Raw genomic sequence first — 63,293 nt, forward strand, 5'->3', positions numbered from 1 at the left:
CTTGCAGCAGCTGCAATGATGGACGTCCACTCAAGGTAAGCAAAAATAAGCACGCGAAACCCCCAAACATGGTCATTGCCTCGCAAAATCAGAGAGAACAAAGGTGGGTCTCCCTGGCTCCGGGGGTAGCAAGGCGTTCCAAGATCCAAGTCTTCTCACAGTCCCTTCCTTCCTCCTTCATTCTGCGGTAGCTTCGGGCTTCTGCAGTGAACCATCACTCTGGCCTGCAGAGTCAGAGCGAGCCTCTCCCTTCCAGAAGCCGTATCCTGGCCTTCAGGGAGACGTTCTGATGGTCTTGCTTGGGTCGTTTGCTCTCTCCTTGAACCGGTCATTCTGGGCAGGGGAACGGGGTGCCCTAATTGCCAGACCTCGACTCTGTGCCCACCCCCCAAAGCCAGGAGGCCAGCAAATCCTCCAGGACCCACCTGGGCCAGGGGAGGGCTTGAGGCAGAGGTAACCCACTGGAGTCTGGACAGAAAGCAGACTCCAGGCAAGGGATGCTTGAAAGGGCTGGTCTGAAACTATTGGAAGAATTTGATTTTCGATCAGCCTATTTCCTTGTATCCCAAAGCTGAGCCATTTCTAATTGTTCTTGGATCAGACAAAAGGAGTGGAGCCCATCACATGACGCTGCGGTGGCCGTTCCTAGAGGATGCCCGGTGACGCTGGTCTGCTATTTGCATCCATAGTGGTCCCCTCCCACACTGAACAGGGTCAGCCTGTGTAACCACAGGGTATTGCAGAAGTAACAGGGTGTGATTTCCAAGGCTATACTGGAAAAGATAGTATGGCTTCCTCCCTATTTTCTCTTGGGTCACTCATTCTGGGGAAGCCAGCGGCCATGTTGTCAAGATGCTCAAGCAGCTCCATGGAGTAGTCAACATGGAGAGGCGCTGAGGCCGCCTGCCAACATCCAACACCAACTTGCCAGCCATGTGGGTGCGCCATCTTGGAAGCCGAGCCTCCAGTTAATGCTGCCCGGCCAATCTCAGTTAAGCCACTCTTGAATTCTTGGGCCACAGAAACTGTATGAGATAATAAATGTTTGTTGTTCAAGCCACTACATTTGAGGGTAATTTGTTACACAGCCGTCGCTAACTGATACAGACATATTATGGTCTCTTCCCTGCTTCACAAGGACAGAGGCACTGGGAAACTTTCTTCAGCTCATTTTAAAAGCTCTTCTCAGACTTGGCCCAGGATGCTAGCATGCGGCTGGGGGCTCATGGCACATGTCCTGGCCAAGAGCGGAGACCTGCTGAGCACCAGGTGTGCCCTGCACGTCTCCACGGCCCGTGTCAAGAACCAGGCTCCTGAGTCCATGTGGGCAAGGGGGCCCAGCCAGTGGCCAACGAGGAGGCACATGTGCTGCACTACAGTGTCCACCGTAAGGGCTGGCTGTTACTCAGGGAAACTGAGCGGCAGGAACATGGTGCTGAGCGAGCGGTGAAGGATGCCCTCCTGCACAAGGTCGCGCCGGTACCTCCCCACACCGCCTGGCTGACCAAGTGCGTGGGCCAAATGAAGTGCTGGGCTAACCTGGTGGGGAGCTGTGCCTTGGTGCTGAGGCAGCTCCCTCCCCACGAGTTCTACTTCCTTGTGGGCTACAGCAAAACACCGCTCTCTCCCTTCTGCAAGTGTCCTGTGCGCCTGCACCTCCAAACTACGCCCTCAAAGGTGATGGGAAGCAGATGTGGCTCAAACAATTGGACTCCCACCTACCACACGGGAGGTCCCAGGATCGGTTCCCAGTGCCTCCTAGAGAAGACAGCGAGCTGGGGAGACAGGCAGGTGCGGCGAGCTGACACAGCCAGATGACGCAACAAGAGACACAAGAAGAAAAACACAAGGAGAGACACGACAAAGCAGGGAACGGAGGCGCCTTCAGCGATTAGGCACCTCCCTCCCACACCGGAGGTCCCGGGTTCGGTTCCTGGTGCCTCCTAAAGAAACAAAGAAGTGAACAGATACAGCAAGTGCAGACCATGAGGGGGTGAGGAGACAGAAATAAATAAAATAAAATTTTTTAAAAAGGTTGTGGGTAAGTACATACAGGACATCCCGCCCCCCCCTTCAGCGTCCAGTTCTGGCCTGCAAAGGGCAGTGCTGTGGGAAAGGAGAAGAGCACAGCGCGGGGATACACCCCTTGGGACCGAGGCACTGTTTCCAAGGCTGCTGCTGAGCGAAGGCTCCACGTTGTCTTTCTGCTCAGTAGATCGCCGCCACCCAGATGTGGGAACTAGAGCAGGGCGCGGTGAGCACGGCCAGGGTCCCAGGGGGCGTCCGGCTGACTGAGGTGTCCGCTGCAGCTAGACTGCCCTGAGTACCTTACGCCAGTCACGCGTCAGGCACTTCCCCAAAGTTCTTTTCTTCTAAGCGGAAACATCCATTGTTTGGTGATTATAATTAATCGACGTCAATTTTAAAAACCAACCATGTGAACGTGAACATCCATGAGAAAGACCACTGTCTGTCTCTGAATTTTGCTTCTAGGTATTTCATATAAACAAGATCCTGTAATTTCAAAAAAATAGTGCTTCTCCGGGAACCTATCAATCATTGTCATAAAATGTAAGTGTCACCGACGGACTCACGCTGCTGGCGCGGGGCTGCTCGCGTTGCCCCGACACGGCGGCTTTGCAGGTTTAAGGACCAGGCCTTCCCTTGTGCGCCCTTCCTGCCTGAGACGCGGAAGGAGTCGAGCTGGAACGGGAAGGGCCCTCCCAAGGCTCGCCAGCTGCCCCCACGGTGCTTGAAGGGCGTGGGCGGGCGGTGGGTGCTGCAGCCCAGGCGGGCAGATTCCGGGGGTGCCGGCAAGCTGAAGCCCCGTGGGGTCTGACTCCCCGGCGGAGTCGCCCAGGGGCCTCCTGACAGAAGGCTGCCCTGCCTTGGCGAACGTGCTGGAATTCGAGGAGCGCCGATGAGGGGCTGGGTGGATGGGGGAGACTCCCGAGGGAGGCGGCCCCGAGCAGGTGCTTCCACGCCCCACCCGGGCACGACGCTTCACTCTCCCGCCAACACTCGCCCACACGCACGCACAGCCAGTGCCCCCCGCCGGCTCTCCCCGCGCCGGCAGCTGAGCCCAGCGCTGCTTCCAGGTAAGTCCCCACTGGGCAGGGGCCGCCCCCCCCGCCGCGTGCCAGGCCCCCGCGCGCCCCTCCCTCGTGCCAGGCACACGCCCCCCCCGCCTTGTGCCAGGCCCCCGCGCCCCCCCACCTCGTGCCAGGCCCACGCCCCCCCGCCTCGTGCCAGGCCCCCGCGCACCCCCTGCCGCGTGCCAGGCCCCCGCGCGCCCCCCCCGCCTCGTGCCAGGCACACGCCCCCCCCCCGCCTCGTGCCAGGCCCATGCGCCCCCCCGCCTTGTGCCAGGCCCGCGCCCCCCCACCTCGTGCCAGGCCCACGCGCCCCCCCGCCTCGTGCCAGGCCCACGCCCCCCGCCTCGTACCAGGCCCACGCGCCCCCCCGCCTCGTGCCAGGCCCACGTGCCCCCCGCCTCGTGCCAGGCCCACACCCCGCCCCCGCGCCCTGTGTCACCTGCGTGCCCTTTTCCTCCCTGATCATCCAGGAATTGCCAATCCTCAGGACCCTTCGGTGACCCTTTCCAAGCAACCCCAGCTCCCTCTCCCCCACCTCTGAGCCCTGACAGCGGAGAACGTTCCCGAGTCGTACCAGCCGGGGCTGCGATCGCGAGGGATGGATGCCCGGCTCGGAACGGCTCCTCAGGACTTCTCGGGGCTGGAGTTCGTGGCCCGCCAGTCCTGGGAGGAAGGGCAGGGCGGCACGACGACAGGAACCTGGCAATAGGAAAGCCGGGGGGGGGGGGCTCATTTGTGAAGCAGCAACTGCCGCTGCCATCGGACACACCCCGCTTTATTTTATTTTATCTTGATTTATTTTTAAAGAAGTTTTAGATACATAAACAGTACCTGGAAAATAGAGGGGATTCCCACATACGCCCCCACACATACACGCACTTTCCTCCAGCAACAACGCCTGTCGTCAGTGCGGTGCCTTTGTCACTACGACAAGCCCGTATCGGAGCACACGCCAGAGGAGCGGAACACGGGTCTCGGAAGGGTGTTGGCACACCAGGTCCACGGCGGCAGTGTTCACAGTTGCCGGAAGGTGGACGCAGCAGCCCACGAGTCCGTGGACCACGAACGGACAAACAGAACGTGGCCTGTCCACACATGGAACATTACTCAGCTGGAAAAAGAAAAAGTGCTTATCCTTGTCGAGTGAAACAAGCCAGACCCAAAAGGACAAATACCCTATGATCCCGTTTGTATGAAATGTCTAGAATAAGCAAACTCACAGAGAGAGAAGGCAGATTAGAGGTGCCAGGGAGGGCTGGGAGGGGCGGGCAGTGGAGGGGACGGTGCGACGGGCACAGGCTTTCCTTTGAGGGGTGAGAGGTTTTGGAACTGGCTACAGAGGTGATTACACAATACCGCAAATGTACTGAATGCCACCAAATCGTTCCCTTTAAAAGGACTCTATAAGCAAGGAGCATGAGGATGACTACATGACATCCCTTCTAAGAAATGACCAGCATTAGCAAATTCACAGAGATAGGTAGTGACTTAGGAGTTCTCAGGCGATGGGGCTGGTAGCATTAGTTTGGGGGGGGGGAATTGAATGGTTAATTTTATGTTATTTGAATTTCACCTCAATCTTTAAGATATTATGTACTAATAATATATATGTTAATACTAGTAGTGTATTTTATAGACACGTATATATGTACACACGTGTTTCAATTTCCATCATCCTGCCTCTGCTTGTATGCCTTCTGTGCCAGGGCACTCACCACTTGCGAAGAGAAGGCCTTTCGTGGAACTGGTCTCGACCTCTCTGTCCCTTCCCACCCACTGGGCCGGTTGCACCTCATCCCGGAGAACACTGACCCTCGGTCACCGTGTCCCGCTCGGTCCCACCCTCCCTCCTTCCCTCTGTCCATAGTCACCACCTGGTGGACTGGACAGACGGACCCTTTGTCCCTTTGTCCAGGGGAGGCTGCGTTCTGTCCTCCGATGAGGCCCCGAGCTCCTCCATCCCAAATTGCCTTTGGGGAAAATCCTTTCATCTCTTTTCCGTGACCTAAAATGGCCACTTCCTTCCAGGGCACGGAAGGGTAGTGGGGGGCCGTGAAAGGCACGGGGTGCGCCACCCAGACACGCCGCGTTTGGACACGTTCCTGGAAAGGTCGCCAAACAGCCAAGCCGGCGCGGTTCTCCCAGCGTGAGCAGAGCGAGGAAAGCCGACAGACGGACAGCCGGGCAGCCGCTGGGCCGGGGGCTCGGCTCTCCTCCCAGGAACCTGTGGCTGTTTACAGACGGTGTCAGTGGCCACGGTCCCATCTCATTTCCCACTAAGATGCTAGAGAGCCGGAGACCGCTGGGGTGGCGCTGCAAGGCGCTTTTAAGATAAGAGAGGAAGTTTCCTTGTCACGGTTGCACGTGCAACCTCAGAGTCCAAAGAGCACCCGTGCACAGTGTCGGGGTGTCCGCCCCCATTTGCGATCTGGCCCGTGGGTGTCAGAGCTTTATGGGTCTGTTTCATGGGTGTCTCCTGGAGGGTGGGATCTCTTGGTGGCCGCCCTCCGTCAGTAGGAGGATGGCCATCGTGCAGTCCGTTGGGTTATATCCGCCCCCCAGCCTTCCTGGACCACCAGGCAGGGCAGAGGGGAGGAGCTTTCTCCCTTGCAGCCCACGGTGTCCCCCCATTTCTCTCCTCTGGGGCTGCGAAGGGCCCCCAGGGGCCATGCTCACGATTTGCAGGGCGCCAGGTGAAGTATTTGCTGGGGATGGACTCAGGCCCCCGCGAAGGCAAGTTCAAGTCTGAGCCCCTGGCCCCGTGGGTGTGGCCCATTTGTGCAGAGGGTCTTTGAGGATGTGGTGAGTTAAGGTGGGCCGGGGTGGGCTTCACCCGACGTGGCTGGAGTCCTTACGAGCCGAGGACGTGTGGACACAGCAGCAGGAGGCGGACGGCCGGGGGGAGGCAGAGACTGAGTGCGGCTCAGCAGCCACCACCAGGACGCAGCGGCTTCAGAGAAAGCCCTGCCAACACCTTGCTTTGGACTTCTAGCCTCCCAAACAGCGTGACAGTAAATTCCTGTTGTGTAAGACAACCAGTCTGTGCTATTAGCCATCGCAGACCTGGGAAATGAAGACAAAATTCAGCAGCCTCTTTCCAGATCTGCCTGGCCCTGCCTCGCACCCCAGGTCTGGCTGCAGGTGTGCCTACCATCACATCATCTGAGCTGCCCCTACCGAGCCAGCTTGGTGCACTGGGGTTATCTCTAGTTAGGAGACAGCTGGCTGGGCTATGGGGTTTGTCATATTCAGGGCTTGGGAAGACAGGAGTGTGACGTTCAGAGGACATGGGGTGGGGAGAGTATGGCTATTTCCGGAAAGATCATTGGCACAACTGGAACGTCAAGCCGAGCAGAGGCCCTCTGGGGGAGCAGGGCGGGGGCTCAGGCTGCCCGGGTCCTGCCTCGGCGTGGAAGGGGGGCTGCCGGACCTGGTTCCCAGAACGGGCTCTAAAGCAGCTGCACGTCCATCCCCTGCCCTCCAGGCTGGATCTCCAGAACCAGGAGGGGTCAGGGGCTGGGGCTGGGGGCTTCCCACCCTCACGGCCGCTTGCTGCTCCCAGCGCGGTCCCTGCTCCAGCAGCGCCGCCGTCACTGAAAGCTTGTTCAAGGCAGGGTCTCGCCCTGCCCTCCAGACTGACGGAAGTGGACACTGCCTGGAGAGCAGCCCCCGCGGGTCTGTGCACTTGACCTTGGAGAAGCAGCGAGCGAGCCTGAGACCCACAGCCCTGGCTGAGCGGGGCCACCTCGCAGAAGGGCCGACTGCGGGTCGATATTTTGCCAAATCTGGAAGAATCCAGGGTCAGAGCATAAGTTTGGCATCGGCACTCTGGCCCAGACGAGGTTAAATGCAGAGACACGCTTTGAGCCGCTGAGCTGGGGCTCCGTGCTCCGGAACCTGAGGGCATGACCTTGTCTGGAGAAGGGGTCTTTGCAGGTGTGGTAACGCTCTCGAGATGAGTGTGTCCTGTCTTTTCCTGGTGGGACCTAAAGGCTGTGACAAATGTCTTCCTAAGACACACAGAGAAGACGGCCACGTGGAGGCGAGGCGTGGCCCTGCCCCCACCTGGACGCCAGGGGCGGGCTCCAGAGCGGTGAGAGGGCACGTTTCTGTCGTCGCGAGCGTCGGTTTGTGGTCATCTGTTACTGCGGCTTGAGGGCACGGAGGCAGGTGGCCTGTTCAGAGGGTGGAAGAGCAGGAAGAAAATGGCAAAAACAGCCTCGAGGAAGCAGCCGTGGCAGGGCCAGCCCCCACGTTCCAGCAGGCTTAGCTCTGTTCCCAGAATTAGCTGGCGTGTCCTCCAGCCACACTTCCTTATTTCTTTTTAATGCTCCTTGAAACCCAAGGACACTGAGACCCGGAGCATCTGGTCTTGCGTGGCCGGCTGGTTCCCAGCCCGCCGAGGCCACCAGAACGGAGCCTTCGTGCAAAAAGACGCACGCCCCAACATAGCTATTTTATTTATTTCCAGCCCCACCTCACCTGGAAACTCCTTAAAGCAATTACAGTACAGTTACACAGAGTCATATTTTGATCATTTACGTATCACTTAAAAACGGACTTTAAAAAACCCTCTGGGGGGAGCAGAGGTAGCTCATCGGTTGAGCGCCTGCTTCCCATGTATGAGGTCCTGGGTTCCATCCCCAGTACCTCCTAAAACAAAAAAATAAATAAGTATTAAAAAAAAAAGTCCAGTTGGTTTAAAAAAAAACAAACCTATGGCCAATGGCCCATGGCCACTTTGTTTTCTAAACGTCGGTGACTGTCTATTAAGTCACTTGGAAGCAGGTACACTCATATACTAGATTTGAACCGACAGGAGCTTTGAAGGTTCAGAGGCTCTCAGATAAGTGGATCGGTTCCCTTTAAAAAGTCTTGAGGGGAAACGGATGTGGCTCAAGCAGCTGGGCTCCCGTCTACCACATAGGAGGTCCAGGGTTCGATTCCCAGGGCCTCCCGGTGAGGGCGAGCTGGCCTTTGTGGTGAGCTGGCCCACGCAGGAATGCCGCCCCACATGAGAATGCCACCCAGGCAGGAGTGCTGCCCCACGCAGGAAAGCTGCCCCACGCAGCAGTGCCGGCTGACGCAGAGAGCTGGCGCGGCAAGATGACGCAACAGGAGACACAGAGGAGAGAAAATAAGAAGACGTAGCAGAGCAGGGGAGCTGAGGTGGCGCAAGAGAGTAATCGCCTCTCTCCCACTCTGGAAGGTCCCAGGATCAGCTCCCAGGGCCGCCTAATGAGAATACAAGCAGACACAGAAGAACACACAGCGAATGGACCCAAAGAGCAGACAACGGGGTGGGGGCGGATCTTGAAAAAAAAAGTCTCAGGAATTCAAAGATAAAGATTTGGGGGAGGAGTCATTCTCAACTGACTCAAAGTGGAATCATCTGAGGAGCTTAAAAATAACACTGACCCTGCTTTAGCCTTTCCCCAGATGAACTAAATCAGGATTTCTAGGGGTATCTGGGAGACTCACCCCTATGGGGAGAGAGCACCCACTTCCTGCTACTGAAGCCCCCTATGCCAGAACATCTGCTTCCCAGCCTCCCTTGCAGCTCGAGTGTGGGCAGGAGACTCGGGCTGGCCGATCAGATGCGCTCACCCTGGATTCAAATTCAGAGCCTCCGATCTGAAGGAGAAGGGACCACCTAGTTGGGGTGGCCAGGGGTGCCTAGGGTAGCAGCTGGTGTGGATGGTGGTGGGGTACGAGCTTTGGGCCAGTCCCCTGTTTTACAGAAGAGGAAACAGGAGACATCAAGTCACTTGCCCAAGGTCACCTACCTAAGCAATAGCAAGCCGGAACTTGAACCCAGACCAGCAGCTCCAGGGTCTGTAGCACTGTCTCTCGGACCAGCTTTGTGCCATAATTTGGGGCATTGTTCTAGATTATGAAACCATGGAGACCGACTCTGTGACCCTCCCAGAGAGCCTGTGAGTGATCACACACGCGCCAGCTGCACCCCACTTAGCTTTCTGCCAAAGCATCACAAACAGACAGCAAAGTCCACAGAGCCTACGCGGGGCGGCTCAGTGGGTCTTCTTTTTTAACCAACTTTATAGAAACGTACTCATAGTATGCAATCCGTGCAAAGTGTACAATGAATGGCATATGGTATAATCACAGAGTTGTGCATTCTTTACTTCAATCAATTTAAGAGCATTTTCATTACTCCAAAAATAATAAACATAAACAAACAACTCTACCCATAGCTGCTCATCTATTTCCATCTAATTTATCTGTATTTATATTTTGTAAAGATGGAGTCAAACAATATATAGTACCTTTGGTCTACTTCTTTCACTTAGCATATTTCCTTTTTTTTTTTTTTACCATTGATGGGAGATTAATATATTACTATACACTCCAGTCTATAGTTTGCTTTGATTATATTTTTGCCCGCATAGCACCCTGATATCAACATCTTGTAAAATTAACATACATTTGCTCCATTTCAAAGAAAAACCGCCTAATACACGTACTATGCCCCACGCTCATTTTTCACATGAGGGCTCGCTGTGCCATACGGTCCCGTGCTTCAGTTTTTAGCTTCCTTCTAGTGAGGCACAGAACCCTGGGTTTTCCCTTTCAACCTGTCACACGCACGCATTAGCACTGCTGGTTACAAACACCGTGATGTGTTTCAGCATTTCTGTTCCTCACTGTTGGAGGAAGGCGACACACCTGTGTTACCAGGATGCAGGTAAAGGAGCAGGACAAGCCCTGGGCCCCTAGACTCCCCTGGTGCCCCCCAGAGGTAATCACCGCCCTGACTTCCAGGTGCGTTTTGTTTGCTTTTGAATTTGGCAGCAATGCAACCATACCATGGGAGCTCTTTTCTTTCTTTTTTTTTAAGATTTCTTTTATTTATTTATTTCTCCCCACCCCCTTGTTGTTTTTCATTTGCTGATTCTGCTTGTCTTCCTTGTTTCTTTAGGAGGCACCGGGAGCCGAACCCAGGACCTTCGACGTGGGAGGGAAGCGCCTAATGGCTCAGGCCACCTCTGTTCCCTGCTTTGTTGCGTCTCTCATTATGTGTTTCCTCCCCACGTCTCTTGTTGCGACATCCTGTTGCATCGGCTCACTGCACCTGCCCATCGCACGAGCTCGCTGTCCTCTTTAGGGGGCACTGGGATCTGAACCAGCGACTTCCTATGTGGCAGGTGGGAGCCCAGGCGCCTGAGCCACATCCGCTCCTGTCCGCTCCCGTGGGTGCTCTTTCCACGTCTGACTTCTTCTGTCTGACTCTGTGTCTGTGGAATTCGTCTGTGCTGTCGGTGGCCGTGGCTTGTTCCTTCTCCCTGGTGGATGCTGTGATGACACTGCTGTCGATTTACCCACCCTGCTGCGGACTGGTGTTTCCAGTTTGGGGCCAGGACAAATATGCTCCTGGGAATGTTCTCAAGCCTGTCTTTTATGGCCCATGGGCACCAAAATATCCTTTTATTTATTTGTTTGTTTGTTTGTTGTTGTTTTTTTAAGTTAAAAATTTTAAAGGATTTTAAATTTAATTAATTTATTTCTCCCTATCCCCTCATTTATAGTTGGTTGCGCCACCTCCGCTCCCTGCTCTGTTCTATCGTTACGTTTTCCTCATGTCTCTAGTTGTGTCTCCTTGTTGCATCAGCTCGTCGCTCCTGCCCATCATGTTGGCTCGCTGTCTTCTTTAGCGAACCACGGACCTCCCGTGTAGTAGGCGGGAGCCCAATCTCTTGAGCCACATCCACTTCCCAAAACATCCCTTTAGTCGACACTTTTTGCAGAGCTGGTTTACGTGACTTGCAACCCAGAACCTTGACTGGTAGAGTGTGCAGGCGTCGTTATCCCAGTTTTACCGATGAGGACACTGACGCTCAGAGAGTCCCTTGTCCCAAGTCGCCGACTAAGGAGCCACCAGGCTGGGGTCTGCAGCGGGGCCACCTGCCCGCACAGCCTGCCCGCCTGGGCACTCTTAAGGGACAAGGAGCATCTCCAGGAAGCGGCTGGGGCTGGGAGAGCGGCCGTCCAGAGGCGGCTCTGCTCCTGCAGGTGGGGGGGGGGGGTCCTGTGTGACAACGGGACAAGAGCGGCGACCAGGGCCGCCCAGGCGGCTGGCGAGCAAGCGCGTCGTGGTGGGAAATTCACCAGTGCGTCTTCGTCTTCGTGGACTCCCATGTGGGGGAGTTTCCCATGGCTCTCCTGCACCCGGAGAGCGTCGCCTCCCCGCGCGGAATGGCCCGTGGGAGCCCGCCGCCGCCCACTGGCCACCCAGGGAGCCCCCGCGCCCACTCCCCGCTGCAGACAGGAGGCCGTCGGGCAGGCGGGCAGGGACCGGCGCCCCCGAACGGCCGCGCAGACGGTCGCCCCCGGGACGTGGCGGGGCTTCCTTGCCTGCGGCGGAGCCGGCCTGATGCGCCTCGGCCCGGGGCACCCTCCTCCCGGAAGCGCGAGGGCCTGCGCCAGAGCCCGCTGCCAACGGCGCTGGAGTCTGATCGGCTTTCCTGGGGTGGGGGGCACCCTGCGGCTTTGGTGGAGACCACGAGGGGCGGCCGACGTGCTGCCTGGAGTGCGTGGTCTGGTCCTTCCTTGCCCCCCTCCGTGGGGGCCGCAGGTGCGGGCGGCGTTCCTCCAAGTGTGCGCTTGGCCCTCAGCCGCAGCAGCCTGCAGCTTGCTAGAGATGCACACTTTCAGGCTTTCTCCCAGACCTCCTGAGCAGAAGCTCTGAAGGTGAGGCTCAGCACACCGCGGTTTCACAAGCTCCAGGCGATTCTGATGCACGCTCAAGTTTGAAAGCACTGGCATTGTGCAGCCATATGAAATAGAATCGGTCCCATCTTACGGCTGGGGCAACAGATTCTGCAGGTTTAATAATCATTTGCCCAAAGTTACACAGTTAGTAAGGGACTGGATTGGTTAAGATTAGGTTTAGCTGTCAATGACAGAAATAAAACCCCAAAGAACCATAGACTACACACAATCGGGTTTACTTTTCATGGTCCAAGATAGCAGCTGGAGTGCCAGCCATTGCATCCACATTCCAAGCAGCAAAAACGTAGAACAAGGAAGAAGGTCATACCCTGTCCCTTTAAGGATATTTCCTAAAATTCTGTATACTGCTTCAGCTACATCCCCTTGACCACAACCTGGTCAATTACTTCACCAAACAGAAAGAGGGGCTAGGAAAATGCAGGCTTTGCTCTGGGTGGCCATGCTCTCGGGTATATGCAGGGGTTCTGCGATGGAAGAACGTAGATATTAGAGAACAACTAAGCAGCCTGCACCCCAAGGGTGCTGCTGGGATTCCACCCTAGACTGATAGCATCCCTTTCTGAAATCACATTTTCGTTGACATGTCGCCTTTCTCTTCCCCTATTAGAAAGTCAGTTCCTCAGAGACCAAGACACAGCTGCCTCCTTCCCTGAGGTGTCCCCGGGTGCCTAGAATGACGGCTGGCAGGTCGAAGGGGATCAGTGGTTGTCAATGAAAGGTTTAAAGAGATTAAATTAGGTAATACACGTAAAAGACCACAGGCGGGATCTGGCGCACAGTAGGTGCTTTAGAATGTCGTGGCTGTTGCTGTTACTTAGCACCCTGCTTCCTGGTGGACCCAGCCGGTCCCAGTCAAGGTGCACCCCTGCCTGGGTGCAAGCACTTGCACGTCAAGCCCTGACCTTCGCCTACGCGTGACCTTGAAAAATCGCCGACACCGATTGGGTCTGGGGGTCTGGAGGGCACGCCAGCCTCAGCGGGGTCGGCAGCCAGCCCGGTCGAGGAGATGCACGTCGCCTGGAGCTTGGGCCTGGAGGACGCAGCCGGCATCAGGCTGCGGGGGCGGACGTCCGTCTCTCTGTCCCCGCCGTCTGTCCAGCTCTCCTCAGCCTCTCCGTCCCCTGCGTGAGCTGTTCCTCCGTGGGCAACGTCTCCCAGGTCCTGGGAACTCAGTCACCCTAACTTGCTGCGTCCTTGGGGCCGGCCTTGTGTTCCCGGCCTTGGGTGCACCACTGTCATCGTTTCACAAAAGTAGGGCGCGCGGGGTGGCGCCCCGAGGGCCGCTGGCCTTGCTCTCCCCGGCCCCTCTGCCCAGCGGCACCACGGGCGCGGCCTCCGAAATCGCGCTTCACCCGAGCCTGGACGCCCGGCCCGGCGAGCGGGTCTTGTTGGAAGGCGAGCCGCCGCAGCGGGCGACAGCCGTGCGCGGGGTCGGGTGGCAACGGGCCTGATTACAGAAGAACGCCCGGCTCCCGGCTCCGAGGGGCGCCGGCCTTTAGGCAGAAATCGCCTGTCTTTCTTTCCACGGGTAGGACAGGCTGCGCGGCCTCTTAGTAAAGCAGAGGAAGGGAAAAGCAGGCGGCGCTGGTGGAGGCCTGTGCCGCCCGCAGGCACCCGCCATCTGAAGGCGTCGTCGTGCATTTGGCTGCAGCACTTCGTGGCCGAGCCATGCAAAATCGCTTTGCATTTCACGAGAAAGAGGACGCGGGACCTGGGGGCGCTCGCTGGGCTCCCCACGCCCCGCGCGGCCTGGCCCCTGCCTGCCCCTCGCGCCCGCCTCGCCCCTCTCCCTCCGGGGGCGCCCCCACCTGCCCTTGTCCCCGCCGTGTCCTTCCTCCGGCTCTTGATCCTGCCGTCCGGGGCGCAGCTCAAACGTTAGCTTCCCGGAGAAGAGGGCGCCCTTCTCGCCGGCGGCAGCCCCGCTTTCCTCCTAGCCCTTATTCCCTTCTGAAATCTTCTCTGGTACCTGCGGCTTTTGCTCACTGTGATTTCCGTGCCCGCAGGCTGGCTCCAGGGGCACCGGGACCCCTGGGTGCTCACAGCGACCCCCCCCAGAGTCCTGAACGGCGCTGGGCACAAGAGGAGAACCGGGGGTCCCACGGCCTCCCGCCCCCCCGGACGTTCTTCCTCCGTCGCCTCGCTGGGAATGTCCGCGCCCAGCCTCGAGCGCCTGGCTAGCCCCTCGGTCAGGTCCACCGCCCGCTTCTCCTCCGTGGAGCAGCACGGGCAGGGGCAGCATCAGAAGGACCGGCTTCTCTGGCGCTTCCCGCCGGCCGCGCCGAGCGGCCTTGCTGGGCCTCTTACCCCGTTTGGTAAAGTAGGAGTAAGCGCCGCGCCTTCCTGCGCTGGGCCGTGCGTTCCCGCTGCGCTCCCGAGGCGTGCCAGGCAGCCGCCAGGCTCCGGGAGCTGGCGGGCGTCACCCGCTCGGCCCTCAGGGTCTCTACCTGCACAGCCGGGGAGCAGGGGGGCGAGGCCGTCCTCCCGCCTTCGGCTCTGCTGTTGGATCACGGGGACTGATGTTGAAAAACCTCACGCTCTGACGTGATGGGTCAGTGCCCAGTGGTACAACGAGGGTGGTTCCAGGGTCAGTCCTCTCTACCGAGGAGGGAAGATACCAGAAGTTCTGCTACACGATCGCAGACTTCAAAAATAAATACCCCTGCCTCCTAAGCCAGATGGGATTTGGGCTTTGTGGGAGTCGTTTCTGATTCAACTGCTACTTCGCCAGGTGCACAAGGATACACGGTGAATGCACATATTTTGTAGAGGAGATGGAAGGCCTCACGGGGCTGTTCTGTAAGACTCCAGCCTGCACGTGTAAATGGATGTGCCAGGTCAAGACACGGGGCCCGGCTCAGCCAAGGCCCGCCCAGGAGCCGGGACCACACATTGTTGTAGGAACAGAAAGGAGGGGTGGCCTCTGACTCTGTGGCCCAGGTGAGCTACAGAAGCTGAGCTGGTGAAGCTGGAAGAGGGAAGTCGAGTGCCCTGCTGCGGTGAGGTCCTGCTGCTTGATTCTACAGATAATGCAAGGTTTCCGTGAACTGTACCTGGAACAAGCCTTGGAGATGCCTCTGGGCCATCCTTCTCCTGATGTAGAAATAGGCACGGAGGAGTTAAGAGTAATCAGCACCTTCACCATCAGCATGATCAATATCATTATCTTCATCACCACCTCATCACCATCACCCCACACCACCCTCATCACCATCACCACCATCATCACCACCATCACCATCATCACCATCACCATCATCACCATCATCACCATCATCACCATCACCACCATCACCACCATCACCATCATCACCATCATCACCATCATCACCATCACCACCATCACCATCATCACCATCATCACCATCACCACCATCACCATCACCACCATCATCACCACCATCACCATCACCACCATCATCACCATCACCACCATCACCACCATCACCATCATCACCATCATCACCATCACCACCTCATCACCATCATCACCATCATCACCATCACCATCACCATCCTCATCACCATCACCACCATCATCACCATCATCACCATCACCACCATCACCACCATCACCATCATCACCACCATCACCATCATCACCATCACCACCATCATCACCATCACCACCATCACCATCATCACCATCACCACCATCACCATCATCACCATCACCATCATCATCATCGCCATCATCACCATCACCACCATCACCATCATCACCACCATCACCATCATCACCATCATCACCATCACCATCATCACCATCACCACCATCACCACCATCACCATCATCACCATCACCACCATGACCATCATCACCATCATCACCATCATCACCATCACCACCATCATCACCATCATCACCATCATCACCATCACCATCATCACCATCATCACCATCATCACCATCATCACCATCACCATCATCACCATCACCACCATCACCATCATCACCATCACCATCACCACCATCATCACCATCATCACCATCATCACCATCATCACCATCACCATCATCACCATCACCATCACCACCATCACCACCATCACCACCATCATCACCGTCATCACCACCATCACCATCATCACCATCACCACCATCACCACCATCATCACCATCATCACCATCACCATCATCACCATCACCACCATCATCACCACCATCACCACCATCACCATCATCACCATCACCATCATCACCATCACCACCATCACCACCATCATCACCATCATCACCATCATCACCACCATCATCACCACCATCACCACCATCATCACCATCACCACCATCACCACCATCACCATCATCACCATCACCATCATCACCATCATCACCATCATCACCATCATCACCATCACCATCATCACCATCACCACCATCATCACCATCACCACCATCACCACCATCACCATCATCACCATCACCACCATCACCACCATCACCACCATCATCACCATCATCACCATCATCACCGTCACCACCGTCACCACCGTCATCACCGTCATCACCGTCATCACCATCATCACCATCACCACCATCACCACCATCACCATCATCACCATCACCACCATCACCACCATCACCATCATCACCATCACCATCATCACCATCACCACCATCACCACCATCATCACCATCATCACCATCACCACCATCACCATCATCACCATCACCACCATCATCACCATCACCACCATCACCACCATCACCATCATCACCATCACCACCATCACCACCATCACCACCATCATCACCATCATCACCATCATCACCGTCACCACCGTCACCACCGTCATCACCGTCATCACCGTCATCACCGTCATCACCATCACCACCATCACCACCATCACCATCATCACCATCACCACCATCACCACCATCACCATCATCACCATCACCATCATCACCATCACCACCATCACCACCATCATCACCATCATCACCATCACCACCATCACCACCATCACCATCATCACCATCATCACCATCATCACCATCACCACCATCACGACCATCACCACCATCATCACCATCACCACCATCACCATCACCACCATCATCACCATCATCACCATCATCACCATCACCACCATCACCACCGTCATCACCGTCATCACCGTCATCACCGTCATCACCATCACGACCATCACCACCATCATCACCATCACCACCATCACCATCATCACCATCACCATCATCACCATCATCACCATCATCACCATCACCACCGTCACCACCGTCATCACCGTCATCACCGTCATCACCATCACCACCATCACCACCATCACCATCATCACCATCACCATCATCACCATCACCACCATCACCACCATCATCACCATCACCACCATCACCACCATCATCACCGTCATCACCATCATCACCATCACGACCATCACCACCATCATCACCATCACCACCATCACCATCATCACCATCATCACCATCATCACCATCATCACCACCATCACCATCATCACCATCATCACCATCATCACCATCACCATCATCACCATCACCACCATCATCACCATCACCACCATCACCATCATCACCATCATCACCATCATCATCATCACCATCACCACCATCATCACCATCACCACCATCACCACCATCACCATCATCACCATCACCATCCTCATCATCATCACCACCATCACCATCATCATCATCACCACCATCATCACCATCATTATTACCATCATTATCCTTATCATCACCACCATCACCTTCCTCATCACCATCCTCATCACCATCCTCATCATCATCACCATCATTATCCCTACCATATCACCATCCTCATTATCGTCTTCATAACCATCTCCCTATCATCACCACCATCACCATCATCACCACCTTCCTCATCACCATCATCACCATCACCGTCCTCATCACCACCAGCACATCATCATCACTATCATAATTGCCATCATCACCATCATCACCACCATCACCATCATCAGCATCTCATCATTGTCATCACATCACAATCATCTTCATGACCATCACCATAGCTAACACTTATTAGGCACTTACTGCATGCCAGGCACAGGGCTCAGCACGTTCCATGGATTACTTCCGCCAATCTCCACAGTCCCTTTGAGGGAGGTATGTTTGTTATTACCCACTCTCACTCATGAGGAAATGGAGGGACAGTGAGGTTGCAGACATATCCAGTTACACAGTGAGTGGACAGCTGAGACTTTAACACAGGTGGTCAGGTTCCAGGAGCTCTGCAAGATCTTGTAGCCAAAGGCAGCTGGAGGAGCAGAGCAATTGCTCTTGACTCAGTCTTCAGAGTGACCTTCCCGATGCCCTTCGCTCAGGCTCGCCTCCTGGGACTTGTAAGACGTCTGGGAGAGAAGGGAGGTGCTGCCATTTCCTGGCACTTTGACCTTGGTCAAGCAGACAACGCAGAGTTTTCAGTCCATTTTGCTGTAGTCCACTGCTCATGGCTGCTGTTTTGCTGTCAAAGGGCAGCTTGCTTAAACCCCAGAAATAGGATGGGAAAAAGAACCCACAGCCAGGTCCCAAAAAGTAGAGCATGGAGAGTCACCCCCATAATTATCCTACAGATTCAGATTGTTAAATGCAGTTTTCCCAGTTCTTCTCTCACCAAGCAGATCACAGAATGCCACACTGCACCCTTCGTGGTTAAAACAGACAACACGCATGCTTCCTGATGGCAAAGGCCACGCGACAACATGGAAGAACTTGGAAGAATAAGGAACACCCCATAATCCCGCCACCGTCAAATTGCTCTTTTTGGTTTTGAATATTATCTCCCAGGTTACTGCCCCTTTCAAAACCTTAGAGGATCAGTCATAGAATATGACAGCCAGAAACCACTGGCCATTTTATTGATGAAGGGACTGATGCTCGATGAACTAAGCGGTACAGTTTTCCCCAGAGGGGGTAGAACGTGATACCTGCAGTAGGGTTTGCCAAGAAGGAGTGATGGGTTATGCTCCCCAGTATAACAGAGTTGGGCTCAGTTGTGGTTTCCTTGCACATGGCTCTTCTGTCCTTCTGTTTGAATGCATAATTAGTACTAGAGTTCATATGAGTACGTCAAAGAAACTTAAATCTTCGGGCTGTCCGTATGACAGCTGGGCCCTGAATCTCAATGGAGTTGCAACATCTGTTCTCCAGTTCATTGGTCTCGCCCTCGAACAAGGAGGTGATGATGGACAACCACCATCCCAAGGAACTGAGAGAGTCTACAGCTGCAAGCGAGAGAGTCCCATCCATCGGCCCTATGGGATTGCAGCCCTAGAGGTGGAGTGGGCATCACCACCCCAGAATCCTCAGGATTGCAGAATGAACCAGTAAGTAGACTTACTGGTATTCTGCTATAGACTTATTGTGATTCTAGCAATGAAATAAATTATATCATAGATGTGGAGGCAGTGGCTACTGGAAGTGCTGAGGGAGGGAGAGGGAAAAACAGGTTTAATACAAGGGCATTTTCGGGGCTGGGGGAATTGTCCTAAATGGTACTGCAATGATAGATGCAGGCCATTACGTATCTTGCCATAACCTACAGAATTGTGTGGGTGAGAGTGTAAACTGCAATGTAAACACATAGTGGCAGTGCTGCAATGTGTGTTCATCAATTGCAATGAATGCACCGCACTCATGGAGGATGTTGCTAATGTGGGAGAGTGTGGGAGGGGTGGGGAGCGGGCATATGGGAATCCCCCATATTTTTTATGTGACATTTGTATAATCTATCTTTAAAAAATTAAATTAAATTAAATTAAATGTAAAAGAAGAAGGAGTGATAGACCTTCTAGTTGCTCTTCAAACTCACCAGATTCACTCAGTCTCAGGGAGTTTTTACATGAGAAAAGCTTTACTTATATCTAGTCACCCATTGATAGAATTTTGGTCATTTCCAATCTGGAAGACAATCTACTGAACATAATTTTTAACTTTCATCAATAAATTAAGGTATCAAGAAAGATACTGACAAATTAATCACTAAAAATAGGTGGAAATGTCCTTAACTTATAGTTTTAACTAAAAACTACAGCAAACTATCAAATTGAACAGTAAAACCTTCGCCGTGTTCCCACTGAGTCAGGAACAAGACAGCAGCTACCTAAGCTGGCATTTGCCATTGTCCTAAAGGAGCAAGCATTAGAAATGGTTGATTATATGACAAGTCATCTAGAAAATTCCAAGGACTCAACTAAAAGTCATTAGAAAATCAGACTTAAGACCAAAAGATTTCCAAAAGATTTATTGGTAATTGTTTTTTGTTTTTCTTTTAATGTTTGGGGAAAAAAGATGCAGGCCTTCCATGACTTTTGGTTACGTGTCTGACTCAGGCGCTTTAGTCCAGAAAGGAATACGCGGCAGAGGATTTCAGGCCAAGGTGACCGCAAGGCCTTCTCCTCTTTCCCTGTGCTTTTTGGGTTCTGGGAATCTGCTGTGTAGCTCCTTCTGCAGCTTCCCATCCACCTGTACCTGCTTCCTCCAAAAAAGAAAAAAGAAACCTGAAAGAGCCCTCCCTCCTTTGAAAGCAGAACGAGAGGGGATGCTAAAACTCACCCAGACCCACTCAGGGCCAAAGAGCAAGAGTTGGTAGGCTGACAATCCCTTCCCAATTTTAATAACTCTGAATACTCTGAGATAAAAATTAATGTTACTGAAGGGAAAAGCAAACCTGTTGAGAACAAGCATATTGGATGCAGAAGCAGGGACAGTCTCGGCCGCAGGACAGCTGTTGGTCCTACAGGGAAGCAGAACCCAAGGCCATGGCTTGACAGTGGAAACTGACCTGGATAGGACTGTTTGGAAACAAGCAGATGGGAGTGAGGTTCAATCTTCCATTACCTATTATTTCTGCCCTTCGAATTCCCTTTCAGAAAACCCTTTGCAGAATCCGGGAAGCACCTCCTGGGGAGACACCTGTTCCAGGTACTTGTGCTGCGTAACAAATCACCCCAAAACTCAGTGACATAAAGCCATCCTTTTTTATGCTCATGGATTCTGTGGGCCAAGAGTTCAGAAGGGCCCTAACGGAATTGGCTTGTCCTTGCTTTGCTCTTTGGGCCTCGGCTCGGAAGACTTGAAGGCTTAACTCACAAGGCTGCTGGTGGGTGCTGCTTGGCCGTTGGGACCTCAGCTGGGCTCTCTACTGCCACCCGTACAGGTAGACTTCCATGTGGCTCCTCTGCGAAGGCTACTAACTTGAGCTTCCTCAAAGCATGGCAGCCAGATTCCCAGAGTGAGCATCCCGAAAGAACGGGCGGGCGCTGTATCACCTTCTACGGCCAGCCTCAGAGGTTACAGAGCGACAGGGGTGCCGTAACCACCAGCCTGCCCAGATTGGAGGGGAGGGAACTCCCAGCCTGCCTCTTGTTGGGGAGAGGGTCCAAGTCGCAATGTAAGAATACCATGCGGGTTGGAAGGTATCGTCGCAGGCAATTTTGGAAAAGACAAACTGCCACAGCACCTTGCTTCTGTTACCTGCCCCCAGCCTGCCTTTACAAAGTCGTGGGAGATGATACAAACGCCTACCGCTGTTTTAGTCTGCTAGGCCGCTGAAATGCAGTATACCAGAAACAGGGTTGGCTTTTAAAAATGGGAGTTTATTAACTCACAGGCTTACAGCTTCGAGGCTGAGAAAAATGTCCAAATTAAGGCATCGCCAGGTGATACCTTCTCCCCAGCCTGGCTGCCATGGATCCCGGGCTCCTCTGTCACATGGCAAGGCACATGGTGACATCTGCCGGTCTCTCCCCTCTCCTCCAGCTTTCGTTGCTTTCAGCTTCTGTCTTCTGTGACTTTCTCTCTGTCTCTGATTTTCATCCCATTTATAACGGACTCCTGTAAGAAGATTAAGATCCACCCTGGGCCACGCCATAACTGAAGTAGCCTAATCAAAATGTCCCACCCACAAGAAGTTCACACTGGCAGGAATGGATTAGCTCTAAGGACATGATATTTCTGGGGTCCATAAAGCCTCAAGTCCATCACAGCCCCCAAAATGGCTAAAATGAAAGAGGGACAATCTCAAGTGTTGGTGAGGATGTGGACACCTAGACCTTTCCTATGCTGCAGGTGGGAAAGCAAATTGTCATGACTGATCTGGAAAACTGTCCTGCAGCATCTCTAGATATGATCCCCTGAGACCCAGCACCTCCATTTCCAGCAAATCCCTGATAGCTAGGCCTACATACGTGTACCGACAGTTAGAGCTAATAGCCAGAAACTTCCTAAATGCTTGTAGACAGTAGACCGGGTAACTAGAAGGACACGTGCACAATAGAGTAATTTACATGAGTGAGAATGAATGAAAAATCTCACATGCATAATGTGGATCAAAAAAGAACAGTACGCACTGTGTGGTTCCATCTATTTAAGTCAAAAAGCAGGCAGAACTAACCTGTGGTAGTGATGGAAGGCAGGAGAGTGGCTGCCCTGGGGAGGTGGTGCCTGGCCAGGGAACAGAGTGGCTTCTGGAACATACTATACCAGGTGCTAGGAGCAAGGGTGTGTGCACTCTGCGAAAATTTGCCAAGTCTTTCACTTCGAGTAAATAAAAATAAAACAAAAGCGGTGCTGTGGGAGGATGACTTCGGTCCACGTGTAGGCCTAGCTATCGGGGATCTGCTGGGAATGGAGGTGCCCGGTCTCGGGGGTCACGTCTGGAGATGCTGCCAGACAGCTTTCTAGACCGCTTATGCCCATTTGCTCTCTTGCCTGCAGCACTGGAAGGTTCTAGGTGTCCACATCCTCGCCAACACTTGAGACTGTCTGTCATTCAAAGAGACCACCTCCCGTGCGTGAGGGTCGAAGGAGAGCCCCTGATCCTCTCCAGCATGCCGGTCTGCGGTCTGTGGGAGGCAGAGGAGAGGAGATGAGACTGCACATCAGTCACCCTCAGAAAGAGAAAGCGCGGGCTTCAGAGGGGGCGCACGGCCAGCGAGCGCAGGGAGCAGGTGGGAAGCTGCAGTCAGGGCCCCCAGCTCTCTCCGCAGTGTTTCCTCTAAAACCTACCTGCCCAGACAAAATCCTTCTCAACACCTCTCTCACTCTCTCACTCTCTTCCCCTCTCTTCTCTCCCCTTTCCCTCCTTCTCTTCTCTCTCTTACTCCCCTCTTTTTCCTTCTCTCTAATCTTTCTCCTCTCTCTCCTTCTCTCCCTCTCTCTCCCTCCTCTTCCTCCCTTTCTTTTTTCATTCTTTCTTGCTCCCTCTCCCCTCCTCTTTCTCTCCCACCCCCAACTGTCTCATCCCTCCCCTTCCTTTCCCCTCCTTTCTCTCTGTCTCCCTCTCTCTCCCTCCTCTTCTCTCTCCCTCTCTGTCTCCCTTTCTCTTCCCCTCCTTTCTGTGTCCCTCCTCTCCTCCTCTTCTATCTCCATCTCTCTCACTCTCCCTCCTCTTCTCACTCCTCTCTCCCTCCCCCTCTTCTGTTCTCTCTCTAGCCCCCTCTCTCTCTCCCTCTTCTCCTTTCCTCTCTCTCTCACTCCATCCTCCCCCTCCTCGCTCTTTCTCCCCCTCCCCTTTCTCCCATCCCCACCCAGTCCTGCTGGACAGCACTTTGGCATTTCAAGACCTAGAGTTTCATCCGGGCAACCTGTTGACAAATTGTTACGCTGAAATGTCCACGGCTTGTGTTTTCATCCCAGGGGGGCGGGGAACTGTCCTTGGACCTAAGTGCCCGTGCATTTAGATGTAAACTCACCTGGTGGGCGCTGTGCTTCACAGCACAAAGGGACGAGGGAGTGAGGAGACGACCTCGACCTCCCACCCCGGCCAGCTCTTCACCCACTCGCCAGCCTGGGACCCCAGGGCCTGCGTTTGGCTGCTGCCGGGCAGGGGCTTCCCAGAGGCGCCAAGGCTAGTGAAATACACGGCTGTCTGCACGCACGCACGCACGCAGGCGCGGCCAGGGTGTGGCCGGGGCGGGGCGGTGAGCCTTCGCAAGGGTCTTTTTTAAATCTGAGAAGTTGTGAGTTTATGAAACAATCATGCACACCGTGCAGGATTCCCATATGTCGCCCCACCGCCACCCTTACTTTGTTATGACATATTTGCTACAATTGATGAAAGAGCGTCCTCATGACACTACTGCTCTCTACAGCCCGTAGCTTCTATGCGGTGTATTCTCCCCACGAACCATCCCGTCCTCAACACCATGTATTAGTGCTGCGTATTTGTTATGGTTCATGAGAGAACGTTCTCGAATTTGTACTGTGAACCACAGCCTGTCGACCACCACGGGGCTCACTTGTTACACGGCCCCTGCCTTGGACACTCATCCAAGGTATCTCCTCAGTGGCGCTCCGTTTCATCGCAGAGCTGTGCTGCCGTCAGCTCGGCGCATTTCAGCACGTTTTCATGACTCCACAAGGAAAAACCCCACACCGCCTTATGCCCCACCCCGTCATCGACCCTTAGCGCCCTCTTTGCCTCAATGACTTAAGGTAGGGGACGTTGCCTGATGGTTACTTAGATGTCGATGAAGAGATGTTGGAGGAAAGCGTGCAGAAGCAAAAAGGACTGTCCAAGCTTCCGTCGTCAGACTGGGAGGCGCCAGACCAGATAGTCAGAGGGTGGTGCCTCTTTTCAAGGCTTGCTCCTTCCCCACAACCAGCAGTGCAGACCCTGATCCCAAGTTTGCCTTCCTGGGCGCTAGAACTCACCAGTGGTTGGTGGAGACTTGTGTAACGTGGGTGTGCAGGGGTGTGTGTGCACATATATAAATAGATACATGTATAGCATGCATAAATAAATACATATTTAATTTTTTAAGATTGAATGCCTTTTCCCTTTGGCAGAAAGAATAAATGGGGACCAAGAATAAATAATTTTCCATTTTAAAAAGTTTGGGAGATTGAAATGAGATTCCAGGACATTAAAAAAAAAAAAAAAGAATCCTAGAGGAAGTGAAAGGTGTTTCATTTCAATAAAAGCAGTTCCCAAAAGCTACCTACCTGCAAGGTTTCTCAGGGTGCCTGGACCCACAAGCAATCCTAATATTTCCCTATAATAGGAATTTATTTTCTCCTTGGCTTATTTTTATTTTTTGTTTTTGAACGCATCCTTTCATTGAAACCAGGCTGTAAATAAACATTAGCTGACATGGGAAGCCATTCATGGCAAATTGTTGAGGGAAAAAAAGCAGTTCCCAAAACAACATGAACCCAAATTTGTTTCTAAAACACATGCATATATTTAAAATGTAGGAGAAGGTAAACAAAGTGTTGGTGTGAGTATCTCCTGGTGTGTGATAGAAGTTTTTATTTTCTTTCGTGCGTTTTTTGTTTTGCACATGCCCCAAATTCCTCCATTGAACGTGTATTTTTTTAACAGATAATTTGTATCATTTTTGTAAGTGAAAAAAAAATGATCGCAGACACCTCTCAGCCTCTTCAAGAATCCTTCAGGAAATTCTCATTAAGAATGCATTTGCATCGATTTGGCCTTTTGGCTAAGATCAAGAGAAGAACGCACTGGCTGGGTGGTAACAGGATACTGCTTCTTCCCACCCAGGAGGCAGCCTGCAGGCAGCTGGTACAAATGCTGAAGGATCTGCTTAATGATTCTGTCAGAGGAGCAGCTCTCACTCCTGTTCTGCCACCTTCACATTTGCCTCTTCCTTATGTTTATGACCTCATGGTCTCAATATGGCTGATGCACCTCCAGTCAACACATCCACAGTCCATTGAGAAAGAAGAGAGGAAGTCCCAAGCCCAGTAAAGTCTATCTATCCCCTTTTCTTTGAAAAATGAAGGCCTTTCTGGAAGCTCACAGATCAATGGCCAGGACTGGGTTCTGTGGCTACTGGTCAAGGTGAAAGAGAAGATCTTAGTTCCTTCCTCCCAGCCCCCATACTACAAAATCTTCGAGAGCACTAGCTGTCTTATTTATCTTTGTATTTCCAGCAATTTTTTTCTCTGATGTTTCTTTTATTATGAAAAAAAGAATTACTCATTAACATACCACCAATATAACAAAATAGGGTGTAGTCCCACACAGTCAGATATTTTGCCACCAGGCCAAGACAAATTGTGTAGGTTATGCACACAACCTCGGGGAAGCACTGCAAAATTCCAGCAATTAACACCGATCCCGGCAGATTCTTCGGGAACGAGGACGGCTGGCCGCCGGCTGGAAGTGCCAAATGCGCGCCTCACACGCGCCAGTGAGATCTCAGAAGGGAGAGGCGGCGCACCGGCAGGGGCTGGCTGCAGAGGGACGCCGTGGAGGCCGCGGCTCCTCTGGGGCGTTCATTTTCCTTACAGATTCCTCCACCCTTCGGAAATGGGGTTCCTTCACTGAGATGCTCTCTCGCTTGCGTTGGACTTACTTTTTGGGAGTTAGGGTGAGGGCGATGGACCAGTTTTGAGGTGCACTTCAGCTTTGGGGGACTTTGTTTCGCCATCCCCGTGCTTCGGCTTCTTGGGCTGAGCCCGGGATCTGGCTCGGCTGCCTCCTGCCATCTGCCCTGGGCGCAGTCCTCCCCGAGACGGCGTCTCCTCCAGGAGGGCGCTCCAAAGGCCAGCTCCCCGTGCCTCGCCCTCCCCTTCTGCAGCGGTCCCGGGCCGGTCCCACCTTGACTCAAGCCAAACTCGGCTGCCTGTGAGAGAGGGAAGGAGCACTGGTAACATGCCTGCTCCCCGCGGCTCTGCGGGGAGATGCGTCCCCACCCACCGCGCGTGGACTCCTCAGTTCCCCCGCCGGATTAGAAGCTTTCTGAGCCAGACACCCTTCCGTGCAGCCCGACAGACGGCACCCGGCACCTGGCCTCACACAGAGTAGGGGATCAAAAAACATTCGTGAACATCCTACATCTCCTGGCCTCTAGATATCGGGTAATCCTGGGATGACATTTCGAGTCTGGTTGCACCGGGCACCGAAGTCATCGCCGAAAAGTGAAAAGGGCAGGGGGGAGATGCAACAGCCTGCCTTGTGCTTGGCCTGATGGGCTTCTGACTTTCTTCTCCTGACATGAGACCCACAGAAATGACCGGAAGTCATTCCCCCCACCGCCGCCCCGCCGTGTCACAGGTGCTGCACCTGACGCCAAGGCTTGAATCCCCAGGACGTCCCCCCACCCCCAGGGGGCGCAGCACTACCCCCCTCTGCCAACGATTCAAGGTCAAGGCGGTCGACTTACGCGCCCAAGGTCACAGAGCTGCGACCTGGCAGAGGTGACACTTGAGCCTCACCGCCAGGTCTGCCCCCATCGATGACGCAAAGGGGTCCCCTGATCTCTGTGGCCCGAGGTTGAACGCGGGGGGCTGCTCTGGGTTGCTGCTGGGCAGTGGGCCTCCTCCCACCCCACGGTTGCCTGTGTTCCTTCCGAGCGGATTCCCGCTAGAGAGGCAACCCGACTTCCCCGGGGAGCCAGCTTGGCTCGGAACGGCAGCGCCCCGGCTTTCCGTGGAGGAGCCTGCCGCCCGTGGGAACGCGCCTCCCCCACCCTGCCCCTGCCAGCGCTGGCTCTTCTCCCTCCTCTTGCTTCTGGGGCGACAGCCAGGAAGCGCGGCTGCCGGGGAGCCTGCCAAGGCAGGAAGCGCTCCACCAGGCTGGAGGTAGCACCTCAGAGTCTTCTGTCCTGCCAGGTACGGCGATGACATAAGCCACCCCTTCCTCTTGCCAACAGTCACCAAGGCATAAGTTCGAAAACCAAGACTTAAAGACTCGCCAGAGGCTTGATGCCCTCGGGTGCCCTTAGCCCCTCCTTGGGGCTGGCCTCGGGTTCCGGCAAGCCCTGGATTTTCCAAAGCAGGCCAAGCGACAGGGGGCAGCTTCTGTGGCTCGAAGGCCGGCTGAGCCGCGGGGAGCAGCCTAGACGGGCAGGGAAGTCGCCCGCCCCTCTGGTGTCCTGCCTTCTGCCCAGTACCCGCAATGCTCGCTTGTCCCTGTTTCCGTGCCCCGGTTCTCCCGCCAGCTGGCTGCAAGGAATGACTCGCTCAGCCTCCTGCGCTTCTGCTGCCACGTCTGCAAAGCCAGGGGACGGCGGGGGGGGGGGGGATGACCACCAGGGTCCCTTCGCTCTGGCCGTCAGATGCTGGCACGGTCCTGGGCACAAAGCAGGTGCCCCAAGCCTGTGCGTGGTGGCCGGGGAATTTCCTGCGACTCTGAGGATCGTGCGATTTGTTTAAGCCGGAAGTGAGAGCACAGCCCCCGTTCCTGTCTGCTGGGCTGCCGAAACGCAGCGTGCCGGCAGTGGGGTGGCTTTTGCGGCGGGGATTGATCAGGCTGCAAGCTGATCGTTTCGAGGCTGAGAGCAACGTCCAAACCAGGGCATCGTCAGGCGACGGTCTTCTCCCCGAAGGCCGGCTGCCGGCGATCCTGGATGCCCTGTCACATGGCGAGGCGCCTGGCGGCGTCTGCTGGGTGCTCCCGGCGCCTTCGGGGTCCGTTGCTTTCAGCTTCTGGCTTCTTCCTGGCTTCCTTTCAGCCCTCGTGGCTTTTTTCTCTGTCTCTCTTTCCACTTACATCCCGCTTCCAAAGGACTCCAGAAAGAGGACCCAGACCCACCCCGGGCCACGCTTTACGGAAGCAACTCCTCGCAAGTCCCACCTACCACAGGTTTATGCCCACAGGAGGGGACCGGTTTTAAGAACTTCATTTTCTGGAGTCCATAAAACCCTCAAACTACACAACACCCTAGGTTCATTCTACCAGGGACAGGGTAGCCATGGGGTTCCCTGTGCCAAGTCCCCAAATTCCATCTGGGTTCTTGTGATGGTCAGGCTCTTGTGTCAACGCAGCCAGGTAACTGTGCCGACTTGTTTGGTCAAGTAAGCACTGGGCTAGCTGTAATACAAGGGCATTTACGGACTTTAGTCACCATTGACTTTACTGCAGTGGTAAATCATAGATAGCTGGTTACAATTACATCAATCAGGGAGATTGCCATCAGCAATGACTGATGCTTAACCCAGTCAGTTGAATGCCTCAAAAAGGGAAGTGCTTCCAACATTGAGAGAGAATTTCCCAGCCCATCTTTGGACAGCCAGTGTCTCTCAGAGCTCATCGAGGACCTTCGCTGGACTTTCGTTGCAGCCCCTGGCTGCAGCTGCCTGCGGAACCTGGACTTGTGCATCCCCACAGCTGCGTGAGAGACTAATAAATCTCTTACTATTACAGATATCCCTTGTTGATTCTGTTTGCCTAGAGAACCCAGACTAATACAGTTCTCTACAGGCTTAAAGTCCTTTATTGGTATCATCTGACTTGCAGCACTCTCAAAAAAGGAGGGGAAAAAAAGTCTCATTGTCCCCACTTGCAGGTGAGGAGGGTCAGGGTTAGAGAACCACAGTGATTTGGAACTGAAGGTCGCAGGTGGTTAGAGAGGAGGCCCCTGCCAGGGCCCTTTCACGTGGGGAGGGGGCAGGGTGGCTCACCTGCCTCACACCCCAAATCCATGCCTGCAGGAGAGAGCACTGCCACGCGGCGGCAAAGCTGCGTTCGAGCCCCGCACCCTGGCATCTCCACGGCCCCCCGTGGAATCTGCTTGCTGGGTGGTGAGTGTCGCATTACTAGTTTCAGGTGGAGGCAGCTGGGGAGGGCCAGCCAGGAGGAGGGCAGCTGGCCTAAGGCGAGAGAGCTTTCTGGAAGGGGGTGACCTCGGCAGCCAGGCGTGAGCTGTCCAAGGAGGGAGTTAAGTGGCATCTCGGGTTCCCCCTCTGTCCAGTGGGAATAGACATTGCAGAGTTTTTGGAAGTAGAGACCGTCTAGGTAAAATGACCTGCACAAGGTCATTTTAAAATAAACCCTTGTGCCCCGTGTGACATTCGGGACAAAGACGGGCGCCGGTCCCTGCCCCTACCCAAAATGAAGACACATTGGATTCATCGTCGATAGAGCAGCCAGACAGAAGCCCTCTAGAGTCTACTGGTAAGCCAACAGGCGGGACCCTTCCCCTGGAAGTGGGAGGAGGAGGGCCCAAGAATTGGGAAGCAACGTTGCTAACAGAACCACATTTGCAAAGACGTTGTTGCAAAGGAGGGAGGGAGGGGCCATGGAACCAAGGCTAAAAGTCACTCCAGTGCTGCTTCCCCTTTGACCTGAGCACTTGCTGGCGTCTACGGTTTGGGGGTTCTGCGTGCCTCCAGCTGCAGGCCACTGCTTTCCACCTACGCCAGAAGTGGGAAGCCACGGGACGCTCAGAGGCAGTGTATTTCCTACCCTCTTCAGGATTCCAGTTGCATAATAGTTTTCAAAGAATTTTAAAATTGCAGTAAATAGCCAAGCATTGCAAGTTTCACAAGACATCCAACTTAAAGGAAACAAAATGAGGCTGGAAAAGGGAAGAGTGAAGAAGGAGAAAGGCAAAAACAAAACAAAATGAAATTACAGCCATGAGAAGGGTGTTTCAAAAAAAGGATGACCCAAGATGTTTAAGGGGTAGGCTTTGGGGAGCAGCTGGTAGACAGAAACTTGGCAAACAAATTATTTAGATGAAAATTACTTAATAAAGAGATTGGAGGGAATATGGTCTCAGAACAATAATGAACGATTTAGGGCAAAAGCCGGTTCCTGGAAGTGATTGCCTCTCATTTGCACGGTATGGAAAGCTGTTTGGTAATTTAAAGGGCAGCTGGTGGAGGCCTGGCAAAAAATAATGAAAAGATGGACTAAGGACCAAAGCAAAGGACATAAGGCACATTCTCTGGGGCTGAAAGAAACAGTAAAATGTGTACGCTGAAATGCTCCAGAATGAGTCCTTCTGAGAAACGAAGCTTCTAAAAGACGTGAGAGGAGAAATTGGACATAATGGAAGGTCTTAGAGAAGGAGAGGATGGTTGAGAGGAATAAAAAGAAAAAAAAAATCACAGAGAATTAGAGCAGGAAGAAAGGCAGTCTGCAGGGTGGAGGCGAGAACAGGCTTTGTCCTCAGGCGCAAGCCATTCGCAGTGCCGCGAGGACTGGGGGCTGGTTGTAGTCTCCGCTGCTCTATGCTTCGCCTCAACAACTGTCACTGATACATTTTTCCAAACCCCACGAAATCCAAATCTCTCAGAGCTTTTCCAACCTGCCCGAGGCCCCAGGTAATGAAGGGAAAAGGATGAATCAGATGTAAGAATATAGCTTCAGTGAAAAAGTCCCCAATCAGACAATGACATGATGGGTCTAGCGATCCCCATGAGGTTTGTCTGACACAAAAGTGACTATTTGGGGCTTGGCGGAGCAGAAATAGAATGTCGCAAGGGGATTCACAGGTATTTGTGGCCCCCTTGGAGCATGAGAGCGCGATTCTCAGTCTGGTTCTTGTATTTTTCTTTGTGGGAGCAGTTTGTTTCACAATGAACAGTGACGGAGTTGGGGTTTGCTTTGAGAACTCAATAACCACCAAAAAGGTAACAGCAGGAACTAGAATTTGAATCAGGCCTACTATGTGCCAGGGGCTATTCTCAGCAGCTTACCTGCAGCTGATATAATACCCGCAGCTGAATAATAATAAGTAACCATTATTATTCCATTTTGCACTTGGGGAAACTGAGGCACGGGAAGGTAAAGTAACTTCCCCAAGGTCACATGACCAGAAAGGGGCGGGGCCTGGATTCTATCTCCATAACTGGCAGGTGTTTATAGGTTTCCTATCTGCCTCAAGTCCTTTCTGTAAATTCAAACTTTATTTCAAATTCCAAAAATAAAATAGACAAAAGGCAGCGCAGGGGAGCAGATGTAGGTCAAGGGAGTGAGCACCTGCTTCCCATGTATGGGGTCCTGGGTTCAGTCTCCAGTACCTCCTAAAAAATGCCACTCAACAAGTTATGAGAGATTACCCCTAGCAAGTCCTGTCTAGGCACTTTTAGCTCATCTAATTGCAACAACAAACTCAGTTGTTCCTTCACTGTTCAGAAAGATACACAGATGAACACAGATTAGTTAAATGACATAGTCAAGCTTCCTTACTAATGGAAAAAATGCTCAATCATATTCATATCTCACAAAACCAAACTCCATATTCTCTTTTTTATCTTTAACGTTAATAAAGTGCCTTCTTTGCTTTTGCTACACAACCATTACAAAATTATTAACTATGTCTATAAATTTACATTAGTTATATTTTCCCATGTGCCACTACATTCTTAATACCTTGAAGTAGAATATTTCTATATTCCTACATGCCTCAGGTCCTTTGATGATAGGTGAAAAGAAAACACCGCACCGGCCACAGGAGAGCCTGTTTATATTCCTGTACCCTGGCTCATAACAGACAACTCCTGTCACGAATGTGGTGTGTACCCTACTGTTCCTTTAAAAAAATGTTTATTTTATCGTGGTAACATATATAACACAATTTGCTATTTTCACCATTTTCTTTTTAAGGAGGTACCAGGGATTGAACCCGGGACCTCGTATTAATACATGGGGAGGCAGGCGCTCAACCCCTGAGCTCCACCCATTCCGCCCCACCATATTAAGTGTACCGTTCTGTGGTATTGATTACATTTACAATGCTATGCTGTCATCATTCCCATCCAGTACCAAAACGCTTTCATCATCCCAAACAGGGACTCTGACCCAGCAAGCAGTAACTGCCCCCCATTCCCCTCTCACCCCAAGCCCTGCTAACTTCCTGTCTCTATGAATGGGCTTATTCTAGACTCTTCATATAAGTGGAATCATGCGCTCTTTGTCCTTTTGCATCTGACTTATTTCACTCAACAGGATGTCTCCAAGGTGAATCCCTGCTGTTGCACGTATCAGAACCTCACTCCTTTTAACGGCTGAATAATAGTCCAGCGCGCGGATCGACGGCGTTTTGTGCATCCATTCAGCTGCCGACCGCACTTCGGTTGTTCCCACCTCCTGGCAATCGTCAGCAATACCACTATGAACATTGGTGTGCAAATATGTTTGAGTCCCCACTTTCACTTCTTTCTGGCTCCCAGTTCCTTTTAAAAGTACTTCTGTACATACATCTTGTGTGGTAGTTTGAGGGTTTTACGGACCCCAGAAAATTACATTCTTACACTAATCCGTTCCTGTGAGTACAGCCTATCATGGGGAGACATTTTTATGAGATTACTTCAGTTAAGGGCCTTTGCTTAGTGGTCTTGATCCTCCTACTGGATGAATTCAGAGAGCTGGACCAAGAAAAGAGACGAAGGAGCTCAGAGAGAGCCCAAGAAGCCGAGAGAGAGAGCCCAAGAAGCCGAGAGAGAGAGCCACGAGAGCAGGAAGCTGAAATCAGCGGGCCGAGGAGAGAGAATGCACAGAAGGAGCCGCCAGAAGCTGAGGGCAACGGAGCCTGGAGAAGGCAGAGACCAGCAGGTGCGACCACACGCCCTGCCGGAGCCGGGAGCCCAGGATCGCCGGCAGCGGTGTCTTCAGGGAGAGAGCTCCGCCCATGTCTTGATTCCAACATTGTTCTCAGCCCGGGGAACTGTAAGCTTGCACCCTAATAAATCCCCTTGTCAAAGCCACCCCACTTCTGGTATGTTGCTCTTGGCAGCTTTTAGCAAACAAAAACATCTTGTATCTCTAGTGTCATTTGTCACCTATATGTCATTTACGTAAATAGTCCTTTTTACAACTGGTTTTCTTCCGATCAACATTCTAACTGTGGGCTCTACGTACATCTATGACCGCACTGTCCAAATGGGTAGCCACGGTCACACCTGGCTACCGAGCACATGAAAAACAGTAAAAGATCTCATTTAAAATGCTCCATAGGAATTTCATGTTGAAGTGATTTTTTTTTTTTGAGGTACCAGGGCTGGGGATTGAACCCGAGACCTTGTATGTGGGAAGCTGGTGCTCAACCACTGAGCCACACCAGCTCCCCTGAGTTGGTTTTTAAGTTTGCCTGTTGTTTGTTTTTTGGTTTTTAGGAAGCACCAGGAACTGAATCCAGGACCTCCCATGTGGGAAGCTGGGGCTCAACCGCTTGAGCTTCATCTGCTCCTGATAATGTTTTTGATATATCCACTTAAGTAAAATATATTTTTAAAATTAATTTCACCTGGCTTTGTTGCTTGCTTGTTTTTTTGTTTTTTGTTTTTTAATGTGGCTACTAGAAAATTGAAAGCGACGTCCCGTGGCCCTCGTTTACGGCTCACATCATGTTTCTTGCAGACAGCACTCCTTTAGATCATCCCTCTTAACCTCCTTTAATCTGTGTTTTTGTTAGTGATGGAGGAAATCCTAGCTCTGAATAATAATAATTAAAATATAACCGGGCAGAGAGATGTTTCCGAGGGTCTCACACGTAATAATTCCCCCATGAGGTTGCATGAAGTTAAGCAATTGCTAAACAAAGTGAGGCTAAAGAATCGTCCAAAGTCAGTTGGACTTCAGAGAGGCCGAGCTGGGGTGCGGAGGCCAGCAGGGTGTCTCTGGAGCCTGCTGCCAAGCCACCAACTTGACGGGACAAGACGAGAGAAAGCGTAAGCCTGTTCGAGAAGGCAATGCCAGGGAGCTGAACTTCAGGAAGTTCATAACAATGTAAACTCCTTCACCGCATCAACAGAGCATCTGCCTTTTTTGACTTTTAACAGAGCAGTTATAAACAGACACATTTGTTGTGGCAATTTCAGCTTTAATGGGACCAGCTCAAGTAGCATTTCTCTGACACCTGCTTGCACTGTTATGATGTCAGCTTTCCTCTTAGCCAGTAATCATATTATCTATTTTTAGGGCAAATTGTCAATGCAGGATACTAGCTCATGATTGCTGTTTTCAATTTGTTTTTCTTTAGTCGTATCTATTTATACCTGAAGTTTTTTTTTTTCTTTAAGATAATCCACCGACGATAAAGTTAAGTCTCGTAAATTTATAAAGCAGACTAGGAGGGGAAAATATTATCAACCAATCTCAGATTGACTTCTGAAATTCTGACTAAAACCTAACTTGAATGTTTTGCGTGTGAAAGTCTTGCAACTAGAAGGGCTTGGCTTCGGGCAAGGTCCTCCACTGTCTAGCTGTGAGCCTAAGGCCAGTATCCTAGCCATTGCCAGCCTCAGTTTCCTCATCTATAAAATCTATCTACCTTCTAGAACTGTCTTGAGAAGTCAGTGAGACAATGGTTGTAACTCTGCTCCTTGTGTCGCTTTTATCCCATGATAATTGTGGTGAATGTTGCCCTTATTATTAGTACTACTACTTATTACTATATCATACCATAGTTATTTTCCTGATGACTCCAAAAGGGTACATCTGCTCTGATCCCAACAACAGGCTTTTCCCGCCATTCTCTACCTGGACTCTGAGACTCTTCCCTTAGGGGGCAATGTCCATAGCTACAAGGAAGAAAGTCCTCCAGCCCTCTCGCCCTCCCCTCCTCTCTCTTCTTGCTGAAGAAAGCTGGGCTGAGGCCAGTTACTAAAGCGTCTCTCATCACACTCCCTAACATCCACTTCCCACGGCACATTCTTGCTGCCCAAGAATCTGCCCCCACGTGCACCCACCCAATGCTTCTGAAAATATCAACACTGCCCCTTTGCTTGGGAATGGCTGCCTAGTCCTTAAGCCCTCCTGCTCAACATGCTGCCCGAAGGTAGGCCTCCTTCCCTCACCTTCCTGCCCATGACAGATCCCCCTTGCCCAGAAACGTATCATACAGCCTCCTCATTAAATACATGTTTTGAGGCACGGAGTCACAAGCCCACTGGGGTGGTTAATTTCATGTGTCAATTTGTCTAGGTTGCAGCGTCCAGCTGTTTGGTTGAGCAAGCACTGGCCTGATTGCTACTCTAAAAGTATTTTGTACACTGATTCAGTTGACTGCATCTACGGCTGATTGCATCTACGGCTGATTGCATCTACAATCAACAATGGAGATTGCCTTCAGCAATGAGGGGCATCTCCTCAGCCAATCAGTTGGAGGCCTTTGGGGCAGAACTGATGACTTCAGAAATCAGAAGGAAGAATGCCTTCCTCTGTTTTTCAGTTTTCTAGGCTGCTCCAGAAAATACCATAAAATGGATTGGCTTAAACAATGGGAATTTATTTGCTTACAGTTTTGAGGCCAGGAAAATGTCCAAAGGAAGGTGTCATCAAGGCAATGCTTTCTTTCCGAAGACCAGCTGCCCGTGACCTTTGGATCCTCTGTCACATGGCAAGGCATATGGTGGCATCTGCTGGTCTCTCCCTTCTCTTCTGGGTTTTGCTTACTTTAGTTTATCGAGTCTGTGGGTTTCTCTCTCTCTGTCTGAGTTTCATTCTATTATAGACCACTCAGTAAGGGAATTAAGACCTGTTGTGATTGAGGTGAGTCACGCCTTAACTGAAGTAGCCTCTCAAAAGATCCTGCTTAAATGGGTCCACACCCACAGAAATGGATTAAATTTAAGAACATAGTTTTCTGGGGCACATACAGCTTCAAACCACCACACTCTACTTCGATCAGCGTGCATCTCCCCAGGCATTCAACCTCACCTTCATCAGAGTCTCCAATTTGCAGCCCACCCTACAGAATTCTGATTTGCCAATCCCCACGGGTGCAAGAGCCAATTCCTATAATAAACTGTTAATATTTGGATATTCTGTTGCTCGGGAGAACTCGAACACACTCACCCAAAGTCCCCCTCTTTGGCCTAGGATCCTAAGAGGTCCTCATACAAGTGAGGATCAGCCACATAACTGACGTTGGAAGGCAACGCAGTTTAGACTCTGCCAGGACTGTGAACTAGATAAGGTTTTTAGAGGTGAGGAAACTGGGACCCGGGGGCCCAAAAGTGTGGAAGCACCTGATCTTGTTTTGCCTCTAGGATGTGATATTTGCCGCTGCCATCACTCCCTCTGGCCTTATGTGGAAGTTGGGACAGTCTGCCTCTTCCCTTCTCGCCCCCTTTAGCCCAGCACCTGTCACACAGCAGGTGCACACTCAAGTTCGTTGAGTTGCGTCATGTAGTACCCCCTCCGCAGTCGTTGGGACCTTTGAGGGACCACAGTTGACTGCCTCCGTAACCTTCGGGTTTAGCACAGGGGGTGGCACCATCGCAGCTCGGGCAGCTGGGGTGTTGCCTCTTCTCCCGACGCTTCTGCGTGGTGCGGGAGCTGTAAGACTCGCACCTCTCGATTCTCAGGGCCTGTGCAGCCCCGTGCCTTATATACAGCAGGTGCTCAATAAATGTTGCCTCCTCTTCCCGTGGAAGTTCAGGGGACCTTTGCAGAGGGCTGGGGCCATGTCAAGCCCTGTTAAGCTCATGGTTCCTGTATCAGTTGCTTTTCTAAACTTGCCGTCACGAGAACAGAAATAAGCCTGTTATTTTCGGAAATAAATCCCTTATTTCTGAATATTTAATAATTTAGAGATATTGACTCATAAGCGAATTCAGGCCACCCCAGAAACCCGCCGACAACCTGTTGCTTAGCAACAGCCACCCTCACCCCCCCACACACCCCGAACCTAGGCCCCGCCCAAACAGCAGTGCGCAAGCGCAGAGTGCCTCCAGGTCCGGAGGTCGCGGCGCGCGCAGTGGTGACGTGTGAGGTCTGCGACGCTGTCGGCGGTCAGAGCCCCGCCCGGAGCGGCTGATTGACTTGTCGGAGCGACCCCGGGGCGCCATGGCCTCCAGCGGGGTGGCCGGCGGGCGTCAGGCCGACGAGGTCTTGCCGCCACCCTCCGAGCCGCCGCTGTCCGAGACGAAGCCGCTGCCGCCGCCCCAGCCGCCGCCGCCGGTCGCCGCGTCCCAGCCGCAGCAGTCGCCGGCGCCGAGGCCGCAGTCCCCCGCGCGTGTGAAGGAGGAGGAGAACTACTCCTTTCTACCCCTGGTTCACAACATCATCAAATGGTAAGGGCCTCGGAAAGGACAGGCCCGCGACACTCCCTCCTGCCTCTCGTCACACCCGTTTCAGAGCTCGAGAGGCCTGGGCGCTCTGGGGAACGCCCCGTTTTACAGATGGGGAAACTGAGGCCCGCAGCGGGAAGCAGTCTTTCCCGAGGCCGTACGGAGTGGTTCCAGGCATTCAGCAAACGCTCTGAGCCCTCAGAGGGGCCAGGCCTCCTGATGGCCGGGCCATAGTCACGAGAAGGAAGCGAATTTAGGAACTAAATGCCCAGGCTTTGGAGTCACAGTGCTCCTGTTTCTTTCAAGCAGAGTTAAGTAAACTAAGCCTGTCTGAGCCTCAGTTTTCTCACTTATAATGTAGGGCTAATAGACCCTTTCGTTCCTTTTTTCATTCAACCGATACAATCTTTCCTGTGTGGCAAGTGCTATGTGCTATGGGATGTTCAGAGTTAAAAACCAGTTTTTCTCCTCATGAGTACACATAGCCCATAATTCAAGAAGATGAGAGGAGAAGAGTGATAATGGGGAATATTGAAAGAAACACACAGAAGTTGCTCCACCAGATTAGATCCCCCCTGATTATAACTTTCTTCTAACATAGTATCAGAGGAGGTGGTTGTCGTCCTTTGGTCAACATTCAGGTTAACCTGAGTTTTCAAACCGACCCTATAAAGGGAAAAAAAAAATTGTCTTCCTGAACCCCTTGTTTCCTTAAATTATTTTTCTGTTACGTCACTTAAATATTATGGCCACGTGATACTAGGTGTAAATCCATTATGCTTAAAATTCTCATTTGTCCATTAAACGAAAACAATGAAGAGTACGAAAACAAAATTACTACTCCAGCAAAGTTCAGATGAACATTGATATGCCTTGTGATGTTTTTGCTGAAATGTAATTTCACAAGATGAATGTATTGACTGTTGATGGCCCAGATCCTTTTGAGGTCGCCCTAAATTCACTTGTGGGGCGACATGATGCTTCCACCACTTTCCTCTTCAGACAACTGCAAAACCTCTGTTGGGCGCTGACTGGGGTTGACGTCACCTGGCATGAGCACACCATTCGTAGATTAAGGCAGACTCTCTTCTCATTGGCCTGTGACCATCACGTAGCACTTCTTGGCAGCAAACACAAACGCAAACGCAGATCTTGCGAGTCCTGGAAAAGCTGGGTTATAGAGGGGTTAGCCAGCATAACCCAAATAGCTTATAATGATTTTAAGAAAAATCTGGGAAAATGAAAACACACAAACTGTCCACATTCTCAGAGATATCTCTTGGAACCACAAAAGTGTATTCTTGAACCCCAGAAGAGCATTTGGGTTGGGCTGGGTTCAAGACAAGGCAGTCAGGTGTACTAGAGAAAACAGGCTTCAAAGTCAAACAGTCCTGGGTTCAAATCTGTGTGCTGACGCTTGCTTTACAATCTTGCTAACTACTTAACCCTTCTAGGGCTTAATTTGGTTATCGCTAGTATGCGGAAAATGACAGGTTCACATTACAGCTCTGTAACATACTGGCTGTTATAAGTTACTGGCTCAGTAACTTCTCTGAGCCTCTTTCTCTCTTGTGAGAGGGGGATAATAATATTTACCTCTTAGGATTGTGGTGAGATATACTCAGGAAAGACTTCTGGGGAGGTTGGTAGGTTGATCACATGTATCCCTCTAAGAGGATACTGAAAGGATGGTTTGTAGAAGCATAAAACCAAAAGAACAGGAGAGGAAATGTTTGCCACAGAGCGGAAAACCAGCCCTGAAAAGACTGAAACCCAAGCCAGAGGCAGTCTGCCTTTGACCAGGGCCTCTCCCCACAAATCCCACATCTTGGCAGTGGCAGGAACCTGGAGGTGGGGGTGGAGGCAGGATACCCTGAGGATTACGAAAAGTCTGTTGAAGAAGCAGATCTCCTCAGTCCTCTCCCCCAGCTCCAGGCAGCCAGGCGAATGCCCTTCTACCATCTTGGCAGAAGGTTATTTTTGCTTAGGAAAGAGTCAGCCAGAGGGTCTCTTGACTAGAAGATTCAGTGGGCACTTTCCAGGCGGCGGCGGGAGCCATACTGAAAATTGGGACTCAGGAAGGCGTGGAACTGCATATCGGGAGCCCACCCCAGTCTGCTTTCCCTCCTGGCTTCTAGACTGGCAGCAGGATGGATAATTCCCTTTCAGGGCGAGAGTAGAGAGCCACCTTCTCTGGGGGTCTGAGCAGCCCAGGAGAAAGGACACTGGGGCTTCCCCAAAAAGAGCCTAGGCCAATGTTATATACTCATACTGATAGTCAGCCTCCACTAAGCCTTTCAGTGCTTTTCTCCTTAACCTGTGAACGAAGAGCCAAGGTCACTAAGCATTTGGGGAAGAAACAAACCTGTAAGAAAAACAGAATAAAACAGAAGAGCAGAAAAAACCTCTTGAGGGGAACCAGTGTGCTCTGAGAGATGAAAGAGATATTGTTACTGAAAAAAGGATTAGGATCCAGTTTTTAAAAACGTTATTATATAAGTATATATTTGAGTTTTGAGGCTCCTGAGGGAAAGATGTGGCGTGTGGTAAGTGCACGTGGAAGTGTGCACAAGGAGCAAGGAAGAGGCGACCTTATTATGCTTGGCAGAGCCAGGCAGCTTGAGGGGTGATGCCAAAAATGAGTCTTACGGTACGAAAGGGAGAGGGGAGGCGGAGCGAGGGAGGGAAGCCTGGGTGAAGACGTGCAGCCAGGCAGTGGCGTGCGTGGGGTGGACTCCCAGTTTACAGTGTTGCTGGAATGTAAGAATTCATGGGGGACAGGGAAAGCTGGAGAGGAGGGAGGAGCCCAGGTGCAGGGGCCACTGCACCACCCTTAGGAAGCAGGAGGGGTGGGGAGCTGGTGGCGCTGTCAAGCCAGGGGCGACCAGCACAGATTGATGTTGGAGATGGATGTGGCACCGGTTGGGAAGCCAGATGGGAAACTGTCACAGCAGTCCTGGCAAGCGGGATGAGGACTGAGACAGGCTCAGCCACTCAGCTGAGTTTCTCCCATTGCCTCCCAAATAGTCCTGTAATGATTTTTTTTTTAGGGGGTACTGGGTATTGAACCCAGGACCGCATACATGGGAAGCAGGCACTCAACCACTGAACTGCATCCACCCCCCCAGTGAGAGTTGTTTGTTTTTTGGAGGTACTAGGGATTGAACCCGGGACCTTGTACATGGGAAGCAGGCGCTCAACCACTTGAGCTATATCCGCTCCCTGCTCCTTTGATTCTTATCCCCCCCTTCCCTGGGAATGAATAAGGAAGTAAAACCTCAAGTAGTGAGTTTAGCCTTTCTTGTTCTCACAAAGAATTCCGAGTGCCACATCATTAAAATTTCTTTAACAATGTAATAAAGGTAACAAATGCAAATTCAAAAGTACACAAATAGTAACTACTTTTAATACCTAAGTATCCTTCTGGAATTATATATGCATATTTTTTCAAAAAGGTAGGCACATTAAGATCATACTGTGCTGTGCTTTTTTCTTAGTAGTCTATTTTGGAGCCCTTTCCATACTAGCACGTAAAGGTCTACCTCATAAAGCAGCTGTAGAACATTCTGTTTTGTGAATGTACTGTAATTGATGTGACGAGGCTTCTGATTTGGGACTTTCAGGTGTCTTTCTTTCTTTTCTTTCTTTCATGACTAGTAGTGCTGGAGTAAGCATCTTTGTATTTGAATGATTTTTATTATGAGATAGTTCAGCAGTGGAATTGCTAGATTGGGGAGTATTTTGTTTATTTTGATAGGTTATTGCTAAGGTTAGTGTGTTACATCTTTTTAATTAACTCCTTCACTAAAACACAGTCCTGTAGACTGATGTGCTTCAGTTAACCTAAAAATTTTATTAAATGGCCCATCAATCTGCCACCCAGAAAGCATTTTTTCAAAGCTGTATATATATTCAAAGATAGAAAATTCATAGATATAAAATGGAATTCTCCTTCCACTCCTCAGCTCCCCTCCTTGTCCCCAAACTGCCTAATCTTCCCTTTTGTGGATATGCCATGATTTATTTAAATAATCCTTGCTCAAGGGCTCTCGTTCTTTCTGGAATTTTTTTGCTTTTGCCATCAGTGGAGAGTGAACAGCCTTTTAAGCTGTATCTTTTTTTCCACACTTTTTAAAATTAAAGTTAATAGATTAGGAAGAACGTTGTGAGCTGTATCTTGATAACCCCTCGGGCACCTCTGTAGGGTGAACCTCTCCAGGGGGCTAGGAGAATTTAAGTTTGATGGCTGTTAGAAAGTTCAGAGAATGCACCAATTTCTGCTTTCACCAACAGTGTATTTGTTTCTTTTTCCCATACCCCTGCTAGCATTGTTAAACTTTTTAAACTTTTGTTACTCTGAGAGTTCCAAAATTTTATATTGTATTGCTTTGCATGACTTTTATTATAGTAGGTAAGGTATCCTTTCATCTGCAATTTCATATGTCATTTGTGTCTTTCCCCAGTAAAGCCCCCATTTTTCTACTAGGTTGTTCCTCTTTTTATGAGCTGTTCATACTGTAAGGAAAGTATTCGCTGGTCAAATGTATTGAGGAGAAATATTTTCCCCAAATTATTGTTTTTCTTTTGGCTTTTTGCCATTCGGAAGCATATGATTTTTTGTAGTTAGATTTGTTAAGCTCTTCCTTTCTTGCTTCTGAGTTTAGGTCCTACTTGGAAAACCTCCCACTCTAGAATGATAGATATTTCTGCTTTCTTTTTCATAGATGTTTGATGGTTTGATTTTCTTTTAATTCTTCGATGCTTCTAGAATTTATTTTGATCTAAAGAGGAAGGGCGGACCTAGCTTTCTCCCCAGTTAGCCAGATCTTCCCGCTGCCATTTGTTGAATATTCATCATTTTCCCCACTTGAATTGCCGTCTTTATCAGACCCTAAATTTCCGTCTGTTTTCTGACCTACTCCTGGACATGCTGTTCTTCTCCAGTACCAAACTGTTTTAATTCCTGCATCTTCACGGGGTGCTTAATGATCTTTGAAGGCCGCCCTCCCTCCTCTGCCGTGGGCGCAGTGTTTGCTGACGGGCAGAAGCTGTACCTTTCCCATCCAGCTCGCCTGTGCTTGTGGTCAGTGGAGCATGTTGTCTGTCATCTTCCAGAGGTGGGGGGCCTCCATTAGCCTGTGGCCTCCCTGTTCTCCTGTCTTTAATTCCTCCTGAGCACGTCTTCAGGTTCAGTTTTTCTCTGCCAAAAAATGCTCAGGGGTCCCTGTTGCTCTCAAATGCGGCCCAGGCCTTTAGCCTTCCCTCCAGGGGTCTCTGCCGGCCACCCCCATCCCAGACCCAAGAACAGGTCGCTCAGATGCTTGTGCCTTTTCCCAGTGGAGGCCACGGAGGGCGCTTCCTCCAGGCTCCGGTTCCTGTCAGGAACTTCTTCCCTGTCCTGCCGCTGTCCACAGCGATGCCGTGGGTTCTTCAGGGACGAGCCTCGGGGCCGCCTCCTCTGGCTCCGCACGTCGCCCTGCGCTGCCGGGTCGTGACTGCGGGGCTGAGAGAGCTGCTCCGTGGTGCCCGCGCGGTCACCTGCAGGCCTTTCTCATGTCAGCTGAGCAGCTAAAGCTGCACATTCATGGTATTTTTAAAGAATGGGGAAAGGGAAAAGAAATATCTCATTATTTTTGCCCCTAAGAAATGATTTTTTGGGGGAATATACAGAAGCCCCGTTATAAAAGTATACCCAATGAAGGAGGAATGAATCGAGACGAGTTGAACCAGGGAAAGTTATACTTTTTGTTTGTTTCCTCTAACTCCGCAAATGTAATCTGAGTTGAGAACTTCAAGCCCAGCCTAGGAGTTCTGAAACGCGGTGCCCACTGCCTGGCTCTGGGGTTTGGGTCCACCTCGCAAAAGTAAATTCAGTCATCGTGGGGGCTTTGGGAATTTTTTAATGGCATTTTAAAATTCTGCGCATTTTTTAGGCTGCCGGGTAGGTAGCGCGGAGCCACCTCTGGGTGCACGGCGGTAGCTCGAGCGGTGAGCACACACCAGATCGGCCTCGAGCCTGGAGGCTGGGGCCGGATTGTCCAGCACGAGCCCGTTGGTTGCCGCGGCTGGCCAGCCCGCCCTCCTTCACGGGCACAGGGTGTACTGGTCTGCTTCTTCCCACACAAGCCCCTTTTCACCCGCCCGGCTCTCCATGCCCTCCGTGAGCGCCCCTGGGTCCGCCGGCTGGCCGCACGCAGCCTGGCGCAGCCCCCGCCGCTCACGCTGCTCCCCCTCGGCCCTTCCGGTCGAAAGAGCAAGTGCCCCGATGGGCCTGTCTGTGGCTCCTTCGGCAGAATGGTTTCTGGTCCGTGTGTCGTCGCTCACCGGCCGGGCTCCCCCGGCCAGGAAGCTCTGGGTAGGCAGGAATTCACACGCCACCGGTCACAGGGGACAATGCCCCAAATGCCATGGGAGGGCAGCAAAGCTGGGTCTTGAGGAAGAAGAGGGGTCGAGCTGGGAAAGCCGGAGGCTGCCCGTGGACGGCCCTGGGGGCCCCTTCAGAAGGCGGGCAGGGCGCCAGCCGGGCTTTAATTTATAATGGATTTTGTTCATGCACATCCCATATCCACCAAACATATGCTCCCCTCCCTCACCCCCCCAGCCTGCTTCCCATCACGGTAAACTTGCTGTTTCTAGACATCTCTTAAAAGTGGCATCATGCCGTGTTTGTCTTTACGCCAGAAGAATAGCGGGAGCCCAGGTGACAGTTTTCTAGCTCACCAGTGTGGGACGGGTGGTGGCGCCATCTAAGAATGGGGCGGGTTGAGGCGGAATGTGAATTTTGCTTTGGGTATTTGTAAGGCCCCCGCCCCGGGGACGGGGGTGGGGGGGCTGGGGAGTTCTCAGCATTCAAGGAGACTGAGCATCGACTTAGGGATATTTGCCAAAGCAGCAGTTTTTGTCAGACTTTTAGCCACAGAACTTTTTATTGCTCCTCCTAAAAAGCATGTTTTTCACAGGTAACCCTTTTGGCCAAGGAAACTAGGGTCGCGAGGTTCATGGCCCCTCTCCCGGGGGCCCCTAGGTGCCAGCAGAGCTGGGGCAGAGAGAAGCAAATGACCGATAAGTACAGGCAGCCAGGCTGGGGCGTCAGCGGCAAGCACGCAGGTCGCCTGTCACTGGAGGTGGACATGGGCACAACTTTTTTGGAAGGCGTCTGGTGATTTTAATGTGCAGAACCTTTGATCCAGAAATCTCACTTCCAGGAAAGTATCTTGCAAAAATATTTGCACAAGTGTATAAAGATATAGGTACAAAATGTTCACTGCCATTCTGATTGTAAGAACGATAAATGGCACACCAAATACCTTTCAACAGTGAGGGCAAAATCTTGCCAAATAATTTCGCTGCATAATGTGTGTGTGTTAGCACGGAAACACATCCAAGTTGCATAGTAGAGGGGAAAAAAAGCAAGCTGAAAAGCCGGGCCTACAGTATGATTACGTTTCTGTGAAAACAACTAAAAATTAGGTACTTGTGTGCCATTGTATGGTTAAGTAGCATTCTGAAATGTCATACGCCACATGTCAACGGGTTCTCTCTGAGACATGGTATTAGAGGAACTTTCATTCTCTAAGTCATGACTGTCATTTTAAAATTTTCTTCCCCTGTAAGCATCTACTGCTGTCATAGTAAAAATAATAAAGCCATTTTAAAAAGGAGAAAGCCACGGAGTTAGCGTGGTGGGGAGAGGCCCCGGGCAGGACGTGAGCAGCTCTGAGAACTGGCCAAGGCGAGGACGGGCAGCTGGGGAGGGGGAGGGACTGCGAGGAGGGGGCTAGACAGCCGAGTCAGAGGCCGAGGACAGACCGAAAGGGGTGGCTCGGATCTGGGAGGAGCTGGGACGGAAGGGGAGGGCGGCCTCCAGGGAAAGGGGCCCGGGAGCCTCCGGCCGTGGGCTGTGGGCGGACCTTACTCAGTTGTGGCGGGTCCCCACCCCGGTGCCCTGGCGCACCTGTGCTAACACAGACGTGATTCGCAGACGTCCCAGCCCTGCCCTGCGCTGGCCCCTGGCACCCACACAGATGGCCGCGTCGGCTGCTGCAGTGATGCGCAGAGCAGGCCATTGGTCCCCCGAGACGTGTGCAGGTCGAGATGGCCAGGCCACGGCCCGTCCCTCCAGCCGGGGCCCTGGCACCTGGGGTCCACGCAGACGGCGCTTGCTCTGTTGGGGCACTTTCCACGTCTCTTGACCTGGCCTAGTCTCCTCTTTCTTTTTCTTTTTTCCCCTCCTTTCTAAAGCTGGGTGATGACTAACAAGAAGCACAAAGACGGGCCCATTTAGAGCTGTCTGCTTTTGTTCGGGCCTGTCCCTTTTCTTTGGATGTGACTGTTTCACAGTCACCCGGGTTCCTGAGTAGTGCTTTCGTCGCCCCAGGAGTTCCTCGCTGTTTACCTCCACCGCCTGGGGCAGAGGGCCCGCGGCGCTTCCCTGTGGCCCCGGCCTGCTCTCAGCCCAGCTCCCCTCCGGGCAGGCTTTTGTGCGGCCTCCGCGTCTGTCTGTCTCAGGCGTCTCCTGGGCTGAAGTGCACCGGGTAAAGTATGGGACCCCCCCCCATAAGATTTGTGGGGTTTCAGAATTGTCTTTTAAACATGGTCCATTTTTTACTACACATTTAGATTTTCTTTGGCCAGGCTACATTTGCCTCAGGAGCTGGAATGTTACAAGGTCCCTTCCCATTTTTTTTTGTTGTTTTTACCATGTGCTTTCAGACTCATGATGTGAGCCCCTTTTCTTAACCCTGTGTTTTCATTTTGAAGCTCCCTTGGACACACATTGTAACCAATGTGTTAACATCGCTGCCGTCCAACTGTCATGATCTCCAAACTCCAGGCGGTTTCTGTCCGGAGTTGTGGAGCTGAGCTGCAGTGGAAAAGAATTAAAATGAAAGCTCCACCTGTTTCCTTTCGAGTGATTTGCAGTTCTCACAAATACTGGGTCTCTTCCCTAGAGATCAGGATAAGGTTTATACCATTAATTGAATCTCTAAATGGCAGGCATCAAATGAGAGGAGATAAATGGTCACCTCACCCTTTCCTAAAATAAATGATTGATTCTCTGTGTCCTGCCTTCTGAGTCGAAGGCTATTGATAAATCGTGAAGGAGCAGTGGTGGGCCTCGATTTGCAAAGCATAATACGTAACATCATCAGGAAAGACAGCTACTCTGTCTGCGTAAATGGAGAAATGACTAGTAAACATGAACTAGCACCATCTGGTTGGAAATGTCTCGCCAGGGATGAATATTTATTTAAAAAAAGGCCATTGACAGTTTTCCCCTTTTCTGCCTCAGTGGCTTCCTTCTAGAACAGCTTGCTGAACTGGCTGGTAGTTTTTAGTCACAACTGCTCGGTTTCTGTTTCCAAAAGCTCATCCCTTCTACTTACTAACTTTTTAAAAAATGGATGGGAGACAGGGCAGGCAGTTTCTCTTGATGGCAGGTGAGGGTCTTTGTTTTGTTGTGAATTCTGTAGGGAAGCACGGAGCTGGGGACAGCTGATGATAGCTGTGGGCTGAGGGAAAGACCCAGTGGTGACAGTGAGCTTGCCCTGAGGCCCGGAGCTGACCTGCTGGAAGAGCAGGCCTTGCACTGCCGGAGAACTCCCAAAGCTGTAACGAACTTAAAATGCATAAACACCCTTGTGGAAATTAGTATTTCTGCTAATAGGTTCAAGCAGCAAAACCTTAGCTGAAATTAGCTCTTGTTAGCTGATAGTCTCCTGATTGGCTTGGGAATGGCTCCAACACAAAGAAATACAGTTTTGCAGCAAGTTTTGTTTTTTGGCATTTGTCATCTGCTATTGGTACCAGTTGGTTTGTTCATTTGTTCAACAAACATTCATGGACAACTTGTCATGCATTCATTCTATTTTTTATTATTATTATTTTATTAGAGAAGTTGTGGATTTACCGAACACTTGTGCATAAAATCAGGATTCCCATAGACCACCCCTCCACCACCACCTGCACGTTCATTCTTCCAACACACGCGACACAAATGCCGCAGTGCCCTGAGAAGGGGTGTGAGCGCCGGAGACAGGCCCCTCCGTCGCAGGCTAAGCGTTTACTGACGCCCGCAGATTTTTTGAGCAGATGATTGAGGGGGCGTGATGTGCTCTCTAATGGGTGGCACGGGCTCCAGCAGGCCCAGGGGCCTCCAGGCAGGCCCGGGGGCTCCAGGGAGGCCCGGGGGGCTCCAGGCAGGCCCGGGGGCTCAGGCAGGCCCGGGGGCTCCAGCAGGCCCGGGGGGCTCCAGGCAGGCCCGGGGGTTCCAGGCAGGCCTGGGGGTTCCAGGCAGGCCCGGGGGCTCAAGCAGGCCTGGGGGGCTCCAGGCAGGCCCGGGGGGCTCAGGCAGGCCCGGGGGCTTCAGGGAGGCCCGGGGGCTCAGGCAGTCCGGGGGGGCGGGCTCAGGCAGGCCCGGGGGGCTCCAGGCAGGCCCGGGGGGTTCCAGGGAGGCCCGGGGGGGCTCAGGCAGGCCCGGGGGGCTCCAGGCAGGCCCGGGGGTTCCAGGCAGGCCCGGGGGCTCAGGCAGGCCAGGGGGGGCTCAGGCAGGCCCGGGGGGCTCCAGGCAGGCCCGGGGGTTCCAGGCAGACCCGGGGGCTCAGGCAGGCCAGGGGGGGCTCAGGCAGGCCCGGGGGGCTCAGGCAGGCCCCGGGGGCTCCAGGCAGCCTCCCGGCAACACCGCACACCCAAGGCCGGTGCCTACCCCTGGCGCCTCACAGCCTGGTCGGCGCGGGCACCATAACAGATGCCCTGAGAGCCCCCAGCCTGGGAACGGCAGGCCGAGCCGGGCCGCCCCACGGCACCGTGTGCTGACGACCGCCCTCTGCCCTCTGCAGCATGGACAAGGACAGCCCCGACGTCCACCAGGACCTCAGCGCCCTCAAGGCCAAGTTCCAGGAGATGCGGAAGCTGGTGGGCACCATGGCCGGCACCCACCTGAGCCCCGAGCAGCAGCAGCAGCAGCTGCACAGCCTCCGCGAGCAAGTCCGCACCAAGAGCGAGCTGCTGCAGAAGTACAAGAGCCTCTGCATGTTCGAGGTCCCCAAGGAGTAGGAGGGCGGCTTCGGGGCGCCCCCGCCCGTGGCCCCGGGGCCTTACACCCCCCCCCAGTTCTGAACCTTGTCCCCGAGTGGGCGGGGGCAGTGGCACAGCCTGGTAGTTGGCCTCAGCCTCTGTGTGGCCCTGGGGCTCGGTGCTGTACGTGCTGTGTCGAGATGCAGCACCGGTGCCTGCTGGGGGCGCGTGGGGAGGGGCTGTCCGCTGTGTGCCCAGAGCTGAAGAACGCCGCGGGAAAGGGGGGCCCCTCCTTGCCCCCTCCTCCCAGGGCGTGCGCAGCGTGTCCCTGGTACCTATTGTTCCTGGCAGCAGCAGGTTCCCGAGACGTTTGCAGCATTTGCAGGAAGTCGGGGGTGAGCCCTGCCTGCGCCCCCATGGCAAAAGCAGGGCGGCTGGCGGAGAAGGAACGGGGTTCTGTGAGCCTGCAGGGTGGCCTTTATCCCCCCCAGCAGTCTCTCCTTTCCTGTCTGAGCAGTGAGTGTCACCGTGCCAGCGGGGCTCAGCCCACAGCCCTCCAGGCAGCTCCCGGACGCCAGGCTCACTGCCGCCTACACCTGCCTGTCACTGGCAGCTCTGGCCTCCTTCCTGCCACCCCCATTTGGCTCGTTTGACCAGCCATTTAGTGCAGGGGGGGTGACCAGACCACTTCAGGCCCTATGTGCGTCCCCATCGGGGCAGAAGGGGCCAGGCTTTCTACACCAGCGCAGTAAAACCGGTTTTGGGGCCAGGGGGTCTTGGCTCCCTGGCCTTTCAGATTCAGACTGGCCTGGTTATAAACCGGGGTCCCCCTCTGGCCTTGTCACTGCAGAGTCCCCTACGCGCGTTCTCTTCAGCAAAAGGCTGCTCAGGCTGACCAGCCGAGGGCTCAGCAGCCGGGGTGTCCGCGTAGTGCTGAGTCAGCCCTGCAGGGATTGGGGGGCTGGCGGGGTGTTGGCAGCCAAGGGCAGGCTCGTCAGTGTTTGTGAGCAGCCTCGGTTTCCCCGGTCCCACCCGGGCCCCTTCCAGGTGGCGTCCCTTCTCTGCACCCTTCCCTTGACCATCCGCTGGAGGGAAGAGCAGTTCTTTCCCCGCCGTGAGGGCGAGGGCAGGTAACGGGATGTTGTTTAGAGCTCCAAACGGCCGGGCTGCGCTGGCCCGGCGGGGGGCTTAGCAGGTGCCTGCTGGCGGCGGTTGGCAGCAGTGTTGTGCTTGCCGAGGCGGGTTCTGAGTGCTGCCTGCACCTGGCGGGAGGCGGCGGGCGTGCTGGGCCCTCGGGGGGCACGGAGCCGCTGGTGCCAGCAGCTGGGGGCAGACGAGCAGGCTCTCAGCTGAAGGGGGTGGCCACTTAGTCGACCACTGCTCCCTTGGGACTATCTAACTGAATCAGTTATTTTCTAGACATTTTCGAGTAACACATGGGCCGGTTTTAAGGCTCTGACCAAACCCGGTGAAACATGAAGCCTAGAAAACGACAAGCCGCGGGGGTCTTTCCACAAGGCAGAAGGGACGTGCAGCCCCTCGCAGGGCAGAGGGACGGAAGCGGCTTCCACCCCCGCGTCTGTGGAAGCCTTTCCTGGACCGGGCTGTGTTCCGATGTGTGGATTTGTGACCTTTTTCAAGTGTATAATTAAAAGAACTTCCCCGTTCGCGGCTCTCTCCTCTTTACGCTCCGCTCCGCTCCTGTACGAGGGAGCCAGGCAGGATGACTCCCCGGGCGGCTGAGAGGAACCTGCCCACCGAACAAACGGAAAGCCTCCGCTCCCCGGCCCCCCACACCCTTGACCCTGCTGCAGCGAGATCAGCGTGGAAGTGCAGCGGGGTGGTGAGCCCTGTCCCAGCGCGCAGCATGCCGGGGCACCCAGCACCGCAGGCGGCAGCAGTGGCCGAGGGGCCAGTGATGTGAGGGGCGAGTACCTCCCGGAGGCCGACGTTGCCCTCAGAAAGTTGTCCCACCCCCACACTCACAGGCTGAGCACCGGGCAGCCGCCAGTGCTTTGGGTGGCTGGGTGCTAGGCACCCACCGCCACGGCAACCCCAGGGAAAGGGCGTCCTCAGAGCAGGGGCGCTGTGCCCTGTGGGTGCACAGGTCTGCGTGACAGAGGTTGCCGGGTGAGCGGTCCTGAGCAGGCCCTTAACCACCAAGGACGGAGGGGAGCTGGGGCTGGGTGGGGGCAGGTGGGGCCAGGCAGGAGGGGAGGGTCCCGCCTCGGGATCACAGCTCTCCGGCCTCTGCCTCCGAGGGGGCTGGAGAGGCCTCAGGGGCTGGGGTCTGACACCCGTGGCTCGGCTCACACTGGGCTGGGGACTGGGCTGGTGCCTGCTGGCAGTGGGCAGCTTGGCTACAGACCGCTCCTGGCGCTCACTGCCGGGACCGGGGAAACAGGCCCAGGAAACGGGGCCTTTGTGACCCGGCCAAAGGGAAGGCCAGCAGGCGTGGGCAGGTCGGGGCAGGGGGACCTGGCGTCCACTCCGTCACCCAAGTCCTGGGAGGCCCTGCGCCCCCTCCAGGACTGCTGACGCTGTTTTCTGAACCACCCAGTTTGGTTTTCCAGTTCTGGGAAAGATGAGCTCCAATTCCACCAGAAAGGAAACAGCCCTCCTCCCTCCCTCCAGCCGTTTTCATAAAGCAAACCAAGCCCGGTCTTCCACTTTGTCATTTTATTTTAATATTAAAAAAACAACAACAATAGAAATTTTAAAGACAGTCACACATGGAATAAACACCTGGATCAGGTTTTGTTCATGTCCACGACACCAGAACTACTATTAAAGTGCAGGCTCTGCGCGGTGCTTTTGTTTTGCCCTTTGGCAAGGTCTCTCACATGTAAACAAGTCGCTCAGTTAGCGTTTGACCCGCAGGGCGAAAGCTTTCAGCTGTGATGACGACCCAGCCTGTGGTCCCTGACGCTCGTTCTTACAGCTTAAGGGTGGCTGATCACCTCCAAACCACAGGCGCCCCCACCCGCTCTGCCTCCACCCTCCCCGTTAGGTCCCTGTGGGGGGAAAGCCGCCACCCCTTCACCTTCAGCCGAGCCCAGGGCCCCAGGCCCGTGGGTGGCCCTGTGACTCCAGGGGGGTGGCGGTGGGGGAGTGCGGGTCTTAGCCAGCCCTCTTTCCTTCCAGCGGATGACTGTCCCTTCTCGGCTCGGTGGCGCCTCCCCGGTGCGCGGGGCCAGGGTCGCGGGGAGGGGAGACGCCAGTCCTCGTGCGCGCGTGCGCCCCTGCTCCCCGGGCGCAGGGGCGGGCCAGGGCGGCCGGTGTCCCTTGTTTAAAAAAAACACCAATCGGTCCCCGGAGGCTTCGGGCCCGCGCGGCGGGGGCTCCTAGCTGATGACGCAGCGCTCCTTGTCCTTGGCCGGGCCGCCGCTGGCCTTCTCGCGGATGTACAGGAGGTCGCTGTGCACGCTGGGCCGGCGCGCGAAGGGCGCCACGATGCCGACGGCGTCGCCGGGGTCGCCGCCGCCCGCGCGCAGCAGCCGCCGGCCGCGCAGCGCCTTCCTGGGCAGCGCGTCGCAGTGCTGCGCCGACACCTGGCGGTGCAGGTCGGGGCTCATCTCGCTGGGCAGCCTGGCCATGGCGAAGAGCGCGCGGAACATCTGGTCCACGCTGCTGTTCCTCTTGGCCGAGACCTCGAAGTAGGCGCAGCGCCGGGGGTCGTCGCCCACCAGCCGCTCGATCTCGCGCTGCCCCACCTCGCGGTGGGAGTCGCGGTCGCCCTTGTTGCCGCAGATGACCAGGGGCACGTCCACGTCCTCCTTGGTTCTGCTCTTCAGGCAGGACTTGGTGTCGAGGACCTGCTGCTTGAGCCGGTGCACCTCCTCGAAGGAGTCGCGGCTGTCCAGGCTGAACACCAGGACGAAGACGTCTCCTAGACACAGCGGGGGAGGGAGCAGGTGAGGGCGCCTGCCGGGGTGCGGGGCCGGGGGCCCAGCGCGGCGGCTGCCCGGGGCGCGCGGCGCGGCACCCTCTCCCGACTCAGCGCGCAGCGGGAAGGGCGGGCCGCGCCTCGCCCGGGGAGCCCTCGCGGGTGCACACGGACCGCGGGCTCTTCTTCCCTCCGGCGCGGCTGCCCCGGGGCTCTCGGAGCGCCGCGGCCCGGCCCCCCGGCTCACCTGTAAGGATGGAGAGGCGCCGCATGGCGGGGAACGGGTGGTTGCCGGACGTGTCCAGGATGTCCAGCTGGTAGACCTCGCCGCGGATGGAGTAGTACTTGCGGTGGAAGTCCTCGATGGTGGGCGTGTACGTGTCCTCGAAGCGGCCGGTGAGGAAGCGCGACACGATGGCCGTCTTGCCCACCTTGGACGACCCGAGGACCACCATGCGGTAGCAGTTCTCGGCCGGGATGCTCAGCTCGGAGTCGCCTGGACACATCTTCTTGATCATCGCGGCCAGTTTCATTTGGCCGAGGGGCCGCAGGGGCGGGAGCCGGGCCGAGAGGAAGCGCGGAGGGCGGCCCGGAGGGGGCGGCGGCGCGGGAGGGCGGCGGCTGGAGGCGAACCCGGGGCGCCCGGGGCTCGGGGTGGGCGCGCGGCGCTGGGGCGGGCAGCTCGCTCTGGCTCTGCGCGCCCGGCCGCGGCCTCTTATAGGCAGCCCGCCCCGCCCCGCCCCGCCTGGGTGCGTCACGCCCGCGGGGGGGAGCGCGGGGGGCGCGGGGAGCGCGGGGGGCGCGGGCCCAGCCCACCTCCGCCCGCCGCGGCCGCCGCCCCTGCCTTTTCGGGCGCGGGGGGAAACTGAGTCCGGCTCCGGCCGGGGCGCGCGGGCACCTTTCCACCGCCCCGGGCTCGGCTGCCCCCGTCCCCCCGGTGGCTTGGGGCCCGGGCCCCCGTCCCGCCGCGCGCACCTGCGCAGACACGTCCCTTTGGGCCTCAGTTTCCCCCAGAGAATCACGCTGGTGGCTCGGCACTCGCGACGGCGGGGCCGCGGCACCGGCGCTCCTCGCGCACGACCTCTCACTCCGCGGGACGCGGCCGGCGACGCAGGCCCAGGCCGGGCGCTGCCCCGGGGGAGGTGCGGGGCCCCGGCGAGGCCCCAAGGCGCCCCGGGCTCCGCGCGCTCCGGCCGCCAGGGGGCGCCAGCGGGCTCGGCGGCGCGCGGGGCAGGGCGGGGGGCGGCGGCGCGCGCGGGTGCAGGGCGGGGGGCGGCGGCGCGCGCGGGTGCAGGGCTGAGTCGGGGGCGCGCGCGGGTGCAGGGCTGGGGGCGGCGGCGCGCGCGGGTGCAGGGCGGGGGGCGGCGGCGCGCGCGGGTGCAGGGCTGGGGGCGGCGGCGCGCGCGGGTGCAGGGCTGGCGTCGGGGGCGCGCGCAGGGGCAGGGCCGGGGTCGGGGGCGCGCAGGGGCAGGGCGGGAGGCGGGGGCGACGCGACCGCCCGGGTGGGGTCGGGCCGGGCGGGGCCGCCCCCCTCGCTCTTCCCCTCCTCTCCTCAGGGTATTTGGGGCCTTTAGGGTCCCTTGGGCCCAAAGTGCCGCTTTAGACTTGGGGGTCTGTGGCTCAGAATCTTGGAAAGAGTGAGCCCGGGCGGGCCCCCCACGGCGATCCAACCTCCTGAGTCCCTTTCCAGAGACTTCTTGTTTCTCCCTGGTGGGCTCCTTGGCAATGGGTGGGGCTGAGAGGGAAACTGAGGCAGGGCAGCCCCCTCCCACCCTAGCTGCCCCGGCCCGGGCAGATGGGGACGCGGCCGCCTGGAGGGGAGAGGGGGCTGGGGCACGCTGTGTGGCTTTGGCGCGGTCCCTGGCGTTCTCCGGCCTCAGTCTCCACTTCGGGGGCCCGCCCGAGAGCAGGGCCTGGCAATAACAATCCCAGTAGCAAACGGCCCGGGGGCCTCGGGGGCGGCGGCGCGGGGAGGGGCCTGCGTGCGCGGTGGCAGCGGGTTGATCAGTAACCGGGAGGGGGCGGCGCTGCGGGACCGCGTAGCCACAGGCCGCCTGGAGCCGGCGCGCTCCAGCCCGGCTCCTGCGGCGACAGCGGGGCTGGGGGTCCTGGCTCCGCTTGGGGCCTGACTCTGGAGACCCCCAGGGAGCCCTTAGCTCGTGACACGCACACACACACACGCAAGCACACGTGTGCGCACACCTGCACACATGTACACGCATGCGCACACACTTGGACGCATAAGTGCAACATGCACACCGTTTGCACAAATATGCCTTGCACACCAGGCATGCGCACAAGTGCACAAGCTCCATGCACATGTCCTCGTGCACATACATGTGTGTGTCATGCGGGTCACAGTGCTCCCAGCCGCAGGGCGAGGGCAGCCACCACCCTGCAGCTGCCGGCAGACTGGTTCGCCTGGTTTTAAAGGCAAAGAAACAGGAAACTTGGATGCAGGCAACCTCAGCCCCGGGAGGGGAGGGCTCCTGGCCCCAGCCCTCTCCCGATAACCAAGGATTCCAGGGAAATCTCATGCCTTCTGCAGAAGAGCGACAGCTCACGTCCCCAGCAGCAGGTTTGTTTACCCACCTGGCACTGGTCTAAATGACTTTCCTCGAAACAACCGGAAGGGCAAGGATGATTGCGCGCCATCTCCCAGGTGAAGGGCAGTGCCTGGTCCTGGCTCACTGCCGTCCCCGCCCCGCCCCGTGGCTCTGCCCTCCGTGCTCACCCCAGCCGGGCACGGCCGTGGAGCCGGCTGCTCCCACTCCTCGGCCAAGCCCACCGCTGTTCTCAGAGCTTCCTCCTCCCCACTCCCCACTCCTGGGTGTTACCTGCCATGCACTGTCTCAAAATCGGCAGCGCCCGCATCCCAGGAACGTTCTGGCCCCAGGGCCCAGCTTTGGTTCCTGGTGCAATGCAGTCAGGGGGTGTTTGCCAGGTCCACCGCCCCCACACCACGCGGGCCCCTGCCCCCCTCCCTTCTGGGCTGGCAGCCCTGGGAGGTGCACCTGGCGAAGGCCCACCCTGCAGACAGGGCCGCCAGTGAAATAGGGTGCTCGCTGCAGAAGGAGCCCACCGGAGAAGCAGCGTGGGGGCAAAGGCGGCACGCCAAGTCCCATCTGGGGGGCTGGCAGGACCCGAGGCAGGGTCCCCCTTTCCTGTCTCCGTGGCACGGGGTGGGGGGGGAGGTGGTGCTACTGATGGCTGCTGTTGGAGCTGGGAGTGCATTGGCTCCAACCTGGCCGTTTCCACCACCGTTCTAGCCCCACTCGCTCCCCAGGGTGGCGGCTCGACGGCCAGGACCCAGCGGGGAGCAGAGCTTCTCTCCCCTGCCCTGTGCCAAGTGTCAGCGGCTGGGACTGACCCCACTCCCTGCTCCCTGCCTCTGGGAGGGGACAGTGGCAGGTCCCTGGGCGCTCAGCTCCTGGTGCTTCTGAAGGCTTAGGGAAGCCAGGTTGATTCAGCCACCGCCCATCTGTCGGCCCCATTCGGGATGCCCCAGAGCCCTGCTGACCTGCAGCCCCCCCCCAGTGGGACCCCTCTCCCCAGCAGGCAAGCAGAGCTCACGCGTTTGTTAGCTTGGCCGCCTCGTTCCCACATTTGTTTTTTGCTTTTGCTTTTTTTCCAGCTTCTCTCTTTTTATTGCAAAGATGCTCATGTTTTTTTAAAAGTTCAAGGGGCAGAGGGAAAGGAACACAAAAAGCAGGCCCCCTCCACGCCTGCCGCCCGCCCCCAGGAGGCGGCGCTCCTGCAGGGCTGCCCAGAGCTGACCTTGGCCTTCCCGGGTTTCCCTCCTGCCGGCTCCCGGCTGTGGCAGCTGAAGAGCCACTCTCCCTGCAGCTGACCCCTGCGGCCGACCCGGCCCTGCAGCCCGAGACTGTTCTCTGTCCCCGCAGGGGTGCCCGGCAGGGGCCGGGGGATTCTCACCTTCAGCCCGTAGCCGTCTTGCCCTAAAGCCCGGCCTGGGCCTGGCAGCCTGGCCCTGCCCCGTGGGCACAGGCGCCTCTTTCCCAATATTTGTGCCTCCCGTGGCACAGCTGCCCGCCTCGGCGGTCCAGGTGGGCGAGGGTCCCGAGGGCGATTTAGAAACCGACCGTCGGCCTCGACGAGGCTGGAAACAAGGCTGCTTTGCAGCGCAGCCCTTGCTCTGCTCGGAGTGGAGCGGAGGCCTTTTTAACCGTGTGACCAAATGCTGGGGGTGGACAGCGGGCCCCACAGCGGGACATGGCGGCCGCACCCCCTGCCTGGTGACCGAGAGCAATTTAGAAGGTGCCGGAAAGCCAGGCTGGAGGCTTGGCCGAGCTAGTGTCGGAGCTGGAGCCCGGGAGCGGGTACCTGGGTGCTTCCAACAACCCCTCTGCTGATCCCTTTTGGCCTAGCCAGCACTGCCTGAGCACCGGCTGTATACATGTACTCATGAGGCAACAGAGGCTCCGTGTGCCCCGAGTTAGAGTGTGAGAGACACAGTGCCCCTGGGAGGGCTGGGGGGTCAGTGGGCGTCGAGCGGCCCCGCGGCCTGCGGCTCGTGGGGGCGAGGAGAGCGACAGCGGCAGTCACAAGAGAATGGGGCAGGGAAACGGACTTTGGCCCAGTGGTTAGGCCGTCCGTCTACCATATGGGAGGTCCACGGTTCAAGCCCCGGGCCTCCTTGACCCGTGTGGAGCTGGCCCATGTGCAGTGCTGGTGAGTGCAAGGAGTGCCCTGCCACACAGGGGTGTCCCCCGCGTAGGGGAGCCCCACGCGCAAGGAGTGCACCCCGTAAGGAGAGCCGCCCAGCGCGAAGGAGGGAGCAGCCTGCCGAGGAATGGCGCCGCCCACACTTCCCGTGCCGCTGACGACAACAGAAGCAGACAAAGAAACAAGATGCAGCAAAAAGACACAGAAAACAGACAACCGGGGGAGGGGAAGGGAATTAAATAAATAAATAAATAAATCTTTAAAAAAAAAAAATCAAATATTTAAAAAAAAAAAAAAAAAAGAGAATGGGGCATTGGGCCTGAGGCGTGTGGAGGGAGACTGGGGCGCCAGGCCCCATCTTCCCTGCCTCCTCCAAGGAGCCCTCCCTGACTGCTCCTGGAACTCCCCTCGGCCTCAGAGGGCAGAGCAGGGAGCCACAGACTTGGGGGGCAGATGGGCCTGGGCCTCAGTCCCTCGGCGGCCCCTCACCCGCTGTGCTGCCTTGGGCCAGTCACGCCCCCAAAAGCCCTCAGGGCCCTCTGCTGCCAGGTGGGGTGACAGCGCCAGCTCACCAGGGGCAGCAGCGGAGGGGCCTTGGGTGTCCTCCCGTGGGCTGCCCCCTCCTCTCCCGCTGCAGACGGAAGCCTCGTGGTCGTGCTTGGAGAAGCACGTCGTGCCCCGGCACAGCGCTTGCCCCAGGCCTGGGGGTCCGGCTTCGGCGGGGCCGGGACCTGGTGTTCTGAGCCTGGGAACAGCAGGCGCACCCCCAGCGCCCCCCCCCGGGCCCACCCACTGGCCGCTCCCCCGAGGGCCGGGCACCCCGCAGCTGACCGCCCTGGCAGCTCCGCCCCGGAGAGCGGGCTGCTCTCCAGCACCCCTGCGTGTACTCGACCCCGGGACCTCTGCCCTGGCCGAGGGCACTTCCTTCCACCCGTCCCAAGCCTGGCTCCTCCTCGTCTTTTGGGTCTTGGCCCAAAGGTCACCCCGTTGGAGTGGCCTCCCCTGAGCCCTGTGTCACTACCAGGTCACGCTGAAGATTTGGGGCATAATATTGATCACTATCAGGTGGTTTTGCAGTTAGTTCTACTCAAACAGCTAAGTTCTGTTCTCAACCTCAAATTCCGCTGAATCAGATGAAATTGCTGTTTCTATAAGTCGGAGAACACTGGCCATTTCATACGGTCCAGCCTGGTACAGCTCAGCTGCAGTGGAGTGCAAACTCCCGGGTTTACGCCCAGAGGCAGCGCGGGCATGCACACCTGAAAGCACCAGCGACACAAAGGGGTGTGATGGCCACAGCTCCAGGGCTCTTTGGGCCCACTCAGCCAATACCCACCGCCCAGCTAAGCTGCCACCTGCCACCCCAGGTGAGTTATGCCACTTCTGAAACTTTTCACCTTCAGTGCCCGGTTTCTCCCATCATTCATGTGAGGTCTTTTTCGATGCTACAGAATAGCCCATGGTGTGATGATACCCAGTTTATTTGGCCATCTCTTGGTAATGGAAGCTTGGTGTGACTGAATTTGGTGAATCCTCCTGTAGCAGTTTGATATAGTTATGAATTCCAAAAATAGAGACTGGATTATGTTTGTCATCTGGTCTGTTTCTGGGCGTGACTGAGTTATGATTAGGGCTTTGATTGAGCCACGGCATTAGGGTGTGGTGGGGACTCACGGATAAAAGGCACAGCAAAGGACAGAGGTGGAGCTTTTGATGTTGGAGTTTCGATGTTGGAATTTGATGCTGAGGCTGTAAGCTGGAGCCCTGGGAAGAAAGCAGTGGATACAGAAGCAAACCCCAGGAAGAAAGGAACCCTGAACCCAGAGAGAAGCAAGACCCTGGAAGGGAGGAACCCAGGAAGCCTGAACCATCACAGACGTTGGCAGCCATCTTGCTCCAACATGTGAAAATAGACTTTGGTGAGGGAAGTGGCTTATGCTTTATGGCCTAGTGTCTGTAAGTTCTTACCCCAAATAAATACCCTTTATAAAAACCAACCCATTTCTGGTATTTTGCATCAGCATCCTTTAGCTGACTAATACACCTCCCAGAAGAAATTGTTTTTGAACTAGCCCATTCCTGTGGGTGTGAGACCCTTTGATTGCAGTAGGTCCTGTTAGGGACCTTGATTAGACCACTTGATTAGGTCGATTTTGATTGAACTACATCAGTGAGGCATGACTGAGTTGGGTCTCTGCCCTCTTGCTGGAGCCTTATATGAACAGAGAGAAAGAAGACAAGCAGAAAAGAGAGAGCTGCCATTTTGACACGGCCATGTGAGAGGACTCAAGGATGTCTAGCAGCCAAAACTGAAGCACAGAGCCCAAGAAGTTGGGCCCATGGGGCAGCCCAAGGATGAAGAGACGAGCCATGTGCCTGACCGCCCACAGCTGGGCTGAGAAGACAGCAAGCCCAGAGCGGAAGGCAGACGCACCATCTCGCTTCGCCACGTGCCAGGACGCCAACATCACCAGTAGCGGACTTTGGCGAGAAAGCATCTCTGATGGCACCTTGATTTGGACAGTTAATGGCCTTGGAACTGTAAGATTTTCCCCTAGTAAAATTCCCATAATGAAAGCCAACCATTTTGGTACTTTTCACCCGCAGCCCCGTGGTGAGCTAAGACACTCGGGTTGCTCCCAGTGTGGGGCTGCCAGGAACCGCACTGCCGTGAGCATCTGGTACAGCGTCCTTGGGGGCTTTTGAAGACCCGGGACAAATGCCTCGCTCACGTCCAAGCCCACCCGAGCTTCTCTCAGGACCCCCGACCGTAGAAATCACCACTTAGCACCAAAGAGACTACCCGAGGCCCCCGTCAGGGGAAGACTGGGCTGGAGGCAGCCAGGTGGGAGGCCGAGCACAACTCTGACTTTTAAACAACGACCATTGCGATGGGCGCGTCAGGCAGCGCAGCCGCCGCTGGAGAAGAGCTGGATGGTGCTCAAACGGCAGAGTGCAGTTTCACCTGCCCCGGCCATTCCGCTCCCAGGTAGGTACCCGGGAGGACTGCAAACAGCTCTGCTCAAAAGCCTGGGCACCACCCCTCCAGGGGAACATTACTCAGCTGTAAAAAGAAGTGTCGTGCTGGCACGTGCCCCAATGTGGATGAACCTCGGAGACATCGTGTTGCAATGAAATAAGCCAGATACGAAGGACAAATGTTGCATGATTTCTCTGTGATGAGATACTTAAGAATAAGCAAATAAGCGATGGGGAGCTATTGCTAAGTGAGTATGACTGTTGGGGATGATGAAAATAGTCTGGAAATCGATTGTGGTGGTGAAAGTGACACCGTATTGTCCAAGTATTTGATGTCAAAGAATTGGCCACTTGTAGCAGTTTAATATAACTGATGAATTCCGAAAGGAAATATTGGATTATGCTTGTAATCTGATCTGTACCCGGGCATGACTGAGTTATGCTTGGGGCTTTAATTGGGCCACATCATTAGGGCATTGAGTCTCCACACCTTGGTGGGTGGGGGCTCGCAGGTAAAAGGCAAAGGACAGCGGAGGTTCTTAATGTTGGCGTTTGATGTTGGAGTGTGATGCTGAAGCCTTAAGCTGGAGCCCCGGGGAAGAGACAGCCATTCGCCCGACGGTCCACAGCTGACCTTGTGGAGAGAGGCGATGTCTAGAGAGCCTCTTAGTCCACAGCTGACCTTGTGGAGAGAGGCGATGTCTAGAGAGCCTCTTAGTCCACAGCTGACCTTGGGGAGGGAACAGCAGCTGAGCCTGGAGGAGCCCAGGAAGCCTGAGCCCTCGCAGACGTCGGCAGCCATCGTGCTCCAACATGTGGAAATAGACTTTGGTGAGGGAAGTGACTTACGCTTTATGGCCTGGTATCTGTAAGCTCCTACCCCAAATAAATGCCCTTTATAAAAACCAACCCATTTCTGGTATTTTGCATCAGCACCCCTTTGGCTGTCTAATACACCACTTAAAATGGTTAAAATGATTTTATGTTATGTATATTTTATCACAATTTAGAGGGAAAAGGTTAAGGTTGAGTTAAGCCAGACATGAAAGGACAACTATTGTATGCTTTCACTGATGTGAAATCCCTAGAATATGCAAATTCAGAGAGAGAGCGAGTGGATTACAGGGACTAGAGATGGGGATAGGAAGTTCTGGCTCACTGGGTACCAGAACTTTCTTTTGGGGTGATGAAAAACTCTCAGTGATGTGCGGCGGTGACGGTGGCACAACCTTGCGAGTTGTAATTAACACCCCTCAACTGTCCACTTGAAAATGGTAAAAATGGGAATGCTCGTGCGGTATAGATGTCGTTACAATAAAAATTAACAAAGAAATCCTGGTGCACTGGTGTTCCGCGGGGCAGTATCCACGCCCAGCCGAGGAGTGGACCAGCCCGTGTGCGCCCCCGGATGAATGAGCACGTGCCCGTGCAGAGGGCGCGAGCTCGGCGTGCGGCGACACGGAGGGGGCTGGAACACGTCCCACGGGAGCAGAAGCCCCGTACCGGCTGATGCCGCGTATAAGGAGCGCCCAGGTCAGCACGCGGCGCGACGGAAAGCAGACCGCCGGTCGCGTGGCCCCCCCCACTGCGCCGCTCTCAGGACGCAACCCGAGCCCCTTGCCTTGGCCGGGAGGCCCCGGGGCCTCGGCGCAGCCTGGGGCGCTCCTCTCCCCCAGCCTCCAGTCGCTGACACCTGCTCACGGGGAAGCTTGGCTCGCTGGACCAGGTGGGCGCCCGGAACCGACCACGGCCGTGACGAGATGGCACGTCCTGCAGCTGCTCGTCCCCCAAGGACGGGGAGCCCTGAGCGGGCGGTCCCAGGAAACACCCGGTGCGTGGCCGAGCCTCCCGGCTGGCAGAACTTAATACATCCCAGAGGATGGATGGAAGGATGGATGGAAGGGGTGTCAGGCAGGGCAGGCTGGGGGGTGGGTGGGAGGGTGAGGGGGCGCTTGCCGGGCGGCCGGGGGTCCCGGGCTTCCTGCTCCTGCTCCTGCTGGCACGGCTCGGCCCTCAGGACAGGGTGCCGGAAAAATAGAGCCAGCCACGGTGGGGCACGCCGAAGTGGGGGCAGGCAGGGGTGTGGCGAGGGTCCCGGCCCCAGCGCTGGGCTCCTCTCCCCTGCCCGCCTCCCGGAAAGGACTCCAATGGGGAGACGAGGAAAGGGGGTTCAGTGGGGAGGAAATGCAGGCTGAGGGCCCCCGTGCCCGGGGCCCCTGCTCTCACGGGCCCAGTCCCTGGGCAGGGTGGGGCCAGGTGGTCCAGCCTCGGCCATGCAGGCCAAGGGAACCGATGTCCGTCCCAGCTGGCCGGGGACCTTGGACAGTCCCCTGCCCTCTGTGGGCCTCGGTTTCCTTCTCTGCACCGCTCCCGGCCCCCCAGGCTCCCCAGCTGGCACACGCTGGGGGCAGGTGGGCTCGGCCGGTTTCGTGGTGACCATCGGCAGGGGGGGGGCTATGAGAGCGTCTCTGCTCCAGCCTCGGTGACGGCAGGGGGCGGGCTGGCACTCGGGGCGCAGCTGGCCGGGAGGGCCCAGGAGGTGGTGCTGGCACAGGAGCCCCGGCTGGACAGGCTCCGGGGCTGCCTCTCAGGCCCTGAGGAGCTCCCTCGGGGACGAGCGCAGAGGCCACGGCGCAGGGCCGGCGGCGCGCGGCTGCACACGCCAAGGCACTTGGCACACGGTCCAGGCCCGGCCTGGGAGCAGGTGCACGGGTTTCCGACTGGACGTCAGCGGGGGACGGGCCCGAGCCCCTGGCCTGTCTGGTCCCCTTGGGCTCCACGGCTGTCCAGGGCCTGGAGACGGGCGGAGGGGCCACGCCGGGAGGAGCGGGGCGGGCGGGGGTCCCTGAGCAGGGCTGGCCGTGGGCAGCATCCCCGGCCCCTGCGAGGCCACCCCGAAGCCTGCGGAGCCCACGGGCCCCCACCTGCGCCGTCAGGGCACCTGGGCAGAGCGGGAAACGTGGCCACCGGCGGCGGGACCGTCCCAGGCCCCCGCGCTGCGGCTGCGCGGGGCAGAGAGGCGGGGCCCGCGGGCGAGGAGGCGCACACCCGTCCGTCCTGCGCCTCCAGCGCACTGGGCAGCTCCTTCCCACCCGGCACCCCGGGCCCCCGAGACGGCAACCCGGGGGGCGCTGCACGGCCCTTGTCCGCAGCCCTCCTGAGGGGT

General features: G+C 55.2%; 2 protein-coding genes across 2 annotated transcripts; one reads left to right on the forward strand and one right to left on the reverse strand.

Moving 5' to 3' along the window:
* Positions 1 to 37,260: 37,260 nt before the first annotated feature.
* MED9 (mediator complex subunit 9) lies at positions 37,261 to 50,246 on the forward strand. Its single transcript, XM_004455525.5, has 2 exons — positions 37,261 to 37,566; positions 48,402 to 50,246. The coding sequence occupies exons 1-2, from the start codon at positions 37,340 to 37,342 to the stop codon at positions 48,616 to 48,618; spliced, it is 444 nt and encodes a 147-aa protein (XP_004455582.1). The 5' UTR covers positions 37,261 to 37,339; the 3' UTR covers positions 48,619 to 50,246.
* Positions 50,247 to 51,804: 1,558 nt separating this feature from the next.
* On the reverse strand, positions 51,805 to 52,998 carry RASD1 (ras related dexamethasone induced 1). Its single transcript, XM_058283334.2, has 2 exons — positions 52,713 to 52,998; positions 51,805 to 52,468 (listed from the first exon to the last, which is right to left on the reverse strand). Exons 1-2 carry the CDS (start codon positions 52,996 to 52,998, stop codon positions 51,924 to 51,926), a joined length of 831 nt encoding a protein of 276 aa, XP_058139317.1. The 3' UTR covers positions 51,805 to 51,923.
* Between the last annotated feature and the right edge of the window lie 10,295 nt (positions 52,999 to 63,293).

The sequence above is a fragment of the Dasypus novemcinctus genome, chromosome 21 (assembly GCF_030445035.2).
Source record: "Dasypus novemcinctus isolate mDasNov1 chromosome 21, mDasNov1.1.hap2, whole genome shotgun sequence".
Classification (NCBI taxonomy): domain Eukaryota; kingdom Metazoa; phylum Chordata; class Mammalia; order Cingulata; family Dasypodidae; genus Dasypus; species Dasypus novemcinctus.

Excerpts from the sequence above, each read along its gene's own strand:
- MED9 (XM_004455525.5), top strand. The coding sequence starts at position 37,340 with ATGGCCTCCAGCGGGGTGGCCGGCGGGCGTCAGGCCGACGAGGTCTTG. Across the intron at positions 37,567-48,401 it reads GTTCACAACATCATCAAATG|CATGGACAAGGACAGCCCCG; the intron begins GTAAGGGCCTCG and ends TGCCCTCTGCAG.
- RASD1 (XM_058283334.2), bottom strand. The coding sequence starts at position 52,998 with ATGAAACTGGCCGCGATGATCAAGAAGATGTGTCCAGGCGACTCCGAG. Across the intron at positions 52,469-52,712 it reads GCGCCTCTCCATCCTTACAG|GAGACGTCTTCGTCCTGGTG; the intron begins GTGAGCCGGGGG and ends CGCTGTGTCTAG.